The sequence below is a fragment of the Aquarana catesbeiana genome, linkage group LG03 (genome assembly GCF_042186555.1).
Source record: "Aquarana catesbeiana isolate 2022-GZ linkage group LG03, ASM4218655v1, whole genome shotgun sequence".
Lineage (NCBI taxonomy): Eukaryota > Metazoa > Chordata > Amphibia > Anura > Ranidae > Aquarana > Aquarana catesbeiana.
The window spans coordinates 367,986,578-368,058,666 of record NC_133326.1 but is presented as its reverse complement, the minus strand read 5'-3'; positions in this window follow the sequence as shown (position 1 = coordinate 368,058,666).

Below are 72,089 nucleotides of genomic sequence, written 5' to 3'. Positions count from 1 at the left end.
ATGAACGAATACTGTGACCACGAACATGAAAGTAGCCATTTAAAACTGTACAACAGTAAAGAAAAGCACATGGAGCAGCATGCAAGTTAATAATCAGAATAGGAACACACGACAAGTACTTACTTTTTTGAAGCACTTTCTTTATTCTTCTGTACTGATCTGGCTCCCTCAGTGTAAGGTCGGACCAGCATTTCCTTAATTGGTCTTTGGAGCGGCGTACCCCAAAATTCTGCTGCAGAGTCTTCACAATTTTTGACACGATTTTGGCCTTGCGCAAATTCGTCTGGGTGTACGGTTCATGCTTCCCATCATATTCGTTCCTCCGCAAGATGTACACCATCTCCACCATTTCCTCAAAGGCCATATTGGAGGCCTTAAATCTCTTCTTCCCAGATTGGGATGTTTTGGGCTTTCCTTGCTACTGGAATAATTTCCAAACACCTGCTTTGTCTCCACCATGTTGCTACTAACTGTGCACCATAGAGAGAAGGGGTGGGGAATATGCGTGAAAAAGAATGTCAGGGGCGGGCAACGCAGGTGGAGTTTCACGCATGCGCAGTGTATATAAAGCTAACACGCATGTGTCGTACGTACGTTCTGTGCGGGGAGAAAAGAGAAACTGAGGTTGCGAGCCTCCTTTTCCTGGACCAGATTGTGCTCCCTATTATATGGACTCCTCAAGATCCCAGTTTTCTTTTCCACAGACTTGATGTGTGCCCTGGGCAAAAAGGCTTCACAAATACCAAAAGTTTCTCCAGCGTTGACTTCATCTTTATTTTGTTAACCAGAATAAATGGATATTTTATTTTCTGAAAATACTTGCCTATGTGTTTTTATTCAAATAAATTTCTAAAAGTCAATGTCAAATTAACAAGGGACACCAACCTCCTTGAGGTTCCAAAAAAAACTAAAATATAATGTTATTGTGTTAACTTGACACTCAACAAAATAAAACATTATTAATGTTATTGTGGTAACTTGACACACAAAAAATATATATATCACTAGAAAATAATTTTTAAATAATTATAAAAAAAGATCTTGATGAAATAAAAAATAATAAAAGATGACTCAAAAAATAAATTTGTAAACATTATTATGGAGATCGGGCTTTTAAAAAATACAATATCATTCATGAGATCAAGAGAAATAATCCAGAAATCTGTTTGTGAGAATTCTGTGTGAATATGAGCAGCAAAACAACTTTGTTCTTCTAGCATTATAAAGAAGACAATAATGCGCTGCATTAAACGATCACAGAATTTGCAGCATGAGGAATGTGCTAGCTCCAATACGAACACTAGTTTTAGCAGACCGAGCGCTTCCGTCTCATACTTGCTTCAGAGCATGCATCGTTTTTTGTCCGTCGGACCAGCATACAGATGAGCGGATTTCTCGATAGGAACTGGGTCTGGCGGAGTTCCGGCGGAAAGATTTGAAACATGTTCTATTTTAAAGTCCGTCTGATTTTTTGACAGCAAAGGTCCGATGAAGCCCACACACGATCAAATTGTCCGACGGATTCGTTCCATCTGAGCTTTGCTATCGAAAAGTCTGGTCGTGTGTACACAGCATAAGAACCATTCCTTTCCCCATCTCACAATAACCATAGGGAGCCAAGGTTAAGTAGTAATCCAATTACTGGAGGAACCGTCCTCCCTGCAACATCTACTCCCAGTTATGTCACAGCTTTCCATTAGGTCCAGAGCGCTCATGTACCTGGTGAGATATTGTTGCATGTAGCCAACTAATTAGTAAACCTCTACAACACAGGTTTGTGTAGGTTATTGAGGAGATAGGGTTTGATGGAGAAACTAGGAGACACCTTATTACTTCTGTCCTTTTTCCAATAAGGTGGAATACCCATGGTACATTACCAATACAGTACAGCATAACCACCTAATATTCTCTACCTTTTTGTTGTCCACCGACTTTACGTTAACTACCTAGTCCCATCACTTGAAGCTATTTTTATTTGACCTGGAATATCTGCAGTGAGAGTGCAAGACATTTCCTTTTGTTAACTACAGAAAATAATACCTAACATCTTCAACATAAGTAAACAACTCTAACATAGTAACCATTATTAGACCATAGCATAATAGACTACTTTTACCACCTTTTAGAGTACTCAGCAAAACATTCTGGACATAAATACCAGCTAGGGCAAACAGGTAGTGTATGAATACAGTCTATGACCTGTACAGATGCATTTCTGGCAACACTACTGGGTTGATCCAAAGTCATAAGTGCCATTTCCACTGTATCTTCCTCTGTACTTTCCTCTGTAACTTCCTCTGTAACTTCTGCTGTAGCTTCTTCTGTACTTTCCTCTGTAACTCCCTCTGTAACTTCCTCTGTAACTTCCTCACTCGTTTCTGGATTCAACTCTGTGTCTTCCCTTGTGTGATCTCTCTAAGTTACAGGAATGAAAGATCTCCATTGCTCTTGTTCATGGTCAGATTCATCTTCTGATACTCCCTCAGATATCTATGTAGACAGTTGAGTAGTCTTTGAAACTTTGCCTTGTTTTCTGGCACTGGGTCTGTCAGGTACCTTTTGACCTCGGTCGACGGGTAGGTAATCACATGGCAATAACAAATTGCAATGTAGAATCCTTGTTCGGCCTATTCCAATTTCTGGCTTGACCTCGTACACTGGACTATCTTCACACTTTTTCCTAAGAACAACATGTACAGCATCTTCCCAGAACGAACTCAGTTTTCCTGGTCCTCCTCTTTCAGTAAGGTTTCTTATGAGAACTCTGCTGCCAGGTGAAAGTTCAACTCCCTGAGTCTTCTTGTCATAGTGTTCTTTTCCTCTTTGTGCAGCTTGAGTAGCTACCTTTGAAGCAACCTGATAGGCCTCAGTCATCCTATCTGTCCAAGTTTTCACATACTCAGAGTGAGTCTTGTATTTTCCATTACTGAAGTGTCAAACATGCTATCTATGGATAATCTTGGAGACCTTTCGAACAGTAGAAAGAATGGAGCATACCTCATAGCTTCACTTTTGGTGCAATTGTATGCATGTACTACCTGTGCAAGTGAACTTTTACAGTCTTTCTTAGAATCTGGCAACAGGATCCAAAGCATAGACAACAGGATATGATTAAATCTCTCACATTGTCCATTGCCCTCTGGATGATATGGAGTTGTATGAGAGTTCTGGATGTGACAGTGTTTCCCTAATGCCAAGAACAATAGACTTTCAAATTCTTTACCCATGTCATGGTGAATTCTGGTAGGAAATCCAAACTTCAAGACAAAGTCACTGAATATTTTGTATTTTGTTGGCAACAGTCTTTGAAGACTTGTTTTTGGTTGCATAGGCCTGAGCAAACCTGGTGAAGTGGTCGATTACCACTAATATGTACTCATAACCTCCTTTACAAGTCTCGAGATGGAGAAGGTTGATGGAGACCAGCTCAAAAGGATAAGTGGTGGCAATATTGTTCAATGGAGCTCTAGTAGGCTTATGTGGGCGTTTGTATTTCAGACAAGTGCACTAGTGGTTGATATATTGCTCAGCACCTCTCTGCATATGTGGCCAAAAGAATCTTTCTCTGATCAGGTTTACAGTCCTTTTGACTCCTAAGTGTCTCATTTATTTGTGTAATTCTTTCAACACCAATTGATGATACAACTTGGGCAACACTAGTTAAGAACCTGATGATGTTTTTCGTCTCAAGATTCCATCTTCGTCGGTATAGTTTGGTCCATTGTTTCATTAGTATGAAGAGATCAATCGGTCCACCTTGTCGTTCCTGTTTTGGCTCTTGTACATCCACGCTGGGCCAATCACAGGGGTTTTACTAAAGACAAATAGACTGTGCACTTTGCAAAGTGCAACTGCAAGTGCAATTGCTCCAGAGCTTAGTAAATGAGGTTAGCCTTCACTTTGCAAAGAATGCCCAATCACATGCAAGGAAAATTAAAAAAACTGCATTTTTGCTTGCACATGATTGGACGATGGAAGTCAGCAGAGCTTTTGCTCATTTACTAAGTTCTGAAGCACCTGCTCTTGCAAAGTGCAACTGCACTTTGCAAAGTGCACAGTCAATTTGCCTTTAGTAAATCAACCCCACAGAGTCTTCTTTTTGGGCTGTCCTAATGGTCCCTTTGGGTATTTGAGCTACCTTCTTTTGGGTACCATCTATTGTTGACATTGTATGGGCAATGGTTATTGGACGCAGCCAAGGCATTTCTACTTTCTGATGTACTTGAAGTGCTTGGGTTAGGCACCAGTTGATTTTGGGGTCCACTTTTTGCAAACACTGTTGCATAGATTGTTCAGAACTTAATGGCATACGCGAAAGTACACCCGCATCCGCATTTCTCTTTCCTGGACGATACCTGATGGTGTAATTAAAGTCAGCTAATTCTGCAACCCTGAATGGCCTGTTGCGTTTAGTTTAGCCGTAGTGAGGACATAAGTTAGGGGTTTTTTGTCAGTATATACTACAAAGGATGGACAGTAGTATAGATAGTCTCAGAACCTATCACATATGGCCCACTTCATCACTAGAAACTCTAGTTTCCCCGAATGCATGTGATAATTCTTCTTGGCAGGTATGAGAGTTTTAGATCCGTAAGCAATTACCTTTAACTTTTTCTCCTGCTCTTGGTACAACACAGCACCTAGTCCTTCTTGCGAGGCATCGCAGTGCAGAACAAAGGATTTCCTGTAGTCAGGGTAACCCATCACTGGAGGATGAGTTAACACCTCAATAAGGCGGTTCAGCACTACCTGGTGATGGTCAGTCCAGACTATAGACTGGTGGGATGGTAATTGACCTCTTAGCTTTGGTGATGGCTTCTTCTTTTCCTGGACTGATTAGTCGGTGCTGATGTTGTGGCAGATGTTGTAACCTCTGACAGTAATTCATAGAGGGGTTTTGCAAACCTGGTAAAGTTTTGGACGTAAAGGTGATAGTAGTAAATGAATCCTAGTAGTTTCTTGAGTTCTCCAGCAGTCTTTGGCTGGTTGTTCTTCAAGGCCAACACAGGAGCAGTGTCTGCTAGATCCATGGAATGGCCATCTTTGGACACGATCTTGCCCAAGAATCTGACTTTGTTTCAGAAGAGTTCACACTTCCTAGTTGTTAACTTAACTCCATGTTGCTGATACCGTTGCAGTACCAACCAGACATGCTCCACATGTTCTTGGAATGATCTGCTGTGAATCAGGTTGTCATCTAGGTATGGCAGACAGATTACATAGTTACATAGTTGGTGAGGTTGAAAAAAGACACAAGTCCATCAAGTCCAACCTATGTGTGTGATTATATGTCAGTCTTACATTGTATATCCCTGTATGTTGCGGTCGTTCAGGTGCTTATCTAATAGTTTCTTGAAAGTATCAATGCCCCCTGCTGAGACCACCGCCTGTGGAAGGGAATTCCACATCCTTGCCGCTCTTATAGTAAAGAACCCTCTACGTACTTTAAGGTTAAACCTCTTTTCTTCTAATTTTAATGAGTGACCACGAGTCTTGTTAAACTCCCTTCTGCGAAAGTGTTTTATCCCTATTGTGGGGTCACCAGTATGGTATTTGTATATTGAAATCATATGCCCTCTCAAGCGTCTTTTCTCCAGAGAGAATAAGTTCAGTGCTCGCAAACTTTCCTCATAATTAATATCCTCCAGACCCTTTATTAGCTTTGTTTCCCTTCTTTGTACTCGCTCCATTTCCAGTACATCCTTCCTGAGGACTGGTGCCCAGAACTGGACAGCATACTCGAGGTGCAGCCGGACCAGAGTCTTGTAGAGCGGGAGAATTATCGTTTTATCTCTGGAGTTGATCCCCTTTTTAATGCATGCCAATACTCGGTTTGCTTTGTTAGCAGCAGCTTGGCATTGCATGCCATTGCTGAGCCTAGGACCCCCAGGTCTTTTTCCATCCTAGATTCCCCCAGAGGTTCTCCCCCCAGTGTATAGATTGCATTCCTATTTTTGCCACCCAAATGCATTATTTTACATTTTTCTATATTGAACCTCATTTGCCATGTAGTTGCCCACCCCATTAATTTGTTCAGATATTTTTGCAAGGTTTCCACATCCTGCGGAGAAGTTATTGCCCTGCTTAGCTTAATATCATCTGCAAATACAGAGATTGAACTGTTTACCCCATCCTCCAGGTCATTTATGAACAAATTAAATAGGATTGGTCCCAGCACAGAACACTGGGGGACCCCACTACCCACCCCTGATCACTCCCCATTTATCACCACCCTCTGAACTCGCCCTTGTAGCCAGTTTTCAATCCATGTACTCACCCTATGACCATGCCAATGGACCTTATTTTGTACAGTAAACATTTATTGGGAACTGTGTCAAATGCTTTTGCAAAATCCAGGTATACCATGTCTACGGGCCTTCCTTTATCTAGATGGCAACTCACCTCCTCATAGAAGGTTAATAGATTGGTTTGGCAAGAATCCATGAATCCATGCTGATTACTGCTGATAACGTGATTGATGATGTTCTCATTACTAAAATCTTGTATATAGTCCCTTATCAGTCCCTCTAAGAGTTTACATACTATTGATGTTGGGCTAACTGGTCTGTACTTCCCAGGGATGTATTTTGGGCCCTTTTTAAATATTGGTGCTACATTGGCTTTTCTCCAATCAGCTGGTACCATTCCAGTCAGTAGACTGTCAAAAAAAATTAGGAACAATGGTCTGGCAATTACTTGACTGAGTTCCTCAAGTACCCTCGGGTGCAAGCCATCTGGTCTTGGTGATTTATTAATGTTAAGTTTCCCAAGTCTAATTTTAACTCTGTCCTCTGTTAACCATGGAGGTGCTTCCTGTGATGTGTCATGAGGATAAACACTGCATTTTTGGTTACTGAAGCCCCCCGATTCCCTTGTGAAGACTGAGGAGAAGAATAAATTCAATACCTTCACCATCTCCCCATCCTTTGTAACCAGATGTCCTTCCTCATTCTTTATGGGGCCAATATGGTCTGTCCTCCCTTTTTTACTGTTTACATACTTAAAGAATTTCTTGGGATTTTTTTTGCTCTCCTCCACTATGTGTCTTTCATATTTTATATTAGCCGTCCTTATTGTACCCTTACATTTCTTGTTGCATTCTTTATAAAGTCTAAATGCCGATGATGATCCCTCAATGTTGTATTTTTTGAAGGCCTTCTCCTTTGCTTTTATATGCATTTTTATGTTGGAGTTAAGCCATCCAGGACTTTCGTTCGCTCTTTTAAATTTATTACCCAATGGGATGCATTGGCTAATACCCTTATTTAATATGCTCTTAAAGAAAACCCATCTCTCCTCCGTGTTCTTTGTTCCTAATATTTTATCCCAATGTATGCCTTCTAGCAAGGTTTGTAGTTTAGGGAAGATCTCATCCCTCAGTCCTATTAAACAAGTTTCCATGCAGCATTGAAATTCAGCTGATGCAGAGCTAAGGCCAAAGGGTATTCGGACCCACTCATACAGACTCCAAGGTATGATGAAGGCAGTCAGTGGTCGACTGGATTCTTCCACAAATCCTTGATGGTAGGCTTTCTCTTGGTCTAGCACCAAAAACCATGAACTTCCTCCTAAGCTGTCCAGCATGTCTTGGATCCTAGGAATTGGATGGCGGTCAGGGATGGACTTCTGGTTCAATTCTCTGTAGTCGCAACACAGTCTTAAACTACCTTCCTTCTTTCTTACGCACACAATGGGTGATGAGTATGAAGATTTTGACTCTGCAATCCACCCACGGTTCAGCAGATCCTGCAGATCCTACTCTTTCACTTCTTGGTGCAGTGGTTTTGAGACATGTAAGTTCTCCTAAGAAGTGTCAGTGTGTTGTCTATAAGGTGAAGTAGCAATTGTAGTGAAGGAATACATCCAACATCAGAATCATCTTTGGTGAAAGTATTGCATTCCTCCCTTAACATTGTCTTGACTACCTGTTGATCCTCCTCTGGTAGGTGTTCGATAGGCGCTGGTGGATCCCAGTGTTCCCGATTAGCATCTCTTACCGACTGACTGACTCATGTTTAGGTTATCCACTCGACCTTCAGGTCTTGGTCTTGATGTCTGTGACTGATGAGTTACTGAGTGGGTGGCCACACTCACTGATTGTTTCTGTTTCACCTGAGCTGGGTATGTTGCCTTTATGGGATTGAGGCACCCCATCCTAGTCTGACTTGGTAAAGTAATGTCTCGCTTAGTTGTGTTCCAAACCGGGGTGGATAGTTTGGAAAATTGTCCCTTTTGGACTGATTCTAATGTCTCACTGAATATGCAGTCCATCAGGAAAATGATGGGCCTCAACAGGTGTAAACAAAACTATCTGGTCTTGCAATGCTGGTTTGGCATGAGCCCTACACCTGAGATACATCACAGTTTTTGCCAGAATTCTTTGGCTCTTAGTACCAGTCTTTATTGTAGTACGACCAGTTTCCCTGTGATTGGCTTGTAGTAGATTTACAAGGATCTCTGTTTTGGTGGTCGACAGTTCCAATGCTATCCCTAGTACGTCCACAAAACCTGGAATGGCTTCCTTTCCCTTGGCAGCTGTCTCCTTGAAGAGTTCTTCAATGACATTATAACCAATGATGAGCTTTTAAGCTACTTTCTCATCCTCTGATACCACAAAGGGCACTATTAGCTGTCGGGTAGTGTTATTTCCTGCTGAAAAATGACCTCAATCCACTCGGAGAAGGGAATCTCAGTCTCATTAGCTGCTTTACCTAGGAGGACTCCTGGCCCAAGCAATTCTTCAACAGATCAAAGTACTGTTTGTGGCAGAACCTGCTGTCTCCAGGCTCTCATTGATGATGCTAACCTGAGAGCTAGTATCCCATAGGACCTGGACAGGAGTATCATTCTTTTTCACAGTTCACAAGGCACCTTTTTTCAACGAGACTCAGTAACTTGCTGTTTTGTCTCATGGTAACCCCTTCCATGTGAGTTGGCACTTCCTCAGCCACCTGATAGGATCTTTGGTTATGGTGGTTGGGTACCCTTTGAAAGGGATCTGGGTTCTCCCTACCAGCCGTGGCACTAATGGTGGTTTGACAGCTTGTTGATTTGCTACCGACAAGAGTTGCACTTTGGGACACAGGGTTGGTTCTAGCACAGGTTACTGTCGGTCCCTTGACAGTCTCTGACCAGTTCTTTTACAAGATTGACAACATCCATTGCTCATGCCTACCATTACCTGAGGCCCTCTGAATTCACAATCTCATCAAGTTCTCGAACCTTGAAGGAGTGTTTTTATCTCTATCTTCTCTTTTTGCATCTGGAGCATCAGCTTTTCCAGTTCAGAGTTGCTCTTTGACATCTGTTGGATGGTTGGGCTACTTGCTTGTGGTGGGGACCAAGATATTGTGTCAGCAGTCGTTGTCAGAACATCTGGTTCCTGAGGACACTGTAAGACATTGGACTGACTCTCTTTCCCTTCGTTTTCTCTATAAGCACCTCGTCTAGAATGAAAGGATCATCTAAATACTGCTTTAATTGGAACTTGATGTGGTCACTTCTCAGTCCAGTACCCACTGACCTTAGGAATTTCTTTTGTATCAGCTCAGACCCGAAGTGTTCATCCAAGCCTTCTCCTTGTGAGACAACAGGCGGTCCTTCGACTCAATAGCTCTGAACAGGAAATTCTGAGGAGTTTCCTTACAATTCTGTGAGATGTTTATCAGTTGTTGGTACAGTTGGGAAGCATTTTTCTCCCTGTAATGGCCTTTTAGGATTCTTTTAAGTTGCACTAGGGTCAGTCTATTCTTAATTTCCAACATACCTCTGAGACTTAGGTCGGGACTAATGGCTTTTACCACAGCTTCCACAATTTCGGACTCGGGATACCCTTTTTGTAGTCACATGTCGATCTGGTGCATAAGGTTTGTATAGGACAGCTTGTCTTTCTGTTCCTTTTCACCTATCTAACCAGCAATCTTAAAGTCCTTCCTGATTGTCACCTCTGGCAAGTTACCACGGGGAAGTCTCTGAGTGACTGGAATAGGTTCTTGTTTTGAATGACTGTCACTCGAGTCTTTGCTTTTAGTACTCAGCTCTTTTATCTGTTCCTCGATCATTCTGGTTTCCTGGAACTTCTCCTGCATGGTGTGGTATTGATGTTTCAAATCGGCTAATTGCTGTTCCGGTTGGGGGTCTTTCTTACTTATGTTTGGTGCTTCAGCATTGTCCCTTTTATTCTCTAGCTCACAGATTAATCTCTTAGTTGCTTGGAGAAATTGTGTCACCACGTCTTCACTTTCAGTCTCGACCAGTTCATCTATCACCTCATTGACTATCTGCATGTAGTGGCGCCAGATTTTTCCTTTGGCCACAATTGCTTCGGGGGCCTTGATAAACTGGCAAGTCCCAATGAGATTACCGACTCTCATGGGAATCAGATGCCCACTGATTTAGTCTTGCAACTTTTCTATATCCATCTGTGTACAATTTCCATGCAGCAACGGTTAATAACTTACTCTTCTCTCCACTTCGCCAGAGACAGCGTAACCGCTCTTTTCCACTTCCATGACCTTTTTGCGTTTTCTTCACCCGGCCCCACGTTGGGCGTCAATTTTGCTGCACATATGCTGAAACTAGTCAATAATTCCAATGTGCGAAGGGAGCTGGCCGGGTGAAACCAGAATTGTTTTTATTGAAAAGTTTCTGCAATGACACAAACACATGATCTTCAGTCTGATAGACAGGGTAAGTGTAACAGATAAAGCACACAACCAAAAAAAACCTCACTGCATATATAAAAATGCAAATATGTGATATAACCATATAATTAGGGTACAATAATGGCATATAGATTATAGTCCATAAAGTTCTTCAATCAGTGGAAATAAAGATGACGGACATTCAGGAGATCAATCAGTTGTTCTGTTCATCAAAAAATAAATCAATCAGCGCCGCTTAGCAGAATTGTTGGATCTCAAATTATAGAGATCAAAAGGGCACACACAAGGGGATCACTCAGACAAGGAAAGCACATCCACAGGCTCATCTAGTAATGGGATCCTCTCTCCTATAGCGGACTCTCCATTAGTGCGATATTCCCAAAAAATAAACAAAGTCTTGTGAGCTACCATGTGAAAATCCAAATGATAATTAGAGATGATTACAGGACAGCTGCTAGCATTGATCACATCCCATATGCTCGTGACTAGGGTTGTCCCGATACCGATACTAGTATCGGTATCGGCACCGATACCGAGCATTTGCCCGAGTACTTGTACTCGGGCAAATGCTCCCGATGCTTCCCCTGATACCTAGAAGACAGCTGTGATAGGCGCGTGGGGGAGTTACAAGATTCTCCCCTGGCGGCTTTCAGCGGCTTTAGTGACATACAGCGGTGATCGGTCACCGCTGACTGTCACTGCATCCTCCTCCATGCCCCCTCCTTTCCTTTGTCCCCCTCCGCTGTCCCCCTCCGTTCCGCCGTTCCTCTCTCCTTCTCTGTCCCCCTCCTCTGTCCCCTCATTTCTGCTGTGCATCTCCGCTGACCCCCTCCGTTCAGCCATTCCCCCTCTCCTTCTCTGTCCCCCTCCGCTGTCCCCTCCATTCTGCTGTGCCTCTCCACTGTCCCCTCCGTTCTGCTGTGCCTCTTCGCTGTCCCCCTCCGTTCCTCTCTCCTTCTCTGTGCCTCTCCGCTGTCCCCCTCCATTCCTCTCTCCTTCTCTGTGTCTCTCCGCTGTCCCCCTCCGTTCCGCTCTCCTTCTCTGTGCCTCTCCACTGTCCCCCTCCATTCCTCTCTCCTTCTCTTTGCCTCTCCGCTGTCCCCCTCCGTTCTGCTGTCCTCCTCCTTCCTTTGTGAATGGATAGAGTCAGCTGACTCTGTCCATTCACATAACTGAAACATTGTAATCTCCTGTGATTACGATGTGTCAGTTTATGAATGGAGAGGAGCCGCTGTCTTCTCTCCATTAATTTTCAGTGCAGCTGAGGCTGCAGAGAAAGGGACTGGGGAATCTCTATCTTCTGTCTCTTTCTCTGTCTTAAGGGGGAGATATCAGAGGTCTGTTAAGACCCCTGATATCTCACCAAAGCCCCCCAACAGGGCTGATTAAAAAAAATAACAAAAAAAAAACACACATTGCAATAAAGAATAAAAAAAATATTATTGTAAAAAATAAAAATTGTAAATAAAAAAAAAAACACACACACACATACACCGTTCACCCCCCCCCCCCCCCAAAAAAAAAGAAAGCACCGTTAAAAAAAAAAAAAAAAAATACTGTCACGTGACATTAAAAAAAAAGTATCGGTAATCGGTATCAGAGAGTACTTGAAAAAAAGTATCAGTACTTGTACTCGGTCCTAAAAAAGTGGTATCGGGACAACCCTACTCGTGACAAATAAATTAATACCAATGTAATGCTGTGCTATCCAAAAGTAGTCATATGGTAATCTTACTAAATCCTGATTATTACTGACTACAGTTAAATAGTGGTGGTGAGATATTCCATACAAACATCTAGTGAGCATAATAATGCAATCTTATGCGATTAAAAGTTGCGATCATAAACAATAAAAAATTGCAATCCTATGCGATGCTCCCAATAACAACCTGTGTAGCATACACTCCTCTATATACACATATTGCATTCATATGAAATAGAGAAATTTGCAACCCTGTGCGATAAGTGCGGTAAATGCGATAATTGCAGTGACAACCTATAATATAAATTTATATAAAAGTGCATCAATATACAATAATCAATATAGAAACAAAGTGACCCATGTTTAAAGTGCCCTTGTGCCAAACTAATTGGAATTCCCCCTGAGGAAGATACGTTATTTCCTAGTATCGACACATGTTGGGGAGGGGACAGGACGGTATATGAGACAGTGGAGTGATCTCAGAGTGGGAGAAGACACACCAGTACAGCATCTTTATATTTGTTTGGCTTGTTACATAGTGGTGCGCTCATAGCACCCCCCCAATAAATGTGAGTACCCTAATATAGGGAATATTGTAATTTTAAATAACATTTTTAAAATGGTACTACACTATCCAATTTCCTCTGTTTTCCATATGAATATTGTTGCAAGCAACCTTCCAAGGATCTGAATGCTGACCATAAACCCAGATGTGGTTTAAAAGCGTGTTTTGACCGAGCTTAGGTGCAAGGTCACACGCTCTAAGGTGAGCGCATACACCAAAGGGGAAGCACAAGAGTGGACTTGATTGTTTTATCATCTGTTTTATCATCTGCGAGTACCAGAAGAATGGAGTAGTTATGGATGGACGATTTTATGGACACAGATTAATGCATGAATTCGTTTGGCACAAGAGCGCTTTAAACACAGGTCACTTTATTTCTATATTGATTATTGTATATTGATGCACTTTTATATAGAGTTATGTATATTTTAAGTCGTCACTGCAAGTATCGCAATTATCGCACAGGGTTGCAAATTTCTCTATTTCATATGAATGCAATATGTGTATATAGAGGTGTGTATGATACACATGTTGTTATTGGGAGCATCGCATAGGATTGCAATTTTTTATTGTTTATGATCGCAACTTTTATTCGCATAAGATTGCATTATTGTGCTCACTAGATGTTTTACATAGGAATGGAATATCTCACCACCACTATTTAACTGTAGTCAGTAATAATTAGGATTTAATAAGGTTACCATATTACTACTTTTGGATAGAGCAGCATTACATTGGTATTAAAGTGCGATAATCCTCACAGATAAGGCAGAAAAACTTTCTCCAAGTGATCTCCAACCAAGGGGTATTTCATAAGATAAAAAGAAGAGGCTTCATGGTGCAGTACTCAACTTTAAAAGATTTATTCAAAATTGTAGGCACAAACAACCAAAAAAAAACGCGTTCAGTACATTCAAAACAGCCGCGGCTCAAGCCAGCCATCTGATGCATGGTGATGTCAAGACCTGTAGCTCTATCCAATGTGTTTCCCCATACAAGGCATCAACTGGGAACGGAGGCTAGCAACTGCTATTCTGTTCCTACATAATACTATACATCTATATCTGTTATAATAACATTCTCATATACAGGAATAACGTCCTCATAGAAAATCATAAACAACTGTACATGCGCTGATATGTTATTTAATCACACCGCAGCATTTACTGATCACAGGGATGTAAATTAAATCAATTTCACACTTTTTTTTAGCCTTAAATATGCTCCCTCTTAACTGCAATGACACAAACACATGACCTTCAGTCTGATAGACAGGGTAGCAACTGCTATTCTGTTCCCCCCAGAAACAAAGGTCTGTCTTTTTGGTTCCCTCTGCTGTTTTAGCAGTGGTTCCATTAGAATGTGCTCTCTGTCATTCAGGCTTTTATCCCTATGCTGCCATCTACTGGTGATTTATTAGAAATGCCATGAGCTTTACTTTCTCCATAACAGAACTATAATCCTTTTTAATGGGGTACCTGATTTTGACATCCCTTACCTTACACTATGATAAAAGATAAGCTGTCACATCTTCATCAAATGTTGAAATTTTCCATAAAAGGCTGTTTTATTTGCAAGCTTTGAATCCCTGATTACCACTTTGGCATGTTGAGGCAGTCAAGGGTATGTCTGGCTGTAACGTGATCTGGTTTGATCTGCTGACATGCAGTTTTTTCTGTGAGCTTTTACTTCAGCCCGTGGCTTTCCTTGCAAAACACTCATTACATATGATCTTGTAGAAAATTATATATAAAATGCCTGAAAAAAAGTTGGCAAATTGCAACATAACAATTTGAAACCACTTGTTAATATGCCTCATGCACCATTAGCACATGATATTGTTGGTGTTAATTAGAATTTGGTGTGATTGCAAAGTTTGGTAAACATTAGACTTATTTTATGAAGCTCTAAAAATACAATGACCATAGAAAGGAGAGTTCATCTTATAACAAAGGGTAGCTATGGAAGTTGCTATGGGAACAGATTTACTGTATTTGGCTTCAGATTTACATTAAAGGGACCCTGTCAGTCACATAAAATAAAAATGAAGTTTCCTGTAACAATAGAGAGTTGTTATACTCACCTTTCTGGCTGCCTGGATCTTTCAACCCTTATGTCGATATTGTGTAGCGTTGAATGCCTAAAGTATATGTGAATGCTTACCTTGTAAAACAACCCATTTACTTTAAAATAAAAATGAAAGGCAAAACAATCCTAATATATATATATATATATATATATATATATATATATATATATACTGTATTTATCAGCATATAACACACACTTTTTTTCCCCTGAAAACAGAGGACAAACAGTGCCTGCATGTTATATGCTAATATTTCTTTTTTTAACAATGGGGGGGTTGGGTAGTCCGCCCCCCGGTGCCACACATTGGGGGGTGTCATGCTGCCGGCTGATCCACCTCTCCTGGCCCTGGGACAGCCTGTCGGTGTATTATAAAGATTAAAAAAAAACACTGCTAGCCCCTATATATAGATCCTTTGTAGACTGTGTAAGACCCCTTTCACACTGAGGCACTTTACAGGTGCTACAGTGCTGAAAATAGCACCTGCATAGCGCCTGTAAAGAGCCTTTCCTCTCTCTCCAGTGTGAAAGCCAGAGGGCTTTCACACTGGAGCGGTGCACTTGCAGGACGTTAAAAAAACTCCTGCAAGCAGCATAGATGAAAGAGCTGAGCACTAAAAGCAAAGACTTGAGTGACAGTCATCCAAAACAAGAACCTATTCCAGTTACTCAGATACTTCCCAATGGTAACTTGCCAGAGGTGACAATCAGGAAGGACTTTAAGATTGCTGGTCAGATAGGTGAAAAGGAACAGAAAGACAAGCTATCCTATACAAACCTTATGCACCAGATCAACATGTGACTACAAAAAGGGTATCCCGAGTCCGAAATTGTGGAAGCTGTGGTAAAAGCCATTAGTCCCGACCTAAGTCTCAGAGGTATGCTGGAAATGAAGAATAGACTGACCCTAGTGCATCTTAGAAGAATCCTAAAAGGCCATTACAAGGAGGAAAATGCTTCCCAACTGTACCAACAACTGATAAACATCTCACAGGATAGTAAGGAAACTCCTCAGAATTTCCTGTTCAGAGCTATTGAGTCAAAGGACCGCCTGTTGTTTGTCTGACAAGGAGAAAGCTTGGATGAACACTTCGGGTCTGAGCTGATACAAAAGAATTCCCACTGCAGTGGTGCTTTTTGGGTCATTTAACTCTTTTTTGGCCGCTAGAGGAGGTTAAAACTGCCCCACTAGTGGCCAAATAAAAAAGACGGTAAAGCACCGCTAAAAATAGCAGAGCTTTACAGCCGAAGGCGCTGAAGCCTCAGTGTGAAAGGGGCCCAAGTGTCATAGTAAACGGAAGCCTGGAAATACATCATTCTTTCCGGCTGCTCTACTCCTTCCACTCCTCCTCCTCCTCCGAGTGTAGCTTTAGATTGGAGGAGGAGAGCGGTCATGTGAAACATCAGAGGAGAGCGGTTACGTTAAACAGAGGAGAGCGATCATGTAATCAGCTGGAAAGAATGGAGCTAATGAGGTATTTGCATGCTTTGGTTTACAATGACAGTGACACAGTGTAGGAAGAATCTATGAGAAGGGACTGGCACTGATTTTTTTTTAACTGTAGAGTACACTGGCAGTGTCTCCTGGGAGAGTGTAGGGGGGCTATGCAATGTAAAGAGGCTGTGAAATGTTGGGGGGGGGTCTGTGTAATGTGCGGGGGGTCTGTGTAATGTAAAAGGGGGCTTTGGAATGTAAAGGGGTCTGTGTAAAGTGCAGGGGGGGCTTTGGAATGTAAAGGGGTATGTGGAAAGTTTTTCCTGAAACTTCCCTCCTAAAATTAGGGTACATGTTATACGCCTATGCGTGTTATACACCGATAAATATGGGTATAATAGCACATAAACATGTCACAAGACTAACAACATAAAATAGACCTGAAGTGTGCCCTGGCCTGCTGTATGGTAAACCCAGATCTGCTGGGCGGTATGCCAGAGAAGGGTGCATACCTTAAGAAAGTAAATGGATGTTTCTGTAGAGAAATTGTTTGAAGAGAAGTACCCTGAGAAGGGGAATAGGTGGGTGGGTACCGCGCACTGGAACCGACACAGACCATGGGTGGTCTGGTTAAATACCCTCCGGGCTCCTCCCATAATTTCAGGCCAGTATACAGGCCTTCCTATTTATGGTCGGGGCCCTCCGTCCTGAGAGATATGAAGCACATAAACACGTCACAAGATTAACAACATAAAATAGACCTGAAGTGTGCCCTGGCCTGCTGTATGGTAAACCCAGATCTTCTGGGCGGTATGCCAGAAAAGGGCACAAAAATTCTTGGTTAGGGAGGTAATGTTTTATTTAACCACTTCAGCCCCGGAAGGATTTACCCCCTTCCTGACCAGAGCACTTTTTACAATTTGGCACTGCGTCGCTTTAACTGCTAATTGCGCGGTCATGCAATGCTGTAACCAAACGAAATTTGCGTCCTTTTCTTCCCACAAATAGAGCTTTCTTTTGATGGTATTTGATCACCTCTGCCGTTTTTATTTTTTGCGCTATACACGGAAAAAGACCGAAAATTTTGAAAAAAAATGATATTTTCTACTTTTTGTTCTAAAAAAAATCCAATAAACTCAATTTTAGTCATACATTTAGGCCAAAATGTATTTGGCCACATGTCTTTGGTAAAAAAAATGTCAATAAGTGTATATTTATTGGTTTGCGCAAAAGTTATAGCGCCTACAAACTAGGGTACATTTTCTGGAATTTACACAGCCTTTAATTTATGACTGCCTATGTCGTTTCTTGAGGTGCTAAAATGGCAGGGCTGTACAAAACCCCCACAAATGACCCCATTTTGGAAAGTAGACACCCCAAGGAAATTGCTGAGAGGCATGTTGAGCCCATTGAATATTCATTTTTTTTGTCCCAAGTGATTGAACAATGACAAAAAAAAAAAAAAATTACAAAAAGTTGTCACTAAATGATATATTGCTCATACAGGTCATGGGCATATGTGGAATTGCACCCCAAAATACATTTAGCTGCTTCTCCTGAGTATGGGGATACCACATGTGTGGGACTTTTTGGGAGCCTAGCCGCATACGGAGCCCCGAAAACCAATCACTGCCTTCAGGATTTCTAAGGGCGTACATTTTTGATTTTACTCCTCACTACCTATCACAGTTTTGAAGGCCATAAAATGCCCAGATGGCACAACCCCCCCCCAAATGACCCCATTTTGGAAAGTAGACACCCCAAGCTATTTGCTGAGAGGCATGTTGAGTCCATGGAATATTTTATATTTTGACACAAGTTGCGGGAAAGTGACAATTTATTTATTTATTTATTTTTTTTTTGCACAAAGTTGTCACTAAATGATATATTGCTCACACAGGTCATGGGCATATGTGGAATTGCACCCCAAAATACATTCTGCTGCTTCTCTTGAGTACGGGGATACCACATGTGTGGGACTTTTTAGGAGCCTAGCCGCGTACGGGACCCCGAAAACCAATCACCGCCTTCAGGATTTCTAAGGGTGTACATTTTTGATTTCACTCTTCACTGCCTATCACAGTTTCGGAGGTCATGGAATGCCCAGGTGGCACAAACCCCCCCAAATGACCCCATTTTGGAAAGTAGACACCCCAAGCTATTTGCTGAGAGGCATGGTGAGTATTTTGCAGCTCTCATTTGTTTTTGAAAATGAAGAAAGACAAAAAAAAAATTTTTTTTTTCTTTTTTTAATTTTCAAAACTTTGTGACAAAAAGTGAGGTCTGCAAAATACTCACTATACCACTCAGCAAATAGCTTTGGGTGTCTACTTTCCAAAATGGGGTTATTTGGGGGGGTTTTGTGCCACCTGGGCATTCCATGGCCTCCGAGACTGTGATAGGCAGTGAAGAGTGAAATCAAAAATTTACGCCCTTAGAAAGCCTGAAGGCGGTGCTTGGTTTTCGGGGTCCCATACGCGGCTAGGCTCCCAAAAAGTCTCACACATGTGGTATCCCCGTACTCAGGAGAAGCAACAGAATGTATTTTGGGGTGTAATTTCACATATTCCCATGGCATGTTTGAGCAATATATAATTTAGTGACAACTTTGTGCAAAAAAAAAAAAAAAAAAAAAATTTGTCTCTTTCCCGCAACTTGTGTCACAATATAAAATATTCCATGGACTCGACATGCCTCTCAACAAATAGCTTGGGGTGTCTACTTTCCATAATGGGGTCATTTGGGGGGGGGGGTTTGAACTGTCCTGGCATTTTATGCACAACATTTAGAAGCTTATGTCACACATCACCCACTCTTCTAACCACTTGAAGACAAAGCCCTTTCTGACACTTTTTGATTACATGAAAAAATTATTTTTTTTTGCAAGAAAATTACTTTGAACCCCCACACATTATATATTTTTTTAAAGCAAATGCCCTACAGATTAAAATGGTGGGTGTTTAATTTTTTTTTTTTCACACAGTATTTGCGCAGCGATTTTTCAAACGCATTTTTTGGGGAAAAAACACACTTTTTTACATTTTAATGCACTAAAACACACTATATTGCCCAAATGTTTGATGAAATAAAAAAGATGATCTTAGGCCGAGTACATGGATACCAAACATGACATGCTTTACAATTGCGCACAAACGTGCAGTGGCAACAAAATAAATACATTTTTAAAAGCCTTTAAAAGCCTTTACAGGTTACCACTTTAGATTTACAGAGGAGGTCTACTGCTAAAATTACTGCCCTCGATCTGACCGTCGCGGTGATACCTCACATGCATGGTGCAATTGCTGTTTACATTTGACGCCAGACCAACGCTTGCGTTCGCCTTAGCGCGAGAGCAGGGGGGACAGGGGTGCTTTTTTTTTTTTCTTTATTATTTTTTTGCTTTTTTATCTTATTTTAAAACTGTTCCTTTCATTTTTTTTTTTTTTTTAATCATTTTTATTGTTATCTCAGGGAATGTAAATATCCCCTATGATAGCAATAGGTAGTGACAGGTACTCTTTTTTGAAAAAATTGGGGTCTATTAGACCCTAGATTTCTCCTCTGCCCTCAAAGCATCTGACCACACCAAGATCGGTGTGATAAAATGCTTCCCCAATTTCCCAATGGCGATATTTACATCCGGCGAAATCTAAGTCACAAAATGCTCGTAGCTTCCGGTTTCTTAGGCCATAGAGATGTTTGGAGCCACTCTGGTCTCTGATCAGCTCTATGGTCAGCTGGCTGAATCACCGGCTGCATTCTCAGGTTCCCTGTTGAGACAGGAGAGCCAGAGAAAAACACGGAAGACGGTGGGGGGGGGCATTCTCTCCCACTGCTTGTAAAAGCAGTCTAGAGGCTAATTAGCTGCTAGGATTGCTTTTACATGAAAGCCGAACGCTGGCTGAAAAGAATGATACCAAGATGATACCTAAACCTGCAAGCATCATTCTGGTATAACCACTCAAAGTCGTGAATGCTGTACCTGAAGACAAAAAAATGGTTAACAATAAAGCACAGTAAACGGTAAAGTATAAACAATTGCAGACCTGAAAAGCAAACATGATAAAACATAATAACAATAAAACATTGCAGAATAGAATACAGTAAAAAAGAGCAGAACAATAGAGAGAATAGAGAGAGAGAGAATAGAGAGAGAACAATAAAACGACAACTATTATTTTTTATTTTATATTTTTGTTTGTGTTTTTTTTTTTTTTTTTTTACACTTTTTTTGTAACTGTAACTTTTATAACTGTAACCGGTTCCAGGTTCGGGTCTCTCAAAATGCGATGGCATCTTGGGAGACCCTGTGAAAGTGTGTCCTAGTCTGTGCAATGCTGTACCCTACGCTAATACTCAACTAGTGAATGGTAGCGTTCAAAACATTCACCAAATGCAAAGACCAGGATTGTCAGGACAGGAGGGACAATAATAGCGGGTGTCACGCCTATATCCGCGCTTGCTGCAGACACAACATCTTTTTTGGGGGGGGTTCGTTGGGTAGGGGTACTCGGGAGGACATAAAAATGCCTCTCATGCAGCCGACTGCATTTGGTTGGGGATGTGAATGGGGGAAGTACGGGCGCTGCAGAAGTGGTGGGTTCCCAATTAGGATTGGCGAATGCAGCAGGAAGGGCACTATGGGCACGACGGGCCTGTGTTTGTCTTCTTGGTGGCAGCGGGACACTACTTGTGCTTGCCACCTCACCAGCTTGAACTGCACTTATGGGACTCGCCACGTCACCAAGTGTTACTGCAGTGCTGGTTTGACTACGACCGGGGTGTACTAGGCCACTGGCGCTTGCCAGTTCACCAAAACGCTACCAAAAAAACTGTTAACGATCGCAGGGATCAGGCCTGACTCTGCGAACGCTGCAGTTATGCGTTTAGTGTTTTGTAAGTGACAGTGATCAATCGATACTGCACTTGGGTGGGCTGGGCTGGGCCGGGCGGAGGGGCAAAACGCAGGTGCTAGCAGGTATCTGGGCTGATCCTACTAACACTGCGTTTTTGGGAACCCTAAACTGCTGGGGATGCCAGTATAGATCTGATCAGATCAGATCAGATATTGATCAGTTCAGATACTATACCACTAAGGGAGGTGTACGGTGCGTGCGTGGGTGTTAGCGCTACTGGCACTAACCTGACGCTGCCTGGGGCTGGTGCTTGCCAGTTCACCAAAACGCTACCAAAAAAACTGTTAGCGATCGCAGGGATCAGGCCTGACTCTGCGAACGCTGCAGTTATGCGTTTAGTGTTTTGTAAGTGACAGTGATCGATCGATACTGCACTTGGGTGGGCTGGGCTGGGCCAGGCGGAGGGGCAAAACGCAGGTGCTAGCAGGTATCTGGGTTGATCCCGCTAACACTGCGTTTTTGGGAACCCTAAACTGCTGGGGACGCTAGTATAGATCTGATCGGATCAGATATTGATGCGTTCAGATACTATACCACTAAGGGAGGTGTACGGTGCATGGGTGTTAGCGCTACTGGCACTAACCTGACGCTGCCTGGGGCTGGTGCTTGCCATTTCACCAAAACGCTACCAAAAAACTGTTAGCGATCGCAGGGATCAAGCCTGACTCTGCGAACGCTGCAGTTATGCGTTTAGTGTTTTGTAAGTGACAGTGATCGATCGATACTGCACTTGGGTGGGCTGGGCCGAGCCGGGCGGAGGGGCAAAATGCAGGTGCTAGCAGGTATCTGGGCTGATCCCGCTAACACTGTGTTTTTGGGAACCCTAAACTGCTGGGGACGCTAGTATAGATCTGATCGGATCAGATATTGATGCGATCAGATACTATACCACTAAGGGAGGCGTATGCTGCGTGCGTGGGTGTTAGCGGTACTGGCGCTAATCTGACGCTGCCTGGGGCGACGCATATCACCGCCGGGCGATCAGGGGGCTAAATCTTTATTCGGTAATAAACGGCGGGTGCCCTGACACTATAAAAAATAAACAAACTAACCAGCGTCACCCGTAACGGTTATACAGTGATCAGTGGTGAAAGGGTTAACTAGGGGGCCATCAAGGGGTTAAAACATTTATTCGGTAGTATATGGGGGTCCATGTCGCTATAAAACGCTGACGGCGAACCTAAATATTTACGTCCCTAACTAGCGTCACCAGCGATACTAATACAGCGATCAGAAAAATGATCGCTTAGTGACACTGGTGACGGGGGGTGATCAAGGGGTTAAAACTTTATTGGGGGGGTTAGGGGGGTATCCTAGACCTAAAGGGGGCCTAACACTCACTGCCCTGACACTGTAACTGTCACAAACTGACACCAATACAGTAATCAGAAAAAAAAAAAAAAAAAAAAAAAAAACCTGCTTGGTGTCAGTTTGTGACGGGGGGGGGGTGATTGGGGGGGGATCGGGGGGCGATCGGGGGGGGATCGGGGTGTTTTGTGTGCCTGGCATGTTCTACTGTGTGTGTAGTGTGTTGTGCACTTACATTACAGTCTTCTCTCCTCGGCCCGGAACGGAAAATACCGAGCCGAGGAGAGATGACATCATTTCCTCTGCCTCTGTGTACAATACAGAGGCAGGGAAATGATCCCATTGGCTGGGAGCGATCGCGAGGGGGGGGGCCACGAATGGATGGCCTCCCCCTCACCACCGATCGCCGGGGGAGATTTGCCGACCGCCGCAGGCACCGGGGGGGGGTCCGATCGGACCCCCCACCCGCGGGCAGGCAAGGACGTACATGTAAGTCCTTTTGCCTGCCCGTGCCATTCTGCCGACGTATATAGTCGTGCGGCGGTCGGCAAGTGGTTAAGTTTACTGACATACTACAGGGCAAGCTTGCTAAGGGCTTTTGACATTTCTGCTTGTGGATTAGGAATGTATCGAGCGAAGCAGGTGGATTTCCACCTACCCATTTTCCTGATCATGTGGTACGGGACCCCATTTCATGAGGCTGCTGATGCTGCTCCAATGTGGAAAGAATGTCCAGAAAAACGGTTGGGGTCAAGGCTTAGGTTGCGCAGAAGGACCCTGACGTGAGTAGTGAACTGGTTGGTACTTAGAGGGCTGATCGGGAATGGTAGCAATAGGCTGTCCTGCGAGGGATCAGACAGATGGGCTAATAGTTGATCTAGGATGGCTACGGGGCACCAGGCGTTGTGCGTTCTGAAGAGCTTGATGTCAACCCCTGGACCGGACTGTTGCGTTTTAGACACCGCGAGGTGCAATGTGAAGTAACTGTGGTGACGCATGAGGTGTCGTCTACGTAACATCCTATGACTGGGACCGGTGACTGTGAACTCGCTGGGCCGTAGAAAGCCGTAAAATGCCAGGTAGATGGCTGCATGGATGACCAAGCTGGGCAATAAGCCGAAAGGGGAACGTGAAAGGGTAGTGGACATATCTCGAAACATGGCATTGGTGACCGGTAAGCGTTTACCGCTGACTTGGGGCTGTTGCATGTGGATACCTCGCAGGATGGCCTTGACCGCATGGGCAGTGAACAAAGATAGTTTGGTAGGATCTTGTAAGGAGGTGAAATGCTGGATGCCAGCTAGGTAGAGTCTAATAGTATTGTAGGATAACGCCAGCTGAGTTTGGCAGTACGATATGAAGGCCAGGATGTGATGGAGATCTCCTGGTATTGCCCTGGGGTTAGCGGCTAGAAACCTGTGATAGATCTTCCAGGCAGTACGGTAGGCTTTCAGGGTATTGTGAGATAGTGACTGGTTAATTAGACTAGTGGCGTTGTGAAGATGTTGCTTCAATCCAGGGTTAGTTGCGACCAATGTGGGATAGCAGACATGGTCGGGTCGGCTCCAGGTTCCTGCGAAAAGAACGTTGCAAAGTTAAGATGAGATGGAGCCGAGGTGTTGCATTTGCCTGGGATGTGGACACAGAGGACGTTAAATTGGTGCTGTAGTGAGAGTTGCACCAGCCTGCATAGGAAGGACATGATGGCCAAGGACTTGGACCGACCTTTATTTATAATACTGGCTGTGGCTTGATTATCTGTAGAAAATGTCACTGTTTGTCCTACCCAGTTGTTGCCCCAGACTTGGGCTGCTGCAACAATGGGGTAGATCTCAAACAAAGAGGAGGATTGACTGAACCCGGGGATCGAGAGTATTTCTGGCGGCCATGGTGCTGCAAACCAGTGATGGCCAAAAATAGCTGCAAAGCCTGTGGAGGCTGCGGCGTCCATGATTATCTGAGGTAAAGTGGGAGATGCTGACGAAATAAACATCGAAATGCCATTCCAATTAGTTAGAAAATCGTCCCACATGGCCAGGTCGGCTACAGCTGCCTCGTCTAGTTTAAATATTTGGTCAGGGTCTTGTACCTGGGAGAGGAACACCAGGAGATGTGAGACAAAGGATCACCCTTGAGGGATGATCGTTATGGCAAAGTTAAGCATGCCAAGGAGGGATTGTAGTTGCTTTTTAGTGCAGCCTTGAGTATTAGTAAATGTGTGGATGACTGTCCTGATGCGGGTCAACTTGTCGGGAGGCAGGCTAGTCTGCATGGTGCGAGTGTTGAGTATGATACCCAAGTGACAATTTGTGCTGGGCCTTCCACTTTCTTTTCTGCTAAAGGCACGTTAAGATTGTGAAAGATTTCCCTTAGGCTGTTTAGATCCACTGGGGGCTCGCTAGGTTTCTCTATGAGTAGGAAGTCGTCTAAGTAGTGAATCACTTTTTGACAGGACGCATGTTGTGACAGAATCCAGGAAAGGGACTGAGCAAAAGTGTCAAATAGCCACGGGCTGCTTTTGGAGCCGAAAGTTAATTTGGTGGCAAGATAATACAAGCCTTTCCATTTGATTCTGTGCCATCGCCATAGGTACGGCTCAATTGGTAACAACTTGAATGCGTCCGAGATGTCTGCTTTAGACAGCCAAGCGCCTACTCCTGCATAAATGATAGATTGAATAGCTGAGTCTACGGATGAATATTTAAGTGAAAACTCTTCTGAAAGTATGAGGGAATTTAAACTGGGTATGTGGGAACAATGAGGCGTGGACAAATCATAGACTAAACAAAGTTTATTTGAAAACTTGCCCTTCACAAGCCCGATAGGGCTGACTCTCCATACAGAGAAAGGTGATTGTGTAAAGGGACCGATCATGTACCCCTCGTCTAGTTCTGTCTGCAGCAGGGTGGTGAAGGCTTCCTCGTCAGTAGCGGCTGAAAGCAGGTTTTTGCACTCGTGAGTTGTGTTGGGGAGTGTAATAAGTCTGGTGTGAAAGCCTGTCGTGAATCCCTGGATGAGGAAGGCTGCCAGTGAAGGTGTTGGGTGTGAGGAGAGGCAAAACCCGAGCCATCCGACGTGCACTCGGCTTAGTCATGTGGATTTAAGCAGTTTGATACCGCAGGTGTACCTGGGGTGAGCTTTGTGGCATGTGAGGCAGATATGAAGGAGTTTGCATTGAGGGAAGTTAGAACCCCCGAAGTTGAAATTATTGCATATGGCTGCTCCCCCTAGTGCACGGATGGGTCGTCCTAATCTGTCTGCCTGGGCCGGCTGAGTAAATGCCTATGGGTTGTGAGCGGCACTGGAGATGGAGGGAAAGTTGGGGAGGCGTCTGCCACCTGATTCAGAGCACCAGTTATCCATATGGGTAGACGACTGGCAGTTAGTACAGAGTGGGGAACGTAGGCCAGCGAAATGGCGACAGAACAGCTCTGTATCGATGGTGCTCCAGTTGGTAGTTGCCTGGAACTGGGAGAGTCTGGCTGCTGCTTTAGCTGAAAATGACCTGTGATAGTCATAAAATGAGCATCCTACATATTTATAACCTAGATCCACTACTGCATGTAAGTATAGATCCAGCTCTTCCCTCCTGTTGGGGTTGACTGTGCATAGTACGTCTCTGAACATCCCAAAGGCCAGAACAAACTCTGCAATGTTGAGTTTGCAGGTAAGCCTATGGTCTTTAGCCTTCAGGATGACGGAAACGTCCCCCCATGAATAGGACTTGTTTTCAGCCAAGTCATGTACTGCGATGAGGAGGGATGCTAAGTTAACGTCCTTCCCATCCATGATGTCCTTCCTGATGCCTGCTGGGACGAGATGTGCGGGGAAGATGTAGGTACAGATGTCGGGCGTACCTGTAAGGAGAGGCATGAGGGTGACGGTGGTTACTGTAGATGGTGGGGGTGCAGCTTGATGTACCTCCAGGGTTCCCACTCTTGTCTGGACGTCGGTGACTGCTGCCGACAGTGTGGTCACCAAGGAGTTCAGCTAAGTAATCGCTGAGGAGATTGAGTGCAGTGACACCTGGGTGCCTGGTTGGGCTGCCACTGGCGGAGGAAACAGCAACCTAAAGAGCTCAGCTTTCCTAGCAGTCGCAGGGTAGGGAATACTCCTGCGCCGTAGTTCTGCTGTAAGCTTGGGGATGGTCCAAGCTCTGAGAGACTGTAAGCCATCGTTTGCTGAGCCTGCCCCGGGTGATGGCGGGGTGAAGGCGAAGTCCTCGCTGTCGGCCTGCGACATGGTGTCAGCTAAGATAGGGGGGAAATGCATATGTTTTAGATAAGTGTATAAAGGTAGGAGGGGATAGATTTTTGGGTAGATTAGATGGAAGGTAGGAGAAAAACAAAGGATAGGAGAAGGAGTGACAGCCGTAGTGACAGCTAGTTTGCGTACGAGCGCTGTTGAGTGTGACTTTAGAAAACTCGAACGAATGCGTGACAACCGAGGTGAGCCAGGAGGTGACTGGCTAGGTAACCGATAGCTCGGGTGTCGCCTGTGCTCAGCACAGACTAATGAAACTAATGAAGCGGACTGGGGCGGGTATTTGAAGTCTGGTGTTCTAAGTAGGAATGTTGCGATCTGTAGTTAATTGACGTATGTTCGGTCTGCTAACGTTTGCACTGCCAGCAAGCTGGACATTAGGCGACCTTGTCTGCGTGGTGAAGGATCTCGGATCGCTCTTCGAAAACAGAGTGAAGTGCACAGAAGTATGTGACAGCCGGAATGAATCAAATTGTGTATGTGAAGTAAATATGTCGTGAAAGGTGTGTCTTTGAGAAAAAAGCAAAGGGGGATCCCTTTGAATTACGCACCTGACTTGAAGCCCTAGTAGTGGAGTCTTGGTTTGGGGTCGAGACTTGGGTCGACTGGGAACCTGTAGTAGGGGTGACATAGGAGGATTTTTTTTTTTTGAGAGGGAGTGCTAGAGAGCTGTTTGGGGCAGAAGTTGGCCCCCTGGTGAAGAGATGCAAGCCCTTGACAAGATTTTTTTTTTTTTTTTACCCGAGGAAGATACTGTCCACACCTGGTGCAGGATGGACCAACTGGAGAACTCTACTGACCTGAAAAAGGGGAAAGTGATAGAGAAATCGATGAGTAGCCGTGTTGCTACTGGAGATGAGTGGCTGATTAGAGCCGTTTTGTAAAATGTTTGCAGTGATTGCAAGTAAGCAGCTTCTGAAAGGCGAAAGAAAGTTTTTAGCGGAAATTTGATTATGTAGGAATAACCGTGCGCAGCATTGGTACAAAATAGATGGTGTGAATTGTGTGTTTATGGTATTGTTTGTGAGGGATCTGAATCGTTGAGCCGGTGATACGACTGGACTCAGATTGGTTGGTAGGGTTGTAATGCCGAGGATCCGAATCATTGAGCCGGTTTGCGACTGGACTCGGATCGGTCGGTGAAAATTGTACTGGTAAGGATCCGAATCGTTGAGCCGATGCTACGACTGGACTCGGATTGATTGGTGGGGTTGTAATGCCGAGGATCGGAATCATTGAGCCGGTATGCGAGTGGACTCAGATCGGTCGGTGAAAGTTGTATTGGCAAGGATCTGAATCGTTGAGCCAGTGCTACAACTGGACTCGGATTGGTTGGTGGGTTGTAATGCCGATAATCCGAATCATTGAGCCGGTATGCGACCGGACTGGATCGGTCGGTGAAAATTGTATTGGCAAGGATCTGAATCGTTGAGCTGGTGCTACGACTGGACTCGGACTGGTTAGTGGGTAGTAATGACGAGGATCCGAATCATTGAGCCGGTGTGCGACTGGACTGGATCGGTCGGTGAAAATTGTATTGGCAAGGATCCGAATAGTTGAGCCGGTGCTATGACTGGACTCGGATTGGTTGGTGTGGTTGTAATGCCGAGGATCCGAATCAATGAGTCGGTTTGCGACTGGATTCGGATCGGTCGGATGAAAGTAGCACTGATGTGAGGTGACGATGTGGTTTGTGTGTCGGACCTGAATTGATATGATTAGACTCAGATCGACTGATGGTGATGGTGGTTGAAGGGGCTTGCGTTTTGCTGAGGATACGAAGCGTAGTGCCGAAGTTGCGACTAGATTCAGATCAGCTGTTGAGAGTCAGTTTTAGATGAAAGTGGGGGTGTTATGTGTGGAACAAAGGTTTCGGGACTGTGCCCCGCTAATGCGACTTGATCCGAAAGTGACTCCGTACGGATAACATAACGATTCGATTCTATAAACGGTAACAATAGCTCCTACCTGCGACAGCGAGTGTAACGGTCGGGAACTGCGAACGGGAACTGACGACACGCTGGATCTCGAGGGTAGGTACTGGAGCAATTGCACTTGCAGAGGGCAACTGCACTCTGCAAAGTGCACAGTCTATTTGCCTTTAGTAAATCAACCCCAAAGAGAACAAGATACTTTTTAACACAATTACATGGTACAACAGACATATTTGTGCCTGTTATGAAATGTTGTGGTAACATATTCTTTAAGATTGTAATGGGGCATTAGTCTGCAGCTTTCTTTTTAAACAGCTCAGCCAACTTTGCAAACTAATTATAATGAATGCACCGGTGATAATTATTGTATTAAGCAAGATAGCATTTCAATAATTTAAACAATGAATAAAACATGACATTAAGTTAACTTTTTTTGCAGGTCTTTAACTAAAACTGTTATGATATAGAATTTAGGTCAACATGAAGCTTCACAAATTAAAGAAGAGTGCTGAGAAGGCAAACAATTACACACTCATACCTTTGTTACATAGGTAGAGCTTCTTGTGAGAATATCGTCTGTAAAAACATTTCATTTTACTGAAAGTTTCTTGACTCACAATGAACCTGTTTCATAACTGTCTTTGAATACCACAGCTTGATGTTCCATGTGGGACCAAAGGTGACACGCAAAGTGAACACATACAGAAATCCTTTTTAGATTTCCAAAAAGTTTTTAGGTTCTAAGAATCTCGCTGCTACAATCACGTGTTTCAACATATTGCTGAAAATCATGCTTCTGTACCTCTATAGAAATGTTAGAGTCTTTTAAGGGATTATTAAAGAAAACCTGTCATGAGAGAAATATGCAGGCTGCTATTCCTGACCTTTTTCTGAAATCACTAGTTGTCCAGCTGTCATAATGATGCTGTGTTTTCAGTACTTTTAGTCACTGACCTTAAACAAGTATAGATATACGAATTTATATAATATTCAGTTATGGCATTGTACTGCTTTATTTTTCCTGGTTTCTGAGTTGAAGCCAGACACAACCAGTCAACTAGCATTTTCCGAAAAATGCATACATTAGCTTTAACACCAGGAGACTGGCTTTGGCAGTTATTAGCAGAGAAAGACCCATAACCTGAACTAGGGATGAGCTGAATGCACCTGAATTTGAGTGGGTTTGCTGAACGTTAATGAAGTGCGGATGCCGAATTAGAACCCCACTGAAGTTCACCCCTTTATGACAAAGGTAAAACATATCTTAATGCTGGGCTCAAAATTTCAAGTCCTGAGCTACTAGCCAGGCCTTAAGAGTTACTTGCCAATAGTTGCCCCACTCAACCCCTACCCTGCCCCGCCACTATGTCTGCCCCTAAACACACTCTCATAAATTACCTCATGAAATTACACTTTTAAATGTTTTATGCAGAATTAAATTACAAAATAAATATTAACAATGACAACTTTAACAATATTAACATAAAGCATATCAGTGCCCATCAGTGCAGCCTCATCAGTGCCTATCAGTGCAGCATATCAGTGCTGCCTTGTCAGTGCAGCTTCATCATTGCCCATCAGGGCAGCTTATCAGTGGCCATCAGTGGCGCATCATCAGCGGCCATCAGTGCAGCCTCATCAGTGACCATCAGTGCAGCCTTATCAGTGCCCATCAGTGCAGCATATCAGTGCTGACTTATCAGTGCAGCCCCATCAGTGCAACTTATCAGTGCCACCTCATAAGTGGCCATCAGTCCAGTCTCATCAGTGGCCATCAGTGCAGACTCATCAGTGCACATCAGCGCAGCCTTATCAGTGCCCATCAGTACAGCCTCATCAGTGCCCATCAGTGCAGCCTATCAGTGTCCATCAGTGCAACCTCATCAGTGCCCATCAATGCAGCCTATCAGTGCCCATCAGTGCAGCCTATCAGTGCCCATAGGTGCAGCCTCATCAGTGCCCATCAATGCAGCAGGGATCACAGGAAGGAATGAAGAGGATCGCCAACCAGATCACACAGAGTGGGGATATCCCACTGTAACACAGCTTGCATATGAAACGCCAGCCACTGTCAAACAAAGTTCCGCCTCCTGGACCAGCATTGGACCAATGTGATGTCTATCATAGGAGCTGGCCCAGGAAGCGGGACTTTGTTTGACAGCGGCCAGCGTTTAATATCCAAGCTGTGTCACAGCGGGAGATACCCACACTGTGTGATCCGACCAGCTCTCCTCCTGACAGTTTCCCGGCTGATCGCTTCTGGCAGAAGCAGTGCAGCCTTTTTTACAGCACAATAGAGTGGCAGCTGGACGCTCTGATGCCCTGTAAAAAAAGATGCACCACTTCTGTCAGAAGTGATCAGCCAGGAACCTATCGGCCCAGTCCGTCCCTGCTCTGCACTCGCCCTAAATTCCTCTCACCAAATGCAAGCAGGCAAGTAGAAATTTTGAGGGCTGTCTTCACACCTGCACCCAGGTATGCAGTTTTTGCATGTGTTAGTATATATTTTTTGTCATTACCATGAACTACCACCAAAGAACAACCCAAAACAAATTCTCCTAATGATTACAGTAATAACACATATGTGTATGTTATTTTTTGTTTCTGCTTGTAGTAGGGCTTTTTTTTATCCTACCTAAATCATACTGACCCTTGCCTTTGACCCTGGCCATGACCTTTGACCCTAACACTGACCTAGATCAAACCCTGATCTAACTATTTTATATTTATTTATTACTTAAATTTTTTGGTTACAATCTAGCAACATTTTTTTCTCAATTCAAGATGGGAAAGAATACAGAGGTGGGCTTTACAGTGACTGATCACTGTGATATCCAATCACAGTCTAACACAGTGGTTATGTGACTGAGAGCCGGTCCTCCCAGCTCCAGATCATTAGTACAAGAAACTAGTAAATTATAGTTCCCGGCTGCTTCATTCTATTTTTAAACAAAGTACCCTTACTCATTCACAAAACAATGTAAATAGTAAACAAAGACAAAACACTTTTTGACAAGTTATTAAAAAACTTTTAAAAAAGTCCCACAATGTAAATCTGTCATCAATCACGTCATCCAATGACGCATATCCTTGTCAATCACGTTGAACAATGCCTGCCTACTCATGGAAATAAAAAAAAAAACATCACATCCTGTGCTCACTGGGCCTGAGGTTCGGTTCACACTGGAACCAGATGTGGATCGCACAGGAACGCTGTGCGTCCCTGTTTTCTGTTTCAGGAACGAATCAGGGCTGAATCTTTGCCTGAATTTGGCCCTGAAACGAAGCCAAAGACACACAGCATTTCTATGCAGTGCGCTCCGCAGCCGCCCCGGAGATATGTGAACCGGCTCCATAGAGATTTGCATAGGTGTGAACCCAGCTTTAATGACAGCTTCCTGAGGTATGTTTTGCAAAGTAAACAAAAGGATGGGGTGTACCTAATGATGTTTTAGGTGAATGTCTTGAAAAAATATGCAAAACTCCACACAACATTGCTCAATTTAATATAAACAAACCCCTGGGTAGCTGCAGCTCAATTTACGTGAGAATACATCTTATTAGAACACAGCAAATGAGAGCCGCGCCTTCCCAATCCTAACCCTTTATAACACAACTCAAAAAGCTTCACACATAAAATCTCAATCTCATATATTGTGCAAGTGCAGTCAAAAGTGCCAAGTGTTGTAAATCTTCTAAGATAAAGTGCAACAATCTATGCTACTCCACCACAAAGCTTGCTTTACTCTGTGTCTAGTGCCCCTTGCCCTTCTGGTACCAAAATCACCAGATGGTGTTGACCAGCTGAACTTATACTATGGTAGGTCAAAAACAATGGATCACAGTCTCGCTGAAGAATCAAGGAATCAAGCAGAGAAAAGGCTCATATTGTTATACAGTTTATGAAAATCTTAATTAAAAACAAAAGAACAAAATAATAAAACCAAGTACTGTGAGTGTGATTCCTTTGTTTTTAATGAAGATTTTAACCATTTCCAATCTGGGCCATTTCTGGCAATTTGCTCCTACATGTAAAAATCATATTTTTTTTTCTAGAAAATTACTCAGAACCCCCAAACATTACATATGTTTTTCAAGCAGAGACCCTAGGGAATAAAATGACAGTTGTTGCTACTTTTTATGTCACACAGTGTTTGCACAGTGATTTTTCCATTTTTTGGAATGGTGCCAAACTTCGGTACTTAAAAATCTCCATAGGTGACATTTTACATTTTTTTACAGGTTACATGTTTAGAGTTACAGATGAGGTCTTGGATTAGAATTGTTTCTCTGACTCTAAAGAACGCAGCGATACCTCACAGGTGTGATTTGAACACCATGTACATATGTGGGTGCGATTTACGTATGCGTTCACTTCTGTACACGGGGATGGGGGAGCTTTACTTTTTTTTATTCTTTATTTGACTTTTATTTTTTATTTTTACAATTTTTATTTTCTCTTTCTCTTTTTTTGATCACTTTTATTCCTATTACAAGGAATGTAAACATCCCTTGTAATAGGAATAGTGCATGACAGGTTCTCTTTATGGAGAGATGTGGGGTCAATAAGACCCCACATCTCTCCTCCAGGCTGGAAAGGCTAAGATAAAAAAAGAACTCTCTCAGCCTTTCCAGCCGCGTCCTTGGCTTTGTTTACATCCACCGTCCCAGAATGTGACATCATAACGTCGCCCCCGGGCCTCCAGGGGTCATAGAGATGACTGGGGAGCAACTTCCAGCGGTGACCGATTAATCCTCTGGCTCGCCGATGGCATGGGCAAGGCCGGAGAAGCACCAGAGGGCAGCGGGAGGGGGGACGTCCCCTCCCGCCACCTGTAAGAATGTTTAAGCAGCTTATCTGCCGCTATGATTGTTCATATGGTGCGCAGAACCGCCGGACAACAAAAACGATATCTGAATGATGCCTGTTACTGCAGGCATCATTCAGCTATCCCAATTCAAAGTCCATGACGTCATATGATGTACCTTGGGCGGGAAGTGGGTAATAAACTGAATTATGCTATGAGCCTTTTCTCTGCTTGATCCCTTTCCTGTTTGGGCATATAATGTATGACAATCTTGGGAAATTGCCATACACAGAGGGCGGTGATCCAACGCTTTTGACCTACCTTAGTGTAAGCTCAAGTGGTCAACACCATCTGGTGAGTTTGTTCCCAGAAGGCTACTGGGCACTAGACACAGAGTAAAGCAAGCTTTGTGGTGGAGTGGCATGGATTGATGCATTTTCTCAAAATCTATATCAGATCGGGGTCAGTTAATGATTTTGGGATGGAACTCCTTGACATCTTTTTTATGCGTGAGGGACCCTTCGGGTCTATTATTGATTTGGTGGTGGTGGTGGTGGTGGGGGGGGGGTTCTATGTCTTTTTTTTTACATGTATAGAAAAAGTTACAAAAAGTATAGGAAATATATACAAAACAAAACTAGATGCATATAATAGTAAACGTGAGTGCAGTTGGAAATGTAAAAGGCATAATTCTTCTTTTATGTTTTCTGTTTAGTGCATGCCAACATATGGTCTCCAAAGAGGTGGCTGAGCCTTTATGACCTTGGTACACATTGCAGTCAACACTAGAGAAGTGTTGCCCTCATTATTGCACTCCAGCATATTTTCAGATATTGTTATACTGCACTTGGCCTTTCCTGCTGTTATTGTATTGCTTTGAAAATAGTTTGTTTTATGTTCTATTTTAGATGGCAACATCACAGTTTGTGATATTACAAAAGCATATATACAGTATATCAGTCTATTAAATTTCTCTGATTTTTAAAAAAAAATAACAATAAAAAGCTGTAACATGGGAATATACATATTTTTAACATTAACCAATAAATACATAAATAAATAGAGACTGGAAAATATATGCTAATAAGAAATGTTGTGGTATTTATTATGGGGTTACCTTTTAGCATTACCAAACGAACAGCAATTTAATATCCAACATAGTAAGCCTAGCTTTTGAAGAACAGGTTAATAGAACAAAAACAATATTATGCTTTAAACAGAATAACCATCCTTGCTGATAAAAATGTACAAATATAAGAAGCAGAAAGGGGGATATTTTGGAAAAAATATATTTTCTACTCTCACATATCCAATAAAATATTATTTCTTTATAAATTTAGACCAAAATGTATTCTGCTACATGTCTTTGGTAAAAAAAAAACCAAATACGTGTATATTAATTGGTTTGTGTGGAAATTATAGTGTCTACAAACTATGGTATATACTGTATACTGGAATTTATGCAGCTTTTAAGGAGCCCTGACTTTCTGACTGCCTATGACATTTCTTGAGGTGCTAAAATGCCAGGACAGTACAAAAACCCCCCAAAATGACCCCCTTTTGGAAAGTAGACACCCCAAGGTATTTGCTGAGAAGCATGTTAGGTCCATTGAAGATTTTTTGCCACAAATTTTTGGAAAATGACAAAAAAAAAAAACAATTTCTAAAAAAACGAAAAAAGACCAAAAATTTGGAAAAAAAAGTTTTATTTAGTCTCTGTTATAACATTTTGTAAATAAGTCATTTTTCTCCTTCACTGATGTGCACTGATGAGGCTGCACTGATGAGCACTGATAGGCTGCACTGATGGGCACTGATAAGTGGTACTGATATGCAGCACTTGTGGGCACTGATATGTAGCACTGGTGGGCACTGATTGGCAGCACTTATGGGCATTGATTGGCAGCACTGATGGACGGCGCTGATGAGCACTGATGGGTGGCACTGATGAGTGGACACTGATGGGCACTGGAAGGCAGCACTGATTGTCATCACTGCTGGGCATTGACTGGCATCACTGATGGGCACTGATTGGCATCACTGCTGGGAACTGTTGGGGCTGCACTGATAATTAGGGCACTGATAATCAGTGCCCTAATTATCTGTGCAGATCTCCCCTGTGAGGAAATGATACCGATCAGCTCCCCCCACACGCTGTCAGTGTGAAGAAAGGAATGCCGATAACTGGCATTTCCTTGTTTACATGTGATCAGCTATGATTGGACACAGCTGATCACATGGGTAAAGAGCCTTGTCATCGACTCTTTACCGAGATCAGTGATGCGCCTCATGACGTCATCCCAGAATGAGAGAGCCACCACCTGTCTGTCAACTGACAATTATGGCGGCCAAAAGATGGTTAATTAAATACTTTTTACAGATGCCATGACACATGCCATGGCTATATGTGGAATTACACCCCAAAACACACTCCCAGGTATGAGCACCTTCAGGCTTTCAAGAGGAATTAATTACACACTGGATTTGTTTTTGGAGGCCCTAAAATGCTGGGACAGTAAACCCACCCCCCCCAAATTACCCCTTTTTGGAACAGTAAACCCCAGTAAACAGTAAACCCCCCTGGGACAGTAACCCCCCCAAATTACCCCTTTTTGGAAAGTAGACACCCCAAGGTAGTTGCTGAGAGGCATGTTGAGTCTTTGGAAGATCTTATTTTTTGCCACAAGTTTTTGGAAACTATAAAAAAAAAAACAATATTTCTCATACACATCATGGCATTAGACCCCAAAACACATTCTGCTACTTCTCCTAAGTATAAGGGTGCCACATGTGAGAGACTTTTTGGGAGCCTAGCTGTGTACAGGGACCCAAAATCGAATGAGCATTTTCAGGCTTTCAAAGGGCGTAACTTACACTTTTGATTTTCTGGCTACCTATCACAGTTTCGGAGGCCCCAAAATGCCAGGATTGTACAAACACCCCCCAATTAACACCTTTTTGGAAAGCAGACACTCCAAGGTATATGATAAGGGGCATGGTGAGTATTTTGCAGATCTCAGGCTTTGAAAAAGGAAAAAAGAATATAAAAACTATTTTTTTGTTTTCTTTCTTTATTTTCCAAAAACTTGTGGCAACAAATGAGATCTGCAAAATACTCGCCATGCTTCTTATGCCCTGTACACAAGACCAGTTTTGCCGTCGGAATAACCTCTGAAGGTTTTTACGACAGAGTTCCGACGGAAATCCGCTCAAGCTATCTTGCATACACATGGTCGCACCAAATTCCAACCGTCCAGAAGTGGTGACGTACAACATGTACGACGGGACTAGAAAACAGAAGTTCAATAGCCAGTAGCCAATAGCTTCCGTCTCGTACTTGCTTCAGAGCATGCGTCGTTTTTGGTGCATCGGAACAGCATACAGACGAACGTTTTTTCTGATAGTAATTTGTTCCGTCGGAAAAATATAGAACATGTTCTCTATCTAAGTCCATCTGAATTTTCGACAGAAAAAGTCCGATGGGGCATACACACGGTCGGAATATACGATGAAAAGCTCCCATCGGACCCTATCTGTCGGAAATTCCGCTTGTGTGTACGCAGCATTAGAAAATATCTTCGAGTGTTTACTCTCCAAAAGGTGGTCATTTGGTGAGCTTTGTATTATCCTGGCATTTTAGGACCTCCAAAATTGTGATAGGTAGTCACTAAATCAAATGCACAAGTTATGCCTGAAGGATTGGATTTTGGGTCCCTGTAAATAACTACGGTCCAAAAAAGTCTTAAACATTTGATATCCTTATATTCAGGAGAAGCAGTATTCCAATGAATATTCTTTTTTTGGTCAGCTTGTGGGCAAAACAAAAAAAAAGAACTTAACAGATTTCTCCATTCATATCGATCAATGTGGATAAGGAAAACAGAAAGTGAAAAAAACTATATGCCAAATATAGGAGCTACCATCACCTAATGACCACATGCTCCCAATGTTGGGTATACACCTTTTTTTTAACTGTGGATAGAGAAATCTTCACCTGCAGCGTGGCAGGTACTGATGTACTGTGTATTCTGACAGCAACAGGGTGCTGCTCTCAGAATACATAGAGATCAGTGTTGTAGCTGATAGGCAGTCTCGCAAAGCAAACAACAGTTAACAATAACACACAGTAACAATATTAACTCAATAAAACAACTTTTCTACTTTTTGTAAATTTTTGTAACTTAACTTTTTCAGGAACAATAACCTTTCCAGCCTTTGATGTTTGGGCCTCTCAAAATGTGATAGACAGTTTCCTGACTACCTAACTTTAAAAAAAAACCCAGGGCAGAATTGTGTGGACCCCTATACTGTGCCATGCTTTACCCTAGACTAATAGTTCACTACAGTGTGGTAGCAAAAGAAGCAGTCCTTGATGCAGAGGTCAGGTTGGTCAGAACAAGGGGAACAAAAAAAAAAATGTGTCACGCCTTATTCTTCGTTTGCCATTGGCATTTGCGTTGGGCTAGGTTGGAGGACATCTGTCAAATGCCTCTCATGCATCTGGCTAACTGCATCTGGATTTGGACTTTGGGCCACAGCACATTCTGGATACAAAAGGCTGAGATGATCACTCCCTGAAATTTTAGGAAGGATCCAGTTCTTCCAGTAGCTTTGTAAATAACAAGTAAATTGTATAGAGCCAAATAAAAAATATATAGACACTTTTTTGCACCAGTGTCTAACTCTGTGGGAAACTATATACAACGTCATCATTTAGTTATCAAATGGTCATCATTTAGTCATCATTTGCAATCTACACCTCCCTTATTTAGATTATAGTCATGGACGCAATGACACCAGCCACCGTGTGAGTTTGGATCGTTGTATCTGGGTCAATGGAAGACAGGATGAATACATTACGTATACATTTTACTGCTATTAGTTCTTCATTCTGCAAGCAGGCATTCTCCCCCTCTCTCAGTGGGGTGTTAATGAGCCATTGGAGGAAGCCTCTATGATTACATGGTGCCACATCAGCCAATTTTTTTAAAGTGGAGTTCCACCCATTTAATATTTTTTGATGCTTAGTCTGGTTTCAGTATGTCTGCTGAGACTCATGCATCTTTTTATATATATATTTTTTCTAGACATGGCTATGGATACACTCTGACCACCAAGCACATGCCTCCTGCAGTCCGTGCTATGCGTCCTGAGTTCTCCTGCTGCGACTTCTGGTTGCCACGTCCCCTCAGCCCCCGGACCGGCATTGTTTAATGCCGCCATTTGTGACACCCAGCATTTTGGTGACCTGCTCCAGCCCAGTGGTAAGTATGAGGTCTTTGTTTCATTGACCTCCCTTGCCAACTCACTCTTACCCCGATTTATTTAGTCACTTATATATTTTCATTATTTCCAACATTTTTGTTATAGACACATGAATCATGCATCGGCCCCTGATGAGCGAGAAAAGACTCGCGAAACGCGTAGGGTACCATCGATGCTACGTGTACGCCCATATTGTTGGGTACCTGAAGCTGGTCACACACTGCTTCATTTTATGCATGTGTATTATGTATTATGTACTTTACCAATTTATATCATGTATGTGCACTTATGTACAGTGTTTTTTATGAATGTATATATCAAGTGCTATGAATTGTAGTTGTTTTTTACGTATGCTTGGAACTAGGCCACTATGCCGGGTAACGCACATTTATTGCTGTTCCCATGTGTTCTACACAGCATTCTGTGATCAATAAAACATTTTATTGCACCTATTGTGGAAGTGTCCCAATCTCTCCCACCTCATTTAAAGTCCCAGGGCTGCTTTCCTTTTTCTTGTTCCACCCATTTAAAAGTCAGCAGCTTTTAATAATCAGACACCCACATTTATTGTATTGAATTGCCGGAAATTTAAATGTCATTTCATTAATTTTTTTAAATTTAGAAATGTCAATTTTTCTGCAGTGTGTTCTTTCCATGGTACAGATACACCACTTTACAGACAGAGGAAGGGTATTTTTTTATTTTTATTGTTGCTCTCTAAGAACCTATAAAATCACTGTTGCTTTAAAAAACTATTTTTATTATTTATTTATTTTTTTGCATTGATGCATGTCCCCTAGGGAGTACCCGGACCCATATCCTTTTTATGGCCAATTACTTGCATATAAGCCTTCAAAATGGTGAATTTTAATTTTTCAAGTTTGGGTCCCATAGACTTTAATAGGGTTTGCTGTTGGGGTCAGAACTGAACAGGGGGGCGTCTTATTTTATTAAACTTTAAGATAATATAGTGTGGTATTGTAAAAATATTTAAACTCATGAATTATACTCTCAAACTGTTGTGACGCTGGCTAACCTGTAACAAGTTTAAGGGTTTAGCTTTGCTTTTTTAAAGAGGACATCTTCCTATAGCTTTTAATTATGTTATGCCTACTACTTAAATTGGCCACTGCAGGTCTATTACAGCTTGATGAAAAAGCAGGTGTTATCATGAAAACTACCTACAATAAGCCTCTTTTTTTCCAATTTGCAATGAATCAGTTTGGGGTGCTTCTGCTGTATGTAAGCCAAGCTAAATGCCTCAATTTTGGTGATGCTGTGAATTTGCTCCGTTCCATAATACCACAATACAGCCTAAAGGCATCTCCCAAACATGTAATTGTAAAGATTTGTGTTTTTTTCAATATTACTATCCAAGACACATTAAAGTGACCCTCTCCCCGATATTTTATTTTTTTATTGCTTTGCTAAAAGTCCAAATAGCAGTGCCCAGCCCCCCATGCTCTTTTTGATCATAATTTGCCCATTGACCTTTAAAATTACCAGAATAGGCTTCAAAAGGTTTCGGTGCTCAGTTTTGGTTTGCTAAATTTCGAACAAGAGTCCCTGAACCCTTAGCGAATTGTACACAGACAGATCCACCCATCACAATATGGATAATGCAGATGCATAGCACAGATACAGAGCAACTGCTAGTCACACTGGTAGAGCACATAGTAGTAGTAGTAGTGATAGTAGTTAGTAGTGTAATATCCATGTTTCCATATCTGTCTATGAAAACAAGTAGTATCATATAGTTTCTCATCACCTTAATTCTTACATTGAAAATTGTAATTATTTTCTTGATTATACTGCAACGGCATGTGTCCATACGGGGTTGACATAAATGCTTTATTTTGGTAAGTAGAAAGAATAATTGAATTCAGTGAGACCTTTGCATATCTCCTCAAATATATGCAGAGTTAATTACATGTAACATATCTAATCAGTGGCATTAGCCAGCAGCTGCTGGATCAGTAGTAGCATATATTACACTGGAACAATGGAAAAAATGAATATTTTCTAAACTATATTTCTGCTTTATATGAATGTGCTTTGAGATACATTCATTATGGTGTTATTACAGTATAAATACATTTTCAATGGGATGTGAGCATGAGAAAAGATGCGTGTGATCTTTATGACATGCTGTAATGTTTGTGATTGTAGTCAGGGCTGCAGTTATAAATCACATGGCCCTGTACAGCCTACCTGACAGCCCTTACCCCCAAAACATAAAAAAAAAAATTAACAAAAAATACACTACACTCATCATTAGCGGACACAAACATAGCATAACTTACAAATTTCCTGCTAAATCTAAAAGATAAAACTGTATTTAGTTAATAAAGTGCAGTGTGTAAATAATGTTTACTATGAGTTTAGTATGCTCAGTTATCAAAGGACACAGGAGCAATCAGTAGATCGCTCACTGTGTCCATTTAGAAAAGGAAAAGGCTGGTAAATGACATATTTACTGGCCCCTTCCCCCACAGTCCTGAGAGTTGACACATCCCCCTGTGTACTTGCAGCTCCCGGCAGGAGAGGAAAGCCAGATGTGCTACAAGGGGGTCAGGGCACACAAGGGGGATAATGATCAGATGTGGGCAGGACAGGCAGGAAGCTTGGTGTGGTGGCATGGGGTGGGGCAGGACAATTACAGGAACAATGTCCTGTGTCTGTGTCTCTCCCTCAGGCAGCTGAAAGTCGGTGGGAGGGAGAGGAGGAGAAGGCAGCTTTCAGCTACTGTAGGGAGAGCAGCACAGTACGTCATTCCTATAATTGCCCCCCGCCCCACTGAACCTTTTTCCTGTCTGCCCCCCCCCGTGTGCCCAGGCCCCCTACAGGAGGACCAGTGGTCCCCCCTTATCGGTAGCCCTGATTGTAGTACAGTGAAACCATATTGCTTATCTTGAGTATCTTGATATTTATTCTATTATTTTAAGCATAAATATGGAGCAGGTACACATGAATAGCAGATTATAAGAATTGCACATTTAAAATACATGAAACTGGTTTGCAATAAAGATGAGCTTTGGGTTTGGGTCTTCCTTTAAAAGTCAGCGTTCCCAAGTACATTTGTTTACTGTGTGTATGGAGTAGCTAGGGAAAGATCACAGAAGGCAGGGAAAGTTAGGTGGTCATCCTTGTGCATCTAGTATATATTTTGTAGGTCTGGTATGTATTTTGAGTGGTCCCCATAGTGTTTTCTTACAAAGAAAACCAAACTGAGAGGGAATTATAATAAATCAGTAATTTAAAGGGATTTTTTTTCCTTTTGTCAGTGGGTAGCAACCAGCCAGCCATCCAGCCTAGCATCCAGCACTCTCTCTCTCTCTGTGCAGGAACAGGAAGGGAGGAGTTATGACATCACCCACCCTCTTCTTGTTTACAGAGGCAGGAGAGGATCACGGCGGTGCTGCATAATGATAAAAGATAAAAGTGTCAGTGTGGCCAGCTGTCAGACTGTTCCCACTGTGCTGAGAATTTTCCCGGGAAGATGAGGCATCCCGCCCCCAGCTGACATCACTTCCAGTATCGGTTTTTGGTATCGGAGCATTTTCGCAAGTACCGATACTCACGAAAATGCCTAGTATCTGCATCGATACAGATACCAGTATCGTATCGGTGCATCACTAATTTTAATGTTTCACTTTAATCATTGTTAAAATTGCTGCGTCCCACCAAACAGTAATTTTTTGTATTTGTTTTTTTATTAGTTCATGTCCACCAGTGCAGTCCCCAACCTCGGTTCCATTTGTTTGACAATCTCTTGCTTATTCACCCTGAAAATGGGCAGAACCAATTTAAAGATTCAGATCCCATGGGCTTCAGTGGGATTCAGATTAACTTTCATAACTTCAGCACAATTAGAAGAACCTTGGGTAAAACAAACCAGGTACATTTTCTGTATCCCTTAGCCACAGGTAGTTGCTTGCACGATACTGTACACTTTTATTTTTAGTTTACTTAATGTAAATATGAAAATTTGAAAATGGCCTACAAAAGGCTGTATACTTAGCACCAATGTAACATTGATTTCTGTATTTAAAAATGGCTGTTGGGAATCCTGTTCTAAATCAGTCCTAGTTCAAGAGATTCAGTACTGCATAAATAAGCCCAATATTTTGGGTGTTTTGAAAATAAATACACTGTAATGTTAATTTATAGATTGTAAAATGAATGGTCAGGGTCCTGTTCAAAATAGGGCCTGGTACAAATGAATAACTACTGGGCATTTAGGCAAACCAATATTTGAAATTGCTTTTTTCCTGGGATAAAATAAAACTCAAATATTGACTAATAGATTGTAAAATGGATGGTTGAGTTCCTTCTCAAAATAGGGCCTAATATAAATGATTAGGGATGAGTTGTAGGTTTGGAGCAAAGTCAAATTCAGTACAAACTTTGCCTGTTTGGCATTGAGCAACTGGGCGTACTAAATGGGGTGAACAGCTGTCTGCTCAGCTGAACTTCCAGCTGCAGCGTTGTTAGGGAGCCAGTCAAGAATTCACAGTTGACAGATGAATGTAAACTAAGGGGAGAGGATGGTGTCTGACATCACTGACCAAATAGGCCACGGTCTAGTCATATATTGTGCCTGTCCATGCTTGCTGGACCACATGACTGTAGTCATGTGGTCCCTGACACTGATCTTGTGATCCAATGAAATAGACACATTACCACTGCATATACTGTTGGAAGGCAGGCATTGGCTGCAGGGCAAAAAAAGCTGCCCAACCGCCTCTAACAGGGGGTATTGAATTAAAATTCATTTAAGTCTAGTCAGCAAAATTATCTTCCAGCAGAGGTCCGAATCGCATGTTTGATTCTTAATGGCACCTATATGCATTGCCAAATGTGATGTGTTTTTGTGAGTGCCAAAGCACTTGGTGCCGCAGCCCCATGTGGTTCAATGTGGCTCAATTTAAAAAAAGTCAAGGGCTTCTTTCTCTGTGTTTCTGCATTTAACCACTTGCCGCCCGCCCACCCGCAAATGACAGAGGGACGGTGCGGCTCTCATTCTGGGTGGACGTCATATGACGGTGCACCTGAACGGCCGCTCCCACACACCTGCGGGGGGGGGGGCACGCCGCATGGCGATCGCAGCGTGTTGCTAGGACATGGCGTGCCCCGATCTCTGTAAAGCTGACGCTGCTCTTTAACCATGTAATTGGCTGTGTCAAATCACAGCCGGTCACATGTATCATAGTAGGTAAGGTCGAATAAAGACAATATTGCATCCAGTTCAAGCTGTGTAGGTGTCAGTGTCTTTAATTATTTCCCATATCCCTGTATGTAGTGTTCCTTAAGATGCACATCTAAGAGTCTCTTAAAACTATCAATACTCCCCACAGTCACCACCAATTGTGGAAGAGAGTTCCACATCCTTATTGCCTTGACAGTGAAAAACCCCCTTTAAGGGTAAACCGTTTCTCCTCCAATCTCAATGTGTGGCCCTGTGTCCTCTTACACTCACTTAAATCCCTATCATATCTCAAATTTGGTAGATGCAGCTTGACATTGCATGCTATTGCTCTGTCATTTAATAGGACCCCCAGATATTTCTCCATCCTTGATTCCCCATCGGTTCTTCCCCCAGTGAGTAGTATGCATTTATGTTTTTTGCCCCAAGTTTATTCATTTACATTTCTCCACATTAAACCTCATTTGCCATATATTTGCCCACTCTATTATTTGTTCAGGTCTTGCTGTAAAATTTCTATATCTTGACGTGAAATGATTGCCCTGCTCAATTTTGTGTCATCCACAAAAACTGAGATTGAGCTGTTTATCCTTTCCTCTATATCATTTATGAATAAGTTGAATAGAATTGGTCCCAAGACAGAACCCTGGGGCACCCCAATTACCACTCCAGACCATTCTGAGTACACGTTATTTATCACTACCATTTGGACATGCCCCTGTAAACAGTTTTTAACCCAAGAACAAATCTTATGGTCTATGCCTTTAGACCTCAGCTTGTAGATTAAGCAGTAATGGTGGACTGTATAGAATGCCTTTGCAAAATCCAGGTAGACTAAATCCACAGGCCTTCCCTGTCTAGATGGCAGCTCACTTCCTCATAGAATGTTAGCAGATTGGTCAGGCAAGAACAACCTTTCATAAACCCATGCTGATAACCACTTATGATATTTTTTCCTCAGTAAATTTTTGGATATAGTGCCTTATCATCCCCTCTAATTATTTATCAACGATTGATGTTAGGCTGACTGGCCTGTAGTTCCCAGGGATTTGTCTCTGTCCTTTTTTGATTATTGATACCACATTGGCTTTTCTCCAATCAGTCAGTACAAATCCTGTCAGTAAGCCCTCCACAAAGATCAGGAACAATGGTCTGGAAGTGCCGGTAATCGTCTCACATCGCCTCACAATGGAGTGTGCGGCGAGGAGAGCCGATCAGTGGCATCTCCTCGCAGGGGAGAAGAGGGCATGATTATCAGAGCCTTGATTACAGTAAAGCCCCAGAAGTGCCACAAATCAATGCCCATGAATACCACCAATCAATGCCCATGAGTGCCACCAATCAGTGCCCATGAGTGCCCATCAGTGACACAAATTAGTGCCCATTACTGGTGCCAGTCAGTGCTGCCTTTTAGTGCCCATCAGTGTCTGCTCTTCAGTGCTGCCCGTCAATTCCTTTCAGTCCCCATAAGTGCTGCCCATCAGTGCCGCCTATCAGTGTGGCATAATAGTGCCTCCTCATCAGTGCCGCCTAATCAGTGCCCGTAAGTGCCACCTCATCAGTGCCCATAAGTGCCACCTCATCAGTGCATATCTGTGCCAATCAGTGCCCATCTGTGCCGCCTCATCAGTGCACATCTGTGCAATCAATCAGTGCCCATCTGTGCCGCCTCATCAGTGCCCATCTGTGCCGCCTCATCAGTGCCCATCTGTGCCACCTCAACAGTGCCTATCTGTGCCACCTCAACAGTGCCCATCTGTGCCGCCTATTCAGTGCACAGCTGTGCAATCAATCAGTGCCCATCAGTGCCGCCTCCTCAGCACACATTAGTGAATGAGAAAAATTACTTATTTACAAAATTTACTGACAGAAGATAAGAAAAACATTTTTTCTTCAAAATTTTCAGTCTTTTTTTTAGTAAAAAATAAAAAACCCAGCAGTGATTAAATACCACCAAAAGAAAGCTCTGTTTGTGTAAGGAAAATTATTAAAAATTAATTTGGGTACAGTGTTGCATGACCGCGCAATTCTCATTCAAAGTGCAACAGTGCTGAAAGCTGAAAAATGGCCTGGGCAGGAAGGGGGTGAAAGTGCCCTGTATTTAGGTGGTTAAGGCTGCCCATTAAAATCACTGGGCTGCCTACACACAGATCGCAGGTCGTAGTGAAGTGAACCTAGCCTTAGATCCTTTATATCACAATTCAGTTATTACATCAATGTTCTTAGTCCCCCCTGCACATCACAACCCCCTATTACATCACAGTCCCCCACTTCACATCACAGTCCCCTCTTTACACTAGTGTTGTCAGCCCCCCTTCACATCATCCCCCTTCCCATTACAGTTCTCAGCTCCCCTTCATATCACCCCCTTCACATCCCTGTCCTCAGCTCCCATTATATCACTCTCCATCACATTCCTGTCCTCAGCTCCCTTTACATCACCCCCCTTCACATTACAGTCCTCGGGCACCCTTCATATCACACCCCTTTCACATTCCTGTCCACAGCCCCCTTCATATAACCCCCCTTTCATGTTCCTGTCCTCGGCGCCCCCCTCATATCACCCCTGGCTTTTCCCCATCCTTCACAGCAGTTACAGTATCTCACAAAAGTGAGTACACCCCTCCTATTTTTGTAAATATTTTATTATATCTTTTCATGTGACAACACTGAAGAAATTACACTTTGCTACCTTTGTTCCATGGGATCACCAAGGGGGAACATGCACCAACATGTTTCATCCTCTTCCATGTGGACTTTATCAAGCTGACACCTTATTACCATGTTGGTACTATATTTTAAACAAAATGCTTACCTTAAAAGTAAAAGAAAAAAATACATTTGGAAGTTGGACTACTTGAAAATGACTGTTGCATTGTTAGCATTCAGTAATATTGGAGTTAGTGGGTGGGTTTTTAAAAAATCTGTGCTTGACTTCCTTCTTCCTTTTAGCCTGGAAATGTCTAAGCCTATTCAACTTTTAATGCATTGTTAGCATTCAGTAATATTGGAGGCAGTGGGTGGGTTTTTAAAAAAATCTGTGCTTCACTTCCTTCTTCCTTTTAGCCTGGAAATGTCTAGGCCTATTCAACTTTTAATCCTAATGAGAGATCAATAAAACAAGAATGGTACGAGTGCCCTTTAAGTAGTAATGACAGTAATGTCCCAGTTGCAGGCCTGATGGTCTTCGCCGGCAGTCAGAGCTTGTTAACTATATCCAATAAGGTGCAGCAACAAGTCAATGGTATTTCTTGGAAAGGTTGATGCGACAGGTGTATATGTACAATGTTCAAATAGAGATGCAGTAAAGTGTTTCCCCAGGGTAAAGCTCTCTGTGCACAGTGTTCCAGTGAAGCAACAAAGAAAGGTTTGCAAAAGTGGGCATTGACCTCTCACCAATGACCAGGCCGATTCAATGCCTTCTGAACAGCGATCCCCGAAGAGCCGTCCTTGCAGCGGTTCCACTTGTGAAGATCATCTGATGCACAGCACAAAGCGCAGGATGTTGGACTATCAGGGTGATGCTGGATAGATGTCTGATGATCAGAAAGCAGCGATGGGCCTTTCTTAGCCGGGTTGGAATGTTGTACACCGCGTAGTAGGCTGCGACCTCACCCTCTCTGTATAGAGAGGTCCATCACACACCAGGCCCAGGAGGAAGAGAGCGTAGGGCGTGTCTCTGGTATCTTTTATGCTCTTCCCATGCATAGTCATACAGAGCAATTGCCGTTCTGAGGAAACTACTAATCCCACAATCCCTTTGGATTTGCTCACAGATATTATGTCAGTTAGTGATGCTGGGCACTAGAGGAACAATATAGTATATAGAAATGACAGGGAATCTCTATGCTTTGCAATTGTAGTCCACATTGCTACATCCTCCTCCCACTTGAAAGTCTTTGGTCCCTGAAGACAGAACACAACATGCAGGATCAACTTCTACTGTATCATAAGAAAATGAATGGTTAATTGCATGAAAATCCAGAAGTTGTAACAGCCAGCAACTGACCCAAGGAAGGATTTTCTAACGGTAAATTATATACATTGTCAGGCACAGTCATATTAATCTTGTGACAGGTCAGTAACAAGTCAATGGCCCATCCAGTAGTGTCAGGGGGGTGGATCAAGGTCATCCTTTATTAAAGGTTCAATAAAGGAGGCGAGTGCTTGACTAGAACGTTGGTAGGGATGAGTTCATCAGAATTCTCCCCAAAAGCTATCATACGTCAGTCTTTTTGGAGGGCATATTTTCTGTCTCAACCTGGAGTAGATGTTTTCCAACGGCTCCGGTCCTCAATCTGTTCCCCAGAAACTACATCTGGATTTGGGTTTAGGCTCTGAGTCAGGCTCTGGCTCAGGCCCTGGTTTAGGCTCTGGTTCAAGCTCTGGTTCTGGCTCTGGTTCAGGCTCTGGTTCAGGAAGGTCTCCCTCTCTGTTTCATTAGTAGAGGAAGTGTGAGTTCCCATCACATCAAAAAACTTAATCGGATTCCACCTTGACTTTCTCATCTCCCCTTAGTGGGTGAAGATCCGGTACTTCAACTTCCTGTAGTGGGGGATGTGTCCTCCTTAAAAAAGGGTGTCCCCTGACTGTCTTCCTCACTGGTCCCAGGAATGATAGGATTGTCTTCAAGAGGGGGAACCCACAACCAATCAAGAGTTAATTCCTCTTCATCGCTCTCCTCTTCAGGTGGTATGGGTAGGCAAGTTTTTCCAGCCCTAGGCCTCAGCGTAGGGGACTGATAAGTCTCTGAGCAAGAGGATTGGTGTACTCGGACAGCCTCGGATATAGGCAGCAAGTGGTTTTGATGCCAAGTCTTTAACTAGTTCCTGTCCACGCTATAGCCGAATGACGGCTACAGCATGGACCTACATTGGCGGTAGTACGTCAATAGACGTCCTCACACAGAGACTGTGTGTGAGGAGAGAGAGGATCTGTGCTTATCTGTGAGTTTTTCAAAAGCATTACAGTTAAAATTATCAACATATAGTTCCCAAACAGTGCCCAATCAGTGCCCAATCAGTACCACAGTGCCACGGTGCCAATTAGGATCAGTGCCATCTATAATTAGTGTGCATCTGTGCCATCTGTGCCCACTTGTGCCCATCTGTGCCACCTCATCAGTGCACATCTCTGCTACCTCATCATTGCCCATCTGTGCCACCTCATCCATGCCCATCTGTGCCACCTCATCAGTGCATATCTGTGCCATTCAGTGCCCATCTGTGCCGCCTCATCAATGCACATCTGTGCAATCAATCAGTGCCCATCTGTGCCGCCTTATCAGTGCCCATCTGTGCCACCTCAACAGTGCATATCTGTGCCACCTCAACAGTGCCCATCTGTGCCACCTATTCAGTGCACAGCTGTGCAATCAATCAGTGCCCATCTGTGCCACCTATTCAGTGCCCATCTGTGCCCATCTGTGCCACCTCAACAGTGCCTATCTGTGCCACCTCAACAGTGCACATCTGTGCTGCCTATTCAGTGCACAGCTGTGCAATCAATCAGTGCACATCTGTGCCGCCTCATCAGTGCACATCTGTGCCACCTCATCAGTGTCCATCTGTGCCACCTCATTAGTGCATATCTGTGCCACCTTATTAGTGCACATCTGTGCAATTAATCAGTGCACATCTGTGCTGCTTCATCGGTGCCCATCTGTGCCGCCTCATCAGTGCCAACCTGTGCCACCTCATCAGTGCCCATCTGTGCCGCCTCATCAGTGCATACCTGTGCCACCTAATCACTGCATATCTTTGCCACCTTATCAGTGCCCATCTGTGCCTCTTCATTAGTGCACATCTGTGCAATCAATCAGTGTGCATCTGTGCCGCCTCATCAGTGCACATCTGTGCGATCAATCAGTGCCCATCTGTGCCACCTCATCAGTGCACATCTGTGCAATCAGTGCACATCTGTGCCGCCTCATCAGTGCACATCTGTGCCATCAATCAGTGCTTGTCATTGCACATCTGTGCTCATCAGTGCTGCCTCATCAGTGCCCATCAGTGCAGGTTTAGCACACATCTGTGCCACCTCATCAGTGCAGGCTTATTAGCACACATCTGAGCAGGCTCATCAGTGCCACCTCATCAGTGCCCATGAGTGCAGGCTTAGCACACACCTGTGTAGTCTCATCACCACTAGTAACCATATCCAAAAGATGCTTTTTCGCCAAGGAAATACTTTCCACGGCCGATGAGAGCAACGAGGAGCTCTCTTTTTAAGATTCCCTTTCAAATTCGGATTCTGAGTCTGACGTAAATTATGAGCCAGTCCTCAGTAGTGGAATACTGACAGACTTAAAGGAGGAGGATATTCTGCCTGCCAAATGAAGGTGTTCTGGTGAGGAGGCAGTGGCATCCACCAGCACTGCAGTCCCATCCACCAGCACTGCAGTGCCATCCACCAGCACCGCAGTACCTCGGCAAGAAAGGCCAAGTACTAGTGGGATGTCACCTCAGCCCCAAAGGGTTTGGACCCATGCCAGCCTTCCCTATGCCCTCCAGAACCCCTTGTGGCTTCCTCTTAATTCAGGAGAAGCTAACATTCCCCCTTTCACTGCCCAGCCAGGAGTCCAGGTGGACAAGGAGAATTTTTCCCCAATCAATTTCTTTGATTTAATTTTCACGGAGGACATGCTAGCGTCAATTGTGGCCCAGTGCAACCTGTATGCACAACAATTTATTTTGAATAATCCAACATCCTATTATGCCCGTCCCTACGAGTGGAGAGACCTAACAGTAGAGGAGTTGAAGGTTTTTTTTGGCCTCACATTTTGTATGGCACTCACCAAAAAAAATGAATCGCGTTCCTATTGGTCAACCCACCCCACTCACCACATGCCGATCTTCTTTGCGGTAATGCCCAGAACCAGATATCGCATGATCACGCAGTTTCTCTATTTCAATGATAATACCCAGAGATTGGATTTGGAAATTAAGACTCTCAAAGACAGTCTCCTTCCCTACAAAGATAGTGAAGAATACAAAGAAAGGACCTGTTCCTTGATAAAAACCCTTGACAAAGAGGAGAGGGAACAGAAAATTAAAAAACGCAAAAAATATAATAGGGATTATGATGACTATCAAGCTAGCCTAGTTTTTGAGTGGCAGAAAAAAATGGTGGCTGAACAAACGGCCCACTCTGACCCCCGGATGGAGGCTATTACCCAGGGAAAGGAATGCCCTGATACAACTCCCATAATGTCACGACAGTTGCCTAAAACGTATCATACCCAACAGACATCAAAAAAACAACCGAGTAACACCAGGGGTGATAAAAAAGGGAGGAGGGTTTCCTATCAATCCCCACAAAGGGGGATGGGTATGCCCAGAGGAGGATATCCCAAGAAACCCATACGGGACAATGCTCTACCACCATCAAGAAGGAATGGCCATTATGAATATGGCTTTCCACAATATAGGGGCTCCTATCCAGACCAGGGAAGGGAACATCAGTACCCGAGAAGGGAAACCGATGGAATGCCATATTATGATCATGGCCCTATTAGGCATTACGATCATGAATATCATCATAGGGACCGTACATATTCTGAAAGGGATAACGATTATGGCTACGACTATAGAATTGATACTCAGAACCGGTTTTTCCCCTTGAGTGATAGGGAAGGCCCTACGGAACAGAGATCTGGCAATTCTGCTAACCACAGTCGGGATTATGAACTTTTGAGACCAGGTCCCTCTAGTGAATGCTCTAACAATTCGAAAGTGGGAAACCACTCACAACAAAATTGGGGTTTTCCCAGGCCAAATCAAGGGGTCAAAAGGCCGGTGGAAAACAAAGAGGAACCAGAGGGGGGAGGAGAGCACAGTCAAAAAAAATCAAAGAAGTAAATAGTGATGGGATCTTCAATCTAAGCTCTCAAACCCTTACTGTTGCTGAGACTTCTTTGCTGAGTAAGGGTTTGAAATTCGCACCTCCTAAGAAGTTAAATAAATTTCAAACCTATATGGACATACATAGATTTGTTCGCAGGATAAATATCAAACGACATTTTGCGATCAATCAAACTACCCATACTGCAATTGAACAGCAACAAATCCAACATTCAGGGTTGTCGAATGCTTCGACATTCAACCCCCCCCGGAACTCTAGCTCCTTCATTGAGAGTATTTAGGGACGTTTTCATACAGGATTTGGAACTTATAAAAAACCCCAACCCTCGTATGGATAAGACCCTCGAGGAAGGGCTGGATTCGCTCTGTAATAAAAAAAACATAGTGATCCGCCCAGCGGACAAGGGCGGGGGCATTGTCATTTTAGATAGAGATGCATACCTTTTGGAAATGCAGAATATCCTAGGGGATCAGGGTACTTATGTCCGATTACCAGGCAACCCTACTTGGGATTACAAGAAGGCACTAATACCTATAGTCGATAAAGGCTTTAGGATGGGTATTTTAAATGAGAAGGAAAAACTTTTTCTCATTCCGAAAGCCCCGCGGATTCCCATTTTGTATTGCTTACCCAAGATTCATAAAAGCTTGACTTGCCCCTCGGGACGTCCCATTGTTAGTGGGATTGATTCCATCACGTCCCGGGTGGGTAAGTATATAGATCACTTCCTCCAACCATTGGTGCATAAAATGCCCTCATATGTGAAAGATACTCGACATATAATCAATTTACTATCTGAACAGAGGCCCAATGACCGGACATTATTGGTGACTGCGGATGTCACATCCCCATACACCATCATCCCTCACCATTTGGGAGTGGCCGCGGTGGAATACTATTTGAAGAAACTCTCCACCCTACATGAACAACAACAGGCATACATTGTTGAATTACTCGAATACGCAGCTGGCCATAATTTTTTTTGGTTTAGTCATCAGTTTTATTGACAACAACATGGCGTAGCCATGGGGGCAAAATACGCCCCCAGTTTAGCCAACCTATTTATGGCCAAGTGGGAGGAGGACGTCATCTATAAAAACCGGAGCCCTCACCTCAAGTTTTGGGCCAGGTATATAGATGATGTCCTCCTCCTATGGGACGGGTCCATCTCCCAACTCGAGGACTTCTTCTCCGCAATTAATGATAACAACAGAGGGATTAGGTTTGTCCATGAGAACAGCTATGAGAGGATCAACTTTCTTGATCTCACGATCTCTAAGGAAGGAGATAAGTTTAGAACAATTTCTTTTTTTAAGAAAACGGATCAGAACTCCTTTATTTCCATTGGGAGTTGCCACCACGACCCATGGCTTAAATTCATTCCGAAAAGCCAGTTCACTAGAATGAGGCGTAATTGCACTGACATCAAGGACTACAGGATACAGGCTGATATCATATCCAAGAGATTGGAGGAAAAAGGATACGATAAAGAACTTCTAGCTAAAACTAAGCAACAAGTGGAAACTATTGACAGAGCCTCCTTGTTAAATGAGGCCCCCAGGGATAACTCAGGGGGACCATCATTACCGTTCATTACGGGCTTTTCCACACAACACTACCAGATCACAAGGATCTTGTGAAAACACTGGCACCTCTTGGAAAATGATAGGGTTATCAAAACAATTTTGCCCAACAAACCACAAATTGTATTTAGAGGGGTCCCCTCGTTACGGGACAGAATTGCCCCTAATGTAGTGGACCCGCCCACTCAAAAGGTATCCTTTTTCCAGAACCTATCTGGCTACCACCAATGTCGAAGGTGCCAGATATGCTCACTTAATAAGAGCAAACAGAGGAAAACAGAGTCTTTTACATCCTTCAGTACATCTAGGGTCCATAAAATTGAGCCTTTTGTTACATGTAGCACAAAAGGGGTGGTGTACTTATTGCAATGCCCTTGTGGGTTGCAATATATAGGCCGAACCAAACGCCCCATGCAGGTCCGCTTAGGAGAACATATCACAAATATCAAGAACGGATATCAATATCATTCGGTATCAAAACATTATGCGTTACACCACAATAGGAACCCTGCTAACACTTTATTTTTGGGGATAGACAGGTTTAGTGCTCACTGGAGGAGTGGATCCCTGGTCAGAGAACTGTCCAGATTGGAAATGACTTGGATCCATCGTGTCCAGTGTTACACCCCCCATGGTTTAAATATCGATACCGATGTGAACGCTTTCATTGATAATGGTTAGATATGTAACTGTATGGCCTTGGTCTGAGATCATGGTGTCCGATGCTAGATGAACATTGTATGGAAAAAAAAACCCAATTTTTTCATTCCTGGACAGTTATTTAGCTTTTAATCTTTTTTAAATTTTTTGAGTCATTCTAGGCCGTTAGACAACTGACACACTGATCGGTTATTCTCAATATCCCTATTATTATATTGGGGCGCTAGGGAGTAAGATGTACGGGCTGTACCCCATTAAGAAATTCAGTCCACTCATTAAACATAAAAGTTAATTATTTTTTTTTTTTTTTTTGTCATATTTTTCTCATAGATCCATTCATATCCAGATCCCTAAGGTTATCCTAGTATCAATTTTTCTTTGAACCTTATTTTACATTCCTACACGGATAGACAGCAGCGTATTGTCAAATATTAACAGGGATGGTGTAACCCCCGTGTCTACATTGTCTTACACCATAATCCAATGGGTCACTCTATGTGAGGATTTTTTGAACTTATGGGTTAAATCACTAGTTTTTTTAGCCTGAGCCATCAACAGTATTAGGTCACTGGGGTACCCATACACTCTTGTGATCTGATGCTTATTTTTTATATTATATTATTAATTAGTTCCAGATGTGGTATATTCCGATCTGAATCTTACAGTCCCATTGATATCCAGGATATCATTACGGCTTGTACGCTATAGAGTATAGGCTTACTAGGCGGATTTTTTCTCCCCCCCTGATTTTAATTATTAACACACAGGTACCGATTGCCCAATTTAAAAATGGCGGCGGTGGCCTCGGACGCCCTGATCTCAGAGGGGGGCGTTCCCTTGTTTGTGATAGTTCCCTTATAGGTGGTGTGACAGCACGCCGCCCATACCCCAGGAAGACGACAGATTTGTCGAAACGGCGTAGGGAGGAGCGGCGTGCTGACGTCACCACCACACCACGCTGAACCCGGAAGGAACGGGCAGCAGCTGAAGCCGGCCGGCGCTTATTGATTCTAAGAGACGATTTTTAACTGCACACATTGTAAGTGCTTTTCTTTTATCTAATAAAGTAGTTTTTTACTGTATTACGCTATGGAGCATTCTCTTTTTATGTTCACCTATGTATTGGGAGCTGAAACATCATCATTAGGTTGATTTCCTGGAGCGGTGGCCTGTGACATACATCTCAACAGAGACCCAGTGGCTGGGGGATACAGCCACTTGCGTGTATGATCTCTGTGACAGGAGATCTTTGGATCTGGTAAGGGGCTTACATACTTGATGTGGAGGAACTCCCTGCAACATCACGCTCCTTAGGGAGACAGTTTTTTCTTGCATGCCTTACATCACTTGAGGAAAGGGTGCCTCTCTCCCTCTATCCAACAAGTTTCTTTATCCATAAGGACTTTAATTTCTGATCTTATGGACTTATTTTAAGTGTTTTGATCACTGAATTTTTATTTACCATTATTTCTCATTGTATTTATGTGATTTAAATTTTTCAGTTATTGATGATTTTTTTTAGTATTTTGTTCACGCTTGATTGTCACTGAGTTGGTTGTATCAGTTGTGATCACGTTCATTTATTGGCAGCGCAGCCTATTATTTGTATAGCTATTAAGGTAGGGGTTGTCTCACATTTAAGGTTGCAGCAGTATTTAGTTTTTCTTTTTGGTTCATTTTGTTTTTTCACCAAACACATGTGTGTATTATTTCACTTAAGGGATAGCGCAGTATTTTTCTTTTTGGTTCGATAATACCCAGTGCCCTAGCTGAAATGACCCAAATTATGACAGGCTTTACAAAATTCGACCATTACTAAATTATTTTTCAGAAATATTCGCCCAGTTTTTTCCCCCGGACTAACACACATGAGTGGAGACACATGAGTCCCTTGTTAAATTTAGCGGCAGGCTTAAAATCAAAGCAATTTATTCCCAGCAAAAGGGCCCACTATGGGGTAAAGGTGTACAAATTATGTGACCGAGCCACAGGGTACACATACAGTCAGGTCCATAAATATTGGGACATTGACACAATTCTAATCTTTTTGGCTCTATACACCACCACAATGGATTTAAAATGAAGCAAGATGTGCTTTAACTGCAGACTTTCAGCTTTAATTTGAGGGTATTTACATCCAAATCAAGTGAACAGTGTAGGAATTACAACAGTTTGTATATGTGCCTCCCACTTTTTAAGGAACCAAAAGTAATGGGACAATTGGCTGCTCAGCTGTTCCTTGGCCAGGTGTGCGTTATTCCCTCATTATCCCATTTACAAGGAGAAGATAAAAGGTCCAGAGTTCATTTCAAGTGTGCTATTTGCATTTGGAGTCTGTTGCTGTCAACTCTCAATATGAGATCCAAAGAACTGTCACTATCAGTGAAGCAGGCCATCATTAGGCTGAAAAAAACAAAACAAACCCATTAGAGAGATAGCAAAAACATTAGGTGTGGCCAAATCAACTGTTTGGAACATCCTTAAAAAGAAAGAATGCACCGGTGAGCTCAGCAACACCAAAAGACCCGGAAGACCACAGAAAACAACTGTGGTGGATGACCAAAGAATTCTTTCCCTGGTGAAGAAAACAACCTTCACAACAGTTGGCCAGATCAAGAACACTCTCCAGGAGGTAGGTGTATGTGTGTCAAAGTCAACAATCAAAAGAAGACTTCACCAGAGTGAATACAGAGGGTTCACCACAAGATGTAAATCATTGGTGAGCCTCAAAAACAGGAAGGCCAGATTAGAGTTTTCCAAACAAAATCTAAAAAAGCCTTCACAGTTCTGGAACAACATTCTATGGACAGATGAGACCAAGATCAACGTGTACCAGAGTGATGGCAAGAGAAGAGTATGGAGAAGGAAAGGAACTGCTCATGATCCAAAGCATACCACCTCATCAGTGAAGCATGGTGGTGGTAGTGTCATGGCGTGGGCATGTATGGCTGCCAATGGAACTGGTTCTCTTGTATTTATTGATGATGTGACTGCTGACAAAATCAGCAGGATGAATTCTGAAGTATTTTGGGCAATATTATCTGCTCATATTCAGCATAATGCTTCAGAACTCATAGGACGGCGCTTCACAGTGCAGATGGACAATGACCCGAAGCATACTGCAAAAGCAATCAAAGAGTTTTTTAAGGGAAAGAAGTGTAATGTTATGCAATAGCCAAGTCAATCACCTGACCTGAATCCGATTGATCATGCATTTCACTTGCTGAAGACAAAACTGAAGGGAAAATGCCCCAAGAACAAGCAGGAACTGAAGACAGTTGCAGTAGAGGCCTGGCAGAGCATCACCAGGGATGAAACCCAGCATCTGATGATGTCTATGCATTCGAGACTTCAGGCTGTAATTAACTGCAAAGGATTTGCAACCAAGTATTAAAAAGTGAAAGTTTGATGGATGATTGTTAATCTGTCCCATTACTTTTGGTCCCTTAAAAAGTGGGAGGCACATATACAAACTGTTGTAATTCCTACACCGTTCACCTGATTTGGATGTAAATACCCTCAAATTAAAGCTGAAAGTCTGCAGTTAAAGCACATCTTCTTTGTTTCATTTCAAATCCACTGTGGTGGTGTATAGAGCCAAAAAGATTATAATTGTGTAGATGTCCCAATATTTATAGACCTGGCTGTATGCCTTCATACTATACAAAGGGAAGGACACCCAGCTGCACTCCCCTAATTGCCCGGACTGCTTGGGATCAAGCGGGAAAGTTGTTTGGAACCTCATATACCCCATAATCGAGAAAGGATACCACTTGTATGTAGACAACTTCTGCACAAGTCTGCCTCTGTTCCACAACCTTCACCGGAAGAAGACGCCAACACATGACACCATAAGAAAGAACCGGAAGGGCTTTCCTCAAAGACTTGTCAATATGAAGTTGAGAAGAGGAGAGACGGCAAGTCTGCGAAACAAGGAGATTCTGTCAGTAAAGTGGAGGGACAGAAGGGATGTCTACATGTTGTTTTTGATCCACAATCATACGTTGTGGAAAACCCCAGAAGGAATGGCCCCATCCAAAAGCCAACATGCGTCCATGAATACAATTTGTTCATGGGGGGGTAAACTTCAACGACCAAATGCTCAAACCATACCTTGCCACAAGACAGACATACCATTGGTATAAAAAAGTAACAATTTATTTTTTTCATTTGGCCATATAAAACTCCTATATAATTTACCGCAACCCCACCCAAAGCCCGCAACCCTTCCTTGGCTACCAGGAGGAAATTTACACTGTCTTTACTTTCCCGAACGGCCCACAAAAAATCAGATTAGATGTTCTTAGTCGACTCTCCGAGCGCCACTTTACCGATAAAATCCCTCCCAAACCAACAGGCCAAAGACGTCAAAAAAGATGTAAGGTGTATACCAGTGGAGGAGTCAGATGAGACACATCTTATTATTGTCCCCATTGTCCTTCCCAACCAGGCCTCTGCATAGGTGACTGTTTTCGCCGTTACCATACTTCAGTAAATTATTAGTGAAGTATGGAAAACGTAATCCTCAGTTCCTGCCGTTTACCCTCACACCCCTTACCAATCCTGGACTGTTATTTGACCATGCTTCTGCCTACCAATTCTGTACATACCTCTGCCTGATCTGGAACTGACCCTGGACTGTTATTCGACCTTGCTTCTGCCTAATGATTCTGTAGATACCTCTGCCTAATTTGGAACTGACCTTGGACTGTATGACCATGTTATTTGCCTGCCTCTTGGACTGATCTTGTACCATGCAACTGGACTAGTGGGATTCAACACTGGGGTCTCACATATGTGAAGGGCTCCAGAAAGTTTTCTATGATGGTTAGACTGGAGGAAGCGGTATTGCTGATGGAAGCACTCAGCAGAGTGTGGGATAGGATCCGTCACAGTTTTGTTTTCTCATTCCCAGATTAGGGTCTAGAGACTCGGAGGCTTCAAAGAGATTTGGGTGGGAGAAGCCTCTACCCCTGTCCCCATTCTGTCCTGAACGAGGCCCTACTTCTGCCTGCTGCCTGTAGGTCTTACTGCCATCATGCCTCTGCCTGTCACACTGACCACAGCACATGGACCATGTTCCTGCCTGCTACCAGCACCAATATTTTTGGCACTGCTGACAATATCTCTGCCTGCACTGACCCTGGACTGTATATGGACAGTATCCCTGCCTGCTGCCTGGACAATTGTGTTCGCAGTTGCTGACCAAGTCCCTGCCTGCTGCCTGGACCAGCGCTATCCTCCTGTGGACAACTGCGCTACTGAAACCACAGGTAATCTTTTGTTTACCCTTTGCTCAGCATAATGTATTTTGGGGTGTAATTATTGGTATGTGCATGCTACAGTAGGTGACCGCGATTATGTGTCAATCTCGCTGCTGTTATCGGCGAGATTTGACACCTGCGAGCCCCGTTGCGGGAGCCAGCGCCGAGATGGCTCACTCATTGGGAAAGGAACATTTTTTCCTTTCGCGATGAGTGACAGGCAGTGCTGACAGCTGTCTGGTATGAATGCTGAGGGGGAACACCGCGCCAAATTTTAAATGAAAAAAAATGGCATGGGTTCCCCCGCAGGGGCATACCAGACCCATAGGTCTGGTATGGATTGTAAGGGGAGCCCCCTACGCCGAAAAATCGGCATGGGGGTCCCCCCAAAATCCATACCAGACCCTTATCTGAGCACGCAGCCCGGCCAGTCAGGAAGGGGGGTGGGGATGAGCGAGCGCCCCCCCTCCTGAACCGTACCAGGCTGCATGCCCTCAACATGGGGGGTGGGTGCTTTGGAGGAGGGGGGCACCCCGCGAGCCCCCCACCCCAAAGCACCTTGTCCCCATGTTGATGAGGACAAGGGCCCCTTCCCGACAACCCTGGCCGTTGGTTGTCGGGGTCTGCGGGTGGAGGGCTTATCAGAATCCGGGAGCCCCCTTTAATAAGGGGGCCCTGAGATGCTGCCCCCCCACCCTATTTGAATGAGTATGGGTAAATGGTACCCCTACCCGTTCACCTAGGGAAAAAAGTGTCAATAAAAAAAACACACTACACAGGTTTTAAAAGTAATTTATTAGGCAGCTCCGGGGTCTTCTTCCGACTTCGGGGTCTTCTTCCGACTTCGGGGGTCTTCTTCTGACTTCGGGGGTCTTCTTCTCCCGGTGTTCGGCCTCTTCTAGCAGTGTTCGGCCTCTTCTCCTGGGCCCCTCCGCTATCTTCTTCCAGCTCTTTTGCTAGCGGGGGCCCGGTCTGCTGCGCTGTCTTGTCCCCTCTTCTCTTCTTCCGATGTTGACATGATGCTCTCTTATGCTGGAATGCTGTGTGCGAGCTGCACAGCCATTTATATAGGCGGTGACCCAGCCCCCTTATGACGTCACAGTCCCAGCATGCGCAGGGACTCTGGCGTCATAAGGGGGCGTGACCCCAGAGTCCCTGCGCATGCTGGGACTGTGACGTCACAAGGGGGCGAGGTCACCGCCTATATAAATGGCTGCGCAGCTCGCACACAGCATTCCAGCAGGAGAGAGTGTCGTGTCAACATCGGAAGAAGAGAAGAGGGGACAAGACAGCACAGCAGACCGGGCCCCCGCTAGCAAAAGAGCTGGAAGAAGATAGCGAAGGGGCCTGGGAGAAGAGGCCAAGCACCAGGAGAAGAGGTCCAACACCGGGAGAAGAAGACCCCCGAAGTCGGAAGAAGACCCCCCGGAGCTGCCTAACAAATTACTTTTAAAACCTGTGTAGTGTGTTTTTTTTATTGACACTTTTTTTCCCTAGGTGAACGGGTAGGGGTACCATGTACCCCATACTCATTCACATAGGGTGGGGGGCCGGCATCTGGGGGCCCCCTTATTAAAGGGGGCTCCCGGATTCTGATAAGCCCTCCGCCCGCAGATGCCGACAACCAACGGCCAGGGTTGTCGGGAAAGGGGCCCTTGTCCTCATCAACATGGGGACAGGGCAGGGCCCCCCTCCCCCCAAAGCAACCACCCCCCATGTTGAGGGCAAGCGGCCTGGTACAGTTCAGGAGGAGGGGGCCGCTCGGTTATCCCCACCCCCTTCCTGACCGGCCGGGCTGCGTACTTGGATAATGGTCTGGTCTGGATTTTTGAGGGACCCCCCTGCCGATTTTTCAGCGTAGGGGTTCCCCTTACATTCCATACCAGACCTAAGGGCCTGGTATGCTCCTGCGGGGGAACCCACGCTGTTTTTTCATTTAAAATTTGGCGCGGTGTTCCCCCTTAGGATTCATACCAGACAGCTGTCAGCACTGCCTGTCGCTCATCGCGAAAGGAAAAAAAAGTTTTCCTTTCCCGATGAGTGAGCCAGCACGACATGCACAGCACACTGTCACCGAGAACCAGCGGGATCGCGCTGGAAACACAATCTCATGGTCAGGTACTGTATGTGTCCCTGGAACACCTGACGGTGTTCCTTGCATGTTGGATCTCTGTATGTGGCCAGGCTGTGTAAAAGTCTCAAACATTTGGTATTGCCATACTCAGAAGGAGTGGCAGAATGTATTTTGGGGTGTCATTTTTGCTATGTAAATTCTATGTGGTGGAAATATCTTATAAACAGACAACTTTGTGTAAAAAAATGCATTTTCATTTTTTTTCCACATTTTCCAAAAACTTCTGGAAACAAATGAACCATTCAAAATACTCATTATGCCTCATAGATTATACGTTGGTGTGTTAGCTTTCCAAAATTGGGTCATTTTGTGGGCGTTTCCATTGTCCTGGTGCTCTAGAGCCTTCAAAAGTGTAATAGGTAATCAACAAGTTAAATGTGTAATTCATGCTCCTTGAACACCTGATGGTACTTCCTGCATGTTAGGCCTCTGCCAGGCAGTGAAAAAGTCACACACATGTGGTATTTTAATACTCAGGAGGAGAAGCAGAATGTATTTTGGGGTATCATTTGTGGTATGCGCATTCCCTGTGACAATGACAATTTTGTGAAAAAAAATAAATTAACTAAAATCTTAATTTTGCAAAGAATTGTGGGAAAAAATTACAACTTCAAAAAACTCATTATGCCTCTTACTAAATACCTTGGAATGTCTACTTTCCAAACAATGGTCATTTGGGGGGCATTTGTACTTTCCTGGCTTTTTAGGGTTTCAAGAAATGAGATAGGCTGCCAGTACATCAGATGTGATCAATTTTTTATGATTTGCACCATAGCTTGTAGACTCTATAACTTTCACACAGACCACATAATATCCACTAATTTTGGTTATTTTTACCAAAGATATGTAGCCGTATAAATTGTGGCTAACATTTATGAATAAAAATTGCTAATTTGCAAAATTTTATCACAGAAACAAAAAAAAAATGATTTTTTTTTTCCAGGACAGCTTAACCATGGCTTTCAGGCAGGCTCTCTTGCCCAGCTGCAACACTCTTTCACGGACATTCAATTGCCACATTCTTTCTACTCCTTCCTCGGGGCCTTCTTCTCTTGCAATACTCTTTGGAAAGCCTGCCACAGCTGAGGATGGATCTTTTCTACTGGGGCACCCTCCAAGGCCAATGGAGTGAGTAGTCTCCACACCAGATTGGTGTTGGTGCCTATCAACAAGGAATTTCGGCCTGCTCCAGGAGGTCAGGAGGGAAGACAACTGCCAACATATCAAATGTCTCCGGTTTTCCAGCCAAGGCAGTGTCAAATGTTATGTTGATGGCTATGTATCAATCATATGGACACTTCTGGGTCCCTATGCCCCAAATCTCTAACTCCTCGAGTTTACACAAAGGGATGTGTCTCAAGTACTTGTGGTAAAAGTCCTGGCACAGCAACGTCACCTGGGCTCCAGTATCCAGTAGAGCTTGAGTGTAGATGCTCTCTGCTTGTATTGAGACTATATGGGAGGGCCCCACTAAGTTCTTTGGCAGGTTCCCAGCAGGTGACTCTATAGTTTGTGCTCTAATCAGTCTCTTTGAAGGCAGTGGAGTTGGTCTAACTATTCACTCAGTATGGTGAGCATTGATTTCTTGCCCCGTCTTTCCTTTCCTGAGGATTTTGTTTCTTTTGGTTTTCTCTGTAACTCAGGGGAAAGGGCAACAGGTGGCTTGTGCTCCCTTTTCTTCCTAGATCTTCTCTTGACTTTGGAGTGCAATTTTCCCTTTGGACTCTCAACTAGCTCCTTCACTGAGATCCCCTGAGTAACTTCTGTAAGGCTTTCAGAACATCCGTGAGTAATTTAGGGCTGATGCTGGTCCACCTTCTCTACATCCAAAACATCTTTTTTCTAACCCTTGGTAAAGTTTTGATTCCCCTTGACGAGTTCCTTGTTCTTGAACCTTCGCTTGGGTCTCCATCACTCGCATTAAACCATGATACATCTGGGAGGGTTTGGGCCTGAGTTACCTTGGCCCAAGTTCGCCTACTGGCTTATTAGTGTCAGAAATAGTGAGTCCCACCGGTTCAGACTCAGTTCCATTATCCTCATCTGAGAAACCCATCTCCGCATGGAAAGCTCGAGCCATCACTTTCTCTCTATTTCCAGAGATAGAGTTTGATTCTCTTGACCTTTGGCTTTTCTCCTCTAATAGGGCCTCCTCTTCTTGTACTTCTCTTATCAATTCAGGGTACGTAGGCAGCACCTTGGTTCTCTTCAATAACAACTTTAATACGATTGGATGATTGGCCGGGCCCCTTGCGAAACCCGGTCTAGACAAGCTTGATCAAAATCTTTTGGATCAATACCCCTCTTGAGGATAATTTGATGCAGCATTCTGTCTACTCAAGATATGTACTTAGACAGATTCTCCCCCTTTTGTTGGTGAGTGTGGTTAAACTTGTTCATCAGGTCTGCTGTGGTTTCAACCCTCCCGAATACAGGATATAGAGTGTGACAGAACCCACTGTCACTGTGTGTTTTGGAGGGGGCTGTGGGCTGGCCTCCTACCCACAGACTATGGCCCAGCAGAGAACGGGAGACTTGGAGGGCTATTTTCTGTCTCCCGCAACCAGGAGAAGATGCCACCTCCAGACATTTGTGTCCGTGTTCACCAGTTCATCAGAAACGGGTGAGCACGGTATCTGTGGCCAGGCTTGTGGAGCCGTTTCTGGCTACTTAAGATGGCGGTATGCCCAAAGCGTGGGGCTATGAGACTTGGGGACAAATTGGCATTGGGATAATGTAATGAAGGTCCCTAGATCAATTGCATTCCATTGCCCCATCCTCCCCCTCTTGTTATTGTGTTTAATTATGTTAGGTCATGGCGCATAGACAAAAGGTGTGGAGACGCATCCCAGCGGGGGATGTGTAAGGAGGGACTGCCTGCTTGTCATAATCCCTTTATGTGTTTCAACTGTAGTTTCTGTTTCTGAATGTACAAGTGTTGAGTTCCCATTGGTTTTTCCTTGTCCCCTACCCCCTCTATGACAAGGCTAATGGGAGTGTCCCTAACTGTGTTTAAAAGTGTATGTTTGGTACTTAATAAACAGTTTATGCTCTGCATGTTTAACCATAGAAAAAAAGCTATATTGGAGAGAAAACTATACAGAGGATTGATCCTAAAGGGTATTGCCTCATCCCAAAATACAGACCAGTGGAAAAAAGGGGGTGTCCCCAAGGCATAGTATGGGCAGGACCCAATAAAGGATAATAGGGAAAAGTACAAAATATGTAAAAAATTGACACATTTTTATTTAAATTACAATTTTAGAAAGAATACAAAAATTCATGAACAGTTTAAAATAAATAAATAGAACATGATCATAAATGCAGAAAATACATGCAACTATTGATTGCTGCAGCCAATGCTTGAAAAACGCAGCTGCTGCAAGACCACCCTACATGTTTCGGAAAAAATCACAAAAATATTGATTTCTTTCTATGAAAGAGTATGCTTCCTTCTTCAGGGGTTTGGTTAGAGTGTGTTGTTGCATTTCTATCAGAAAAAGAGGAGGAGTATAAATATATATATGTAAATAGCCAAACAAACAATGCAATTCATTTGTATGTTAACATTGGTTTGTAAAAAGGCAAGAATATACAGTCAAAGGTATATGAGTGGATACTCACAAACAATGTTCTCCTGCTTAGAAGAAGTTTACACAGCACGTATGCAGGTGGCTTGGCTCATATATCCAAAGGTCCTTATTAATGACTTCTAAACAGCGGGGCGTTCCCAGACAAAAGGGGGAGTTTTATCACCCGTTCAGTGGATGTAATGTATAGGAAAATTTTCATACATCAGGGGTCATGTGGTGATGTCAAGGATCCCATCAAGCGGCAAGTGCAGCAGGTCAGAGCTCGCAAAAGCCACCCAAAATTGGGTATGGAGAGCACAGATCTGTCAAAACACAGAAAAACGTGTCTGTATATGCTGCTAGTCTCTTGCTATAGTACAGAGCCATTAGTATGCTCTCATTCAATGAAGAAGACAGCAAAGTAAAAAGTAATGACTAATCGGGGAAGAAAATATTGGCGCTGGGGATATAAGGTAATATAGGGAACATGTGTTGGAGCTAAAAAGTAAAATAAGAAAAGGCCCTTACTAAGTGGCTTGAGAAAAAATCACTTACTTACTGGCATATTAAAAGCTTCCAAGAATATATCAAAGATGACTTGAACCCTTTAGGACTCCGTGTCCAAATCTTTCCCTCTCTAGAGAATTTGAGTCCCACATTCAAAATGGCATGGGAGAACAATCTCAAATTATGCTCTGCAGGCATGATAACGTTACTAATAGAGAAGTATCAAAGACGCATGACTGACATGGATGCTAATATAGATTCCATCTATTCAAAAATTAAACCACTACAAACTCATCTCTCCTTCCAAAACCACAATCAAAAACTAAAGACACATATAGAACTTTTTAACAAAACAATTCTTTCTAAAAAAGAATTCAAACCTTTGAGGGACAAACAAGCCTTTGAGGAAGGCAAAGCCTATAAATGGTCCCAAATTGGTGGTAGAAACTTCCAACGCAACCCCATACAGTATCCGGGAAATTCAGATTTATCTGATTCATCATCCATGTCATCCAGCGTCTCCCATACGTCCTCCAAACAATTTAGAAGTACTAGAAAACCTAAAAGACATCAAGAAGGCGATCATCCCTTAGCCAATTCTACTAAAAAACGATTTCCGAAACAACAATCTCCTAAACAATCCTTTTCAAATTCTTCTATTAATACTCCAGGCTCTGTGGTGCCTTCTTCAACAAACTGAACCGTGGCATCCTCATCAGGTGGTACTCTTCCATCTACATCCTCTATAAAAATCCCAGACATTTTTTCTAAAAACCAATCCAATCCTTCTGTCCCCCAAAACTGGGGACTCTTTTAAACCCCTCATCTCTTTCTTCACAAATGAACATCATCAATCTTTCTGCACATAATTTGACGGCAGACGGAATCTCAGTTCTTTTTAAAGGACTTACTTTTTGTCCCAACAATAGAATAGACAAGTTTACAGCTATAAAGGATACACACCTCTATACACGGAAACTATTATTAAAAAGCATGTTTGAAAAACAAAAAACAGACAGTGAAGGTTGCCGCACATTCAGTGAACGTTAGGCCCTAGACAATTTAAATTCACTCTTGGAAGAAAGCGAACCCAAAGATCTTATTGACACGATAGACTTGGATTTGCTTCTTATGCCGCATACACACGGTCAGACTTTTCAGCTATAAAAGTCCGACAGCCCGTCCGACAGACTTTCGACAGACTTTTGACGGACTTTTGGCGGACTTTCAACAGACTTTCTAACGACCGGACTTGCCTACACACGATCACACCAAAGTCCGACGGATTCGTACGTGATGACGTACACTGGACTAAAATAAGGAAGTTGATAGCCAGTAGCCAATAGCTGCCCTAGCGTGGGTTTTTGTCCATCAGACTAGCATACAGATGAGCGGATTTCTGGGTCCGGCAGAGATAGGACGTAAAGATTTGAAGCATGTTCCAAATCTAAATCTAATGTTCCAAATCTAAAGATTTGCGACTGGAAAAGTCAGCTGAAGGTCCGGTGAAGCCCACACACGATCAGATTGTCTGCCAGATTTGATCCATCGGCGTCTGTCGGATAAGTCCGGTCGCAAAGTCAGACCGTGTGTACGCAGCATTAGAGATTCCCAAAACTCACCTACCAATACCCCACCTTTAAAGTCGGACTTGAAAAAAGCCTCTTCCTTATACCCTGCCCCCAGTACAAACCACGGTGTGAGGACCTTCCTTAAGATGGTCTTTTCGGAGATCCAATCTTTAAATCGAACATCCCCCCATAATGACAACTTAACTCAAGGCGAAAAATCGGCCCTACATGACTTATCAAATAACCACACTATCACAATTAAACCAAGTGATAAAGGGGGCAACATTGTCCTCATGGACAATGAACAATACAAAAAAATGTAAACATTTTAAGAAACCGTGATTGGTACCGTCCAGTGGGCAGGGACATTGTCGAGGCTTTCAATCAAAAATTTTATTCGTTCGTAGACGAAGCTTTTTATAATAAAATTATTTCCAAACAAACCTAGAACTTCATACATACCCCCCCCATCCAAGACTGGCAACCTTTTACGCGTTGCCAAAAATCCACAAAAACTCTTCCAACCCACCTGGTAGGCCTATTCTCTCAGGCAATGGATCCATTACCGAGAATCTGTCCAAATTAATAGACGAACATATTAAACCTTTCGTCCTCACCATTCCATCATACATTCGTGACACCATTCATATCTTACAAACTATAGAGGATGTTCAAGTTCCAGCTAATTCTATTCTTGCAACTATTGATGTAGAAGCTCTCTATAGCTCAATACCACACTTTAAGGGATTGGCTTGCATACACAGGGTGTTATCTCGAATCAGCCACCATGAAACTTCCTTCAATGAATTCATATTCCTATCTTTAAATTATATATTGAATCACAATGTTTTTTCTATTGATGGCTCCATATTCCTCCAGGTGCAGGGCGTAGCCAGGGGCACCTGTTGTGCCCCTGGCTACGCCAATCTATACCTGGGGGAGTGGGAAAATGCTATTTTCAGCGACGAGGCTCTCTCTATGTACCTGTGCCACATCGTTATGTGGCACAGGTACATGGATGACATCTTCGTCATCTGGGACAGCCCCCAACAACTCCTCGATGAATACTCCACTAAACTCAACACTAACAAATTTAATCTCAATTTCACAATGAATTCTGAATGAATATATCTAGAATCAATTTTCTGGATATTGAAATTTACAAAAATTAATCCAACTCATTATCCTGTAAATTATTCAGAAAGCCCACTGCAGGCAATACTGTTCTACATTCTTCCAGCTTCCATCCTAGATCTCTTGTAAAATCTATTCCGTATGGGGAATATCTACGCATCAAACGTAACTGTACCAACCAGTTGGACTTTAAACGCGAGGCTAACAATTTTAAAAAATGCTTACTCGAGCGGGGCTACAGCCACAAATGCCTTAAGAAGGCATTTCAGCGTGTAAATTCCAAAAACAGACATGAATTACTTGTATCAAAAAAACCCAAAACTTCACAGGAGAGTCATTGCATAATCACAACTTTTACCAATGACCATACAAAATTGATGCAAATATATAAAAAATATTGGCATTTGTTAACTTCTGACCCCACAGTAGGCCCCTTTGTTCCCCCATTTCCAATGATCACCTACAGACGAGCCACCTCTGTGGGTGACCTATTGATTCAGAGTGAATTCCGTGGCCCAATGAGAGGTGACCCATGCAGGACAGTAGGAGCCTTCCCATGTGGATCTTGTTCCTACTGCAAGTACATGAATACCAGAAAAAATATTTACCTGCCCAATGGCATGCCGTTTAAACCCAAGCATTATTCTAACTGTCAAACAACAGGAGTAGTTTACCTGATTTTATGCAATTGCAATTGTTTCTATATAGGTAAAACTGTACAAAAATTGTGGCAAAGACTATACCGCCACATTAAGGCTATGGGGACTGCTAATCCTGACCTACCATTGGGCAGGCATGTCGCCCAGACCCACAATGGTATTTGTCCCACTATATCAGTTTTAATCCTCGATCGACTGCATCCAAGCCCGCGAAATTGTGACTTTGGAAAATACCTCTTACAGCACGAGCTTCAGTGGATCTCAATTCTTAATGCTACCTCCCCACCTGGCTTAAACGAAGCTCTCAACTTCAAACCCTTTTTGCCAGGTTTTGTAACGGGAAAGTTTGATAAAGACCTATGAGACTCATGAATGACTCTTCCATGGGTCATCATAAGTGTCCAATGATGTTCTTTTGTTTTTCTATTTTCTTTTCCTCCAACATCCCTTCTCCTTTCCCTCTATCTTTTCCCCTTTCTTATGTTTTGGTCATGCTTTGATATTACTAGATCTCAATTAGTTTAACATTCTGGCTGCTGATCTAACTTACCAACCTAATTTTTATCAAAATGATAGTTTGTTGGATGTAAATATATTTACATATTTTTATGTTCTTTTGCAGGCTTTATGTCATATTACTCCTTTGTAACACCGATGCAGGCGGATGGGGCTCCTATGTCCATTTTAAGGTTCTAGTCTTTAACAGTACGCTATCAGTGCAACCCCCTAACTATATGAACAGGGTCTCCATTGTATAATTGTTCCTATTTGCTGGTCATTACTCATAATTGCATGTGATCTCTTTCTCCCCCTTATGGTTATTGTGGCTCATCGGCGCTCCCTGGCACCGGGGGGCCTCCGCTCCTTGAATCCATGTGACCGGAGGCCTTCCTTAAGGCGGCGGCTATGCGCGCACACCATGGTTTTCCATTGCCCTGGCGCGTGCGCACTGGTAAGTGTTCAATCTCTGCCCTTAGTTGCCGCCCACTTTCGGTGTCAGCGGTCTGTGTCGACGTCTGACGTCATTGCACCAATTGACGGGGTGACGCCAGGCATTGAGCCGACCGAGGAGCCTCTATTGGAGAGCTTCTACATGCAGCTGTGTTTACTCATGCAGCTATGTGTTTATAATCTGTTGGATCCGGCCCCTATGCTTCTCCAAGATTACTATGGATTGGCTACACTTTGGAGACCACTCCCATTGGTGGGTACTTAAACACCAGCTTATGGGGCACATTAGTTGCTACACAGCTGAGGTGGTTTACTCTTTTATGGACATGCTGACATTTATCTAAAGGCAAGGTTAGAACCCATTACTACTTGTTGTTTTCTTTTCCATATATTATACCTTTTCTTATTTTACTTTTTAGCTCCAATACATGTTCCCTATATTACCTTATATCTCCAACGCCAATCTTTTCTTCTCCCTGGTTAGTCATTACTTTTTACTTTGCTGTCTTCTTCATTGAATGAGAGCATACTAGTGGTTCTGTACTATAGCAAGAGACTAGCAGCATATACAGACACGTTTTTTCTGTGTTTTGACAGATCTGTGCTTTCCATACCCAAATTTGGGTGGCTCTTGCGAGCTCTGACCTGCTGCACTTGCCGCTTGGTGGGGTCCTTGACACCACATGACCACTGATGTATGAAAATTTTCCTATGCATTACATCCACTGAACGGGATGATAAAACTCCCCCTTTTGTCTGGGAACACCTTCCTGTTTATAATTCATTAATAAGGACCTTTGGATATATGAGCCAAGCCACCTGCATACGTGCTGTGTAAACTTCTTCTAAACAGGAGAACATTGTTTGTGAGTATCCAATCATATACCTTTGACTGTATATTCTTGCCTTTTTACAAACCAATGTTAACATACAAATTAATTGCATCGTTTGTTTGGCTATTTACATATATATATTTATACTCCCCCTCTTTTTCTGATAGAAATGCAACAACACACTCTAACTAAAACCCTGAAGAAGGAAGCATACACTTGCATAGAAATAAATCAATCTTTTTGTGATTTTTTCCGAAACATGTAGGGTGGTCTTGCAGCAGCTGCGTTTTTCAGGCGTTGGCTGCAGCATTCAATAGTTGCATGTATTGTCTGCATTTAAGATCATGTTCTCTCTATTTATTTTTTTTACAAATAACGTGGTGATTTATTTGAAAAAATAGTAATATACATGAGACATATATATTGCCATTACATTTATACAATGTACAGGATCCACAAGGGGGTGCAGTTTGACTACATGTCACATACAAATTACATATTCCGCATTATGATACCAAAGAATGCATATTGAGTGCAAAAACATTCATGAGTCGGATAGAAGTATCCATATAAACTTAAAGAAAAAACAGACTACGAGGGGTCATTGGGTATATCAGTGCACGTGGTTGCATTTTCTAGCCACGTATCCCAGATCTTGCCATATTTAGCTGGGCATCCCCTGTGAACATATATCTCCTTTTTATAAGGCCAGACCTGGTTAATTGCTGAAATCCATTCCTGAAGTGTTGGCGGTGTGATTTGCAACCATTTCCTTGCTATGAGTAACCTAGCTATAAACAAAACCTCCTGAAGAAATATTTTGTGGAATTTATCCGAATCTGGATCAGGAAATATTCCCAACAAGCACTGCTTGGGCCACAGCGTCAGGGGGGATCCCATCTCATCGTGTATGAATTTAACAATGTGAGACCAATAATCCTGTATCACAGGGCATGCCCAAAGAAGGTGAAAGAAGGTACTAATATGGTCATCACATCTAGGACATAGTGGATTATGGTCAGGTTTATATTTAACCAACCTACTGGGGTCAAATATGATCTATGCATAATGTAAAGTTGTGTAAGGCGATCAGGCATTTTAGTGGACACCTTTTTGTTAGTATTTAGTGCATCCTCCCATTCATCATCCTCCAACTCCCCCACATCCCGGACCCATCGTTCTTTCAAATTATATGCTAGAGTTG